We start from the raw sequence: 72,089 nt of genomic DNA on the forward strand, positions 1-72,089 counted from the left end.
AAGTACTTTTTTTTTTTGTGTGACACAGGATTGCCCTTATACCTCTAGATGCTCCTGCATCAGACACCCAGGGTAGATTGAAAAGTGACCCTATCACTTTATGAATGGTAGAGGAAATCTCAAATAGGAAACCTCAATTGCTAAAATCTAGGTTGAGTCCTCTATCAGCCGTCCTTTCCACTTGACCAAATACTCTTCATACTGCCTGTTTCTGGTACTTCTACCCACATGATGATCTAGAATGTCTTCTATCTCCTCCTTCTTAGAAGCAGGAATTGGACATTGCTCTAACACCAGCTCCTCATCTGCACCATCATCATGATACTCTGTTAAGTCTGCAATGTTGAAAATAGGAGAAATGTGAACACCATCTGGTAGCTCCACCTCATATGCATTTCCTGAGTCATGTTTCTTCAAAATTTTGTAGGGGTCAAATTTATTCATTTTTAGCTTGTTGTAAGTACCGGTTGGAAATCTTTCTTTTCATAAGTGCACCATGACTATATCCCCTACTTGGAATTCCTTATGTCTTCTCCTTTGATCAGCCCTAGCTTTATACTCTTGATTCATCTTGGTAATGTGTGCCTAAACCTCCTCATGTAGATGCTTGATATGTTCAACAAATTCTTTAGCTTCAGCACTTGTCCTCTCCCCTTGCTCTATCTTCCTCAATTCTAGTGTAGTCCTTGGGCTACTTCCATATACTATTTGGAATGGTGATTTTCCAGTACTCCTATTTATAGAGTTATTGTAAGCAAACTCTGCTTGTGGTAGAATCAAATCCCATCCCTTGGACTTATCCCCAACTAAACATCTTAGCAAATTGCCCAGACTTTTGTTTACCACTTCTATTTGGCCGTCAGTCTATGGGTGATGCGTGGAACTAAATTTCAAGTCTGTTCTCAACTTCTTCCATAATGTCCTCTAGAAATACCCCACAAATTTAATATCTCTGTTAGAAACTATACTCCTTGGAAGACCATGTAGTCTTACCACCTCTCTAAAAAACAAGTCTGCAATATGGACAACATCATGAGTCTTGTGGCATGGAATGAAATGTGCCATTTTGGAGAACCTATCAACCACCACAAATACTAAGTCATTACCGTGTTGTGTCCTTGGAAATCCAAGAACAAAATCCATACTTATGTCCTCCCATGGCTTTGATGGAATAGGCAATGGCTGATATAGTCCAGTATTGTGACTAAATCCCTTGGCAACTTGACAAACCTGGCAACTCTGTACAAACTTCTTCATATCCTATGAAATTTGAGGCCAAAAATAATGTTCTCTAAGAATGGCAATGGTCTTATCTCGACCAAAATGTCCTGCCATCCCTCCGCTGTGTTTCTCCTTAATCAGATTTTCCCTCATGGAACTCCTTGGAATGCACAATTGACTACGCTTGAACAACATGCCATCCTGAATCAAATAGTCTAACCACTTGGTTCTATCTACAGCAACAGGATCTTTACAAGCTTTCCATGCTTTAGCAAAATCAGGATCCTTAGGGTACAAATTCTTGAGTTCATCAAACCCAACTACTTCAACCTGCATTACTGTAAGCAACAACTGTCTCCTACTTAGTGCATCTGCAACCCTGTTAGATTTTCCACTTCTATGCTTCAACACAAATGTATAACTCTGCAAGAACTCTACCCACTTCATATGCCTCTGATTCAATTTACCTTAGCTATTTAGCTACTGTAATGCCTGATGATCAGTATACAAAAAAAAAATCTTTTGGCAACAAATAGTACCTCCATTTCTTTAAGGCTTGAACTATTGCATAGAACTCTTGATCATAAATAGAATACTTCTTCTTGGCATCATTCAATTTTTCACTAAAATATGCAATAGGCTTACCTTCTTGGCTTAATATAGCCCCAATAGCACTGCCACTAGCATCACAATCCACCTGGAACACCTTTCTGAAATCTGGAAGTGCCAACACAGGTTGTTCTATCACCTTCTTCTTCAGCAATTCAAAACTTCTTGTAGCTGTTGCAGTCCATTTGAACTCTTTTCTATCCCCTCTTATTGTGTCAGTGAGGGGTGCACATATGCCACTAAAATTCTTAATAAACTTCCTATAAAAATTAACTAGACCATGAAATGATCTTACCTTAGTAGCAGACTTGAAGTAGGCCATTCCAAGATGGCTTTTAAATTCTTTGGATCCATTTTGAGACCTTTAGGTGATATAACAAACCCCAAATAGACTAACTCTCTTTTTGCAAAGATACACTTCTTCAAATTAATTAACAGTTTCTCTTCCCTTGACCTTTCAAGGACACTACGAATGTGCAATAAATGTTCTTCCAAAGCCTTTCTGAAAATTAAAATATCATCCAAATAAAAAATAACAAATTTTCCCAAGAACTTCTTAAGTACCTCATTCATAAGCCGCATGAAGGTGCTTGGGGCGTTTGTCAATCCAAAGGGCATGACTAAACACTCATAAAGACCATCCTTGGTCTTGAAGGTTGTTTTCCACTCATCTCCTTCTCATATTTGTATCTAATGATAGACACTCTTGAGATCTATCTTTGTGAAGTACTGAGCTCCACTCAAGCAGTCCATAAGATCATCCATCCTTGGCAAAGGAAACCAGTACTTGATGGTTATCCTATTTATAGCTTGAGAATCTGTACACATCCTCCACTCTCCATCCTTCTTTGGTGCAAGTACTGTAGGTACTACACATGGACTTAGGCTCTCCTGAATCAAGCCTTTCCTCAACAGCTCCTGAACCTGTCTGTTTAGCTCCTCTATTTTAGTACGAGTCATCCTGTGAGTAGCCTTGTTAGGAAAACTTGCTCCTAGAATCAGATCTATCTGATGACTGATTTTCCTTACTGGTGGCAATCCTTCTGGAACATTATCAGAGATAATATCTCCAAATTCACCTATTAAATCTGAAACTTCAAGTGGTATTTCACTACTACCTTCTTTATCTTTCCTAGGAATCAAAGCATAGAACATACGTTGATGTTTCATTCCATCTAAAAACTTCCTTCCATCAACAAGACAAATCCTAGCACTGCTACATACCTTTTCACCTTCCCTTTTCATGGGCTTCGGTTTGTGGTGAACTCCATCCTTTGTTAGAGAATATGTGTTTGCATGACCATCATGTACTACATGTCTATCAAACTACCATGGTCTACCCAACAATAGATGGCAAACATCCATTGGAATAACATCACAGAGAACTTCATCATGGTAACTCCCAATTTTGAATTTCACAAGACATTGTTCACTTACCGGGACCTTATGATCATCTTTTACTGAAGCAATCCAATAGGGCTAGGGATGTTTCTCCCTCTTGAGCTTCAACTTAGAGACCATCTCCTCTGACACCAAGTTGTCAGTGCTACCACCATCAATGATCACATCACAACATTTTTCCTCACATTTGCACTTAGTATGAAACAAACTCCTCCTTTGTCCTAGTTCAATCTCACCACTTAATAGGACCCTTTCATTTACCAAGGTCTCTCCTCTTTTTGCATCCTCTAAATGTGATGACTGTGCATCCTCATCCACATGAGCAACCCTAGCTTGACCCTCAACTCTCCTATCTGTCCTTCCTTGTCATTGAGGGCATTCAAAGGCATGATGACCTTCTTCATTGCAATAGAAATAGGTACCACAAAATTCTCCTCTTCCTTGTACACATCCTCTACCTCTTCCTCTCTGATTTCCAAAGTCTTGATCACGGGAGCAGTTGAAACCCTCATTCCTCTGGTTCCTGCTAGTACCCACATCTTCATTTTTCTTTTAGGTTTCATTGCGACCTCCAGATGACCTACTACTTCCCCTTCCACCATGACCACACCCTCTTTGTCTCCCTTCAAACCTCTTATTTAGCTTCTCTTCAACTCATGGGGAAAAATAGTATGCCTGTTCAACGCTGGTCATTCTTACCAGACTTAATTCCTCCTAGATGCTAGGTCGCAACCCACTGATATAACGAGCAACCTTCTCCTTATTTTCTTTTGCATGCCTTGCTCTAATCAAAAGTTGATAAAACTCCTCTATATATTCTTGGACTAATCTTCCTGCTTGCTTTAGCCCATGCATCTTCTTAAACAAATCAAGCTCGTAGTCCACAGGAATGAACTGCTTCTTTAATTTGTCCACCATGCGATCCCACCTTGTGATCTTCTCCTTTCCTCTTCTGTTTCTTTCTAATTGAACCTCTTACCACCAAATTTTGGCATGGCCTTTTAGTTTGGCCTTTGCAAACTTAACCCTATCTAGGTCTCTGATATCCTCATACTCAAAGTATTCTTCCAGTTCATTGATCCAGTCGATCAACTCATCTGGTTTCAGATTTCTTGAAAATACACCCACATCAATTGTAGGTCTTTTCCCAAATTTAGTAATGGCCCTAAAAAGCCTTTCCTCTGCCTAATTTAGAACTTCCCTATCAAATTCCCCTCCTGTTCCAATTTCTTCTTCTTCATCGTCATCCTTACTATCGTCACCTGCAACAACATTTGTTCCTCTACAGAGCTCCTCTTGCAATGCTTGTAGCTGCCTTTGGAGGGCTCTAACCTCCTTAGGATTAATAGCTCTGGACCTTCCACCATACTCTCTTCATGGAGGCATCTTCTTAACTCAAACCCATAACCACACAGTCCTGGTGCAAACTACCTCATAGTCGGCGCTCTGTCTACACACTCAAGAAAACCTGCTCTGATACCACTTGATGGGGAAACAACCTAAGCACAGAATGGACACAACAGGAAAAGGGAAATTGTATTAACTGTAAAGATAAGCTAGTAAATTTAGTACAGAGAAAATAGACTTCATAACATGCCCTATGGGCTTACAATAACATAAATCTAGAGATAATTTCTCCTTTCAGTACCTCCTCACAAAATCTACTCCGAACTACCTTTTACAATTCCAGAAATGTCCTTAAATAGACCTCGGAGGGTTAAGGACTAGGAATACATTCTATAAAGTGCTAGTAGGCATCCACCGACCAAGTAGAAGGCTCCAAAAGCTGCGTTAGAAGTTGGTGCAAATCTAGAAGAATCCAAAAATGGTAACCGAACTTTCGGGAGGCATAACTTTTGAACCGTAGCTCCAATTGACAAATCGTTTACATTTTCAAAAAGCTCTCAAAGCGCTTTATAGCCCTGTGAACCAAGTTCACTCATCCCCCATTTTTTGGCCCTTTTTGAGGTCATTTAATGCCCCTAACCTGACTTTGAAGCATTCTTAGGAGGTCTCCAAAACCCGAAAAACTGTGATAACTTTCAAACAGTGGGGCCTTTTGACCTGATTCTTTTTTTGGAATACTCTAAATTACAATTACATTCATCTAGCCAATTTTCACCTCCTAGTTCACCAAAATGATGGCTCAATTACATACTCCTATTTTTTTGGCATTTACACGTACCCCAAGGTGTTCAAATACTCTATCCTAGAACACTGGTAGTGGAACTGTGAGAGTTGGAACCTTTATTTGACCCAAATGGGTATCCAAAAATGAAAACACATGAAACAGAAACTAAGTCTAAGTAGATTTTTTTTTCGGTGACACAGGATTGCCCTTATACCTCTAGATGCTCCTGCATCAATAAGATATGACCACATGGAAATGATATTTAATGTTCAAGACAAGAACTTGACCTTGAGACACTACGGATGATCTCCTAGGTAGTTAGGAAGGATAAAATAACATTTGGCCTATTAGGAGAAACTATGAGCATAGGTTATGATGATAATCAGACATATGGGTACGTTTGAAAATGGTTCTAGATTGTTACAACATAATTAGTGAAACATTCTAACAGCTTGTGAAGTTAAACCTAGAAAAACTACACAAACCCCTCATAATGTGATAAGGGGATATTGCTAGGAATGTCACTATGCTTGACCTTTATGTTCAACTTAATCAAATTTACTAGTTAACCAGTCTGAACATATCCATTTTATATTGTTTTTATGATTTACTAAAGATAACTTAGAGTTTCATTGTTATGGGAGAAAGAGTTGTGATGATACTCTAATTGAAAATGATTTATACTAAGAAAGATTACTATTGATACACATATTTTATATTTCAATGAGAATGATAATGTAATGTTTTGAATATGCACTTAGATGAAAGTTAAATGGAATATGCTATTGCAATTTTTAATTGATAGTACTTAGAATAGAAAGGATTAGATGATACTTACTTGTATACTTTAACGAGTACTATGAGATATTGGATTTATGTTGTACATGTTCGTATGGATCCTATATTATCTTATTCAATTACTAATGTTTAAGTTGAGTGTGGAGCATAGTGGAACCATGGTGATTAATGGGGGAAACAAGGTTCAATCTTATGTGAGCACGGTTAAGCCAAGGTGAATCTTTGGAAGATTCAAAACCTTGTTGTATTGTGTTTATTTCATACTGTGACTATGTATGAGTCTTATAGTCAAAGATCTTGGTTGATTATAGACATGTCATCGTAATGTGTAAAGTGTTTTTATGTGCGTGTGCGTGTCATTTGACACTTGTATTGTCTATGTGTAAATGACATGTCAAATAGGATTCTTTGGCATGAAGTCACATAACCTAAGCCTAATCCTCATTTTGAAATCAATTAAACCACCTTGGAGAGTGTTAGGAAGAGTCACCTTTTTGACAAAATTCAAGTTACAAGTGATAGGAATTTTAGAGAGCCTAAGTGCTTCTTAAGTGCTAATTTTGTGGAAACAAGTCACCCACATGGTAATAATATGGGTTTGGGGTTAAAATGTAATCATAAGTGGGTCTAGGAGACCTAGGGGACCCTCAAAAATGGTCATTTTCAAGCCAATTCGAAAATGATATTGTCACATAACTTCTTTCCTTATTACACCACTTGGTTAAGTCCCCATTGGTGGAAAACCATAAAAGTAAAAGAGGTAGGTGAGGATGAAAGTGAAGGTCTTTATAGGGAGCTTATGCCAATCTTGGGGATTCATTCACCCACTCTCTAATTTTAGAGACAGCCAGGGATTGGGAAGGAAGAAAACTTGGAAAGCCAAGCAAGATGAGGTCTTCATTCCATTGCCATAGCTTGTAAGCAGGTTAGTGCTTCATGCCACGCTTCTTCCTTGGAAATTGTAAGAGAGTGTCTTTTTTAGGGTTGTGGGAGTGATATGGCATCATGTATTGTGCTTTCTTGTGTTGTGGTGTATTGTGAGTATGTGTATGGTTGTGAAATTTCTTGGGCTTCTGTTAGATTTTCTTGTTTTGTTGGATGTTGAATTTTGTTCATGGGTGTGAAGGCTTCACTCACCCTTGGGAGGGAAGAGAAAGCCTTGGGTGAAGGGGTTAGTTGGGCTTGAAAGGTAGTTGAGAGCATTGGAGTATTGGCTCCTTTGTATGCCAAAATTGTGCATGGATTTCTTGTGGGGTGAAGGAAAAGATGGGGCTGGAAAGGAGGTTATGTAGTTGATGGTAATATGATGGGAGAATGCTTGTGAATAGCCCCAAAAGGGCAAGAAATTATTGTTAGTGAAAGCTCAAAAGGCATGGAAATTATTTATTTATGGAAGCCCCTAAAGGGCATGAAAATTGTTGTTACAAATTCTATATGATATGGAAAGTCTCCTACTTGAGAGCCCACCTTCACCCGATGTGTATGATTCCAATGGAGAATCATTGTGTAAACCTTGGTTGGGGATTGTAAATGTGTTGCAAAATATGTGCTTGTGTTAGTTTAAGAGTTTTGATGTTGTGTGGATGAAACCTGGTTGACCCTTGTTTCCCCTAGCACGGGGGTGGTCTCCTTGTGGCCTAGGTTGGGAGGTGAGCCTCCATGGTTCCCTATTTGACTCTATTTTTTGCAAGTATTCTTTTGGAGAGTTTTGGAAACCTGATGTTATGGAGTCCAGTTCTTTCTTAGGAGAAGATGTATTATTATTGTGTTAAGGAGAGAGAGATATCCTCATTGGTTATGTGAAGGAATTTGCATTGTAGAGTGTGGTGTTGTTTCTATTTCATATGTTCATAGGAAGAGCAGTTGTTGTATAATTATCATATATGAACTTTCTATTGTGCTCAAATTGATAGAATTCATGCTTGATATTGTATTGAAATAAATTTGAATGGATCATGTTAGAGAGGTTATGTTTTATTGATGTTATCCCATTTATATTCAATAAGAATTTGAAGAAAGAAGAAATTGAGTGTCTTGAGATTACAATAGGACTGAAACTAAACTTTGCCACCTTGATATCTTATTTCTCTATTGCATAAAGAATAATCAAAAGTTTGATGTTTAGTAGTAGAATTGTTAATATGGTATGCAATTGATAGAAAGAATGATAGCTAGTTTTAAGTCATTGTATTGAATGATATTACAGTGAATGATAACCTTTGATGCAATAAAAAACTAGCTTAACACTTCTTGAGTCCTATTTCGAATGTGATTTATTCAACAATAAAATAGTATGCTATATGGTTAAATTGGTTATTAGAATGGAAATGTAGTGCTTAGAGCAACTAAATCCCCTCCAAACAACCCTAGCAACTAAATGAACTTTACAAATTAAATGAAGGTCTGATAAGAACTAAATATTTTGTTATGTTTAAATGAAATCTGAAGATGCACATATGCATTCTGGAAAATGTATGGGCAAAAAGAAAATACAAGATCTTCTAATTCAGAGTAATATTTTAATGAATAGGAAGCTATCTAAGACTTAAAAAAATAGACATACCTAGCTAGGAATAAATTCATAATACACAATGGGCTAAGAAATATAAGTGTCTAATCACTATCTAAGAAGGAGCAATTTTAAATATATATATATATATCTTGGACTAGCCTAGGCGCCACCTTTTCTTCCATAGCAATAAACAACCAAACCTATTTATAAAATGAAAAAAATATATCACAAAAGCAAGAGGCATCCCATTCTAGGCGTTACCTTCTAAGGACATGGGGATAAGGTACTTAAGAAGTCATTAATTGCTGTTGCTATGTCATGATAGCCTTGTTCCCTTGGAGAGTGACATCTTCTTGTGTTTTAAGAAGGGAAATGAATTTTAGAGGGAAGGACACCTTGGAGAGTGCTCACTCTCCTTCCCATTTGCTTTCACCTACTACCACCCACATAAAAGTGCCCATGTGGCAAGTGAATCTAATGAAAAGTGGGTGCATTTTATTATGTTAAGTTTTCAAACAAAACAAACCTACCTAAAGTCAAGAAGACCTAAAAAATGCACTTGAGAAATAGGTAAGCTTAAATTGCATGATGTTGAGTGATAAGACAGCCTTTAACATACTCATGATGTAAGCCTAGACCATTAGCTTAGGCAAAATAGATATAATTAAGTGGTATTTATAAGTGGGTTTGAATCTTAACTTAGTTTTTGTTTGGAATTTAAATATGACATGTAAATTAATAAAGTTATGTTATAGTGGAAATTAATATATAAATGGGTTGTGGTGGTGGATCATTTAAATGGTTATATTAAGATATTTTTCAACTTAATACATTTGATTCTAGCATAAGGATGTAATGGGTAACTAGGTTTATGTATTATATTAATCTTATTTATGTAATTAGTTATATATAATATTATATTATTTAGGAAGATACTATTTAAATTATGTTATATCATTTAGATATACCTTATATTAATTAGTGGTTATTTAGGTCGAGTGTAGTATAGATAAGATGAACAAGTAGGGCACTTAATTTTGAATATGAGTTAACAATGCCTTGATGTCAATATAAGGAGATACGAGATTGGACAATAATTTGATCAAGATAATAATTGCACAATAACTCCAAGAATAGTAGTTTGATTTAATAATTGATACTAATAATGTTAGCATGTTCATGAAAAGATGCAAACTAAGGAGGTATAGGTGCTTGTAAGTTATAACTATAAGACTAGTAAACTCATAATAGAACATATAATAATAATGGTAACCCGAATACTGATGGAGATACATTGAGTAATAATTCATCCTCTCATTGCAATCCTCTATGCTATCACTGCTACATTCATATAAGATAAATCACATCTGCCCATCAAAGTTTCCTGATTTAAGTGCAGAAGAATGAGGACTCATAACTTTATTTTTTGAGTAGAGCCTTTCAATCCATTAACAAACCTTAGCAACTCCAAGTTTAAATATGGATAGTGTATCCTTTAATCTGATCGATGAATTTAGTTAGGTAATTATTGAAGCTTCATCGTAAACTATAAACTTAGAATACAACTCATACTTTCAATTATGCAGAGTAACAACCAAATATAACTGCCACCCGATAGGGGTATAATCCCCTTTCACAGTGCACACTAAACCATTTAGCTCTTCAAGAAAATGTTAATGTATTCTTCAAAAAAAAAATTTGGTTGTGTTCTCCTGTAAAAATTTATGTTGTGTTCTCCTGTTAAAATTTATGGCATGACAGTTTCATGTTATGGATGAACATGTGTAGTTAGCTATTTCAATTTATATGCTAAATGATGAGATGGATGCGTGGTGAATGTTTTATGGTTAAATTTTTGAAGTACTAATTCACACCCCCTCCCCCTCTCAGAGTTTACTTTCCCATTGTTATTTCCAACATAAAATAAGATCTAAAAATAAATTAAATTAAATAATTATAAAATTAAAATGGATGAATAAATAAATAAAATTGATTACATGAGATAATATTATGGAAAGTAAATAATATAATATAATAAAAAATTAAAAATGGTAACTAATACCAATAAAAATTAAAGAGATATGTAATAAAGGACATAACTCCTATGTGTGTGTAAAATATGGTCATGTAGTTGTAAAAAACATACTTCAATAAATCTTTATATGTTAGACTAAATTAGATAAAGCAACGAGAAATATAAAGCATGAGTAATCTAACAAGTAGACTTATTTCCTTCTCTCTATTATGAGTGTGAATGCTCCTAAAACCAAAAGACCTCGATGACTAGAGACACTGTTAGAATGAAGGAATTTAAAATGCAAGTTAAGCTATTTTGTTTTTTTTAAATGCAAGTAGTATGAATGGATCTAGATGAAGATATAGTATTCTAAGATGTGATGTAAGTTTAAGTGACAAAAAATAAATCAATAAGTAATCTCTTTTAGCTTGATACACAATATCTTTAAAGTTATTCTAGTAGAGTTTCCTTACTTGTTTAATAATGCATATATGAAATGAGAGGTGATAGACTTTATTTTATAGAAATCCCAAGGTTAAATTAAAGTTGAGTTAGAACTAAGGTAATAGATCAATTATAATTGAGTTAATAGATCAATCGAAGTTGAGTTAACAAAGCAATCAAGGAGGTTAATAGATCGATCAATAAAGTTAATAGAGAGAGAAAAAATATTAGAATTTCAATTAACAACCTTATCACCTTTTCGTGATTGAAAGTGATTTAAAGAGTTGACTGAACCATCTAATTAGAAAGCTTACTTTACCTATCAATCTTCTTTTATAATTTTGAATTGATTTGTCACATTTATTTATTTATTTAAACTCATTTTTTCATCAAATTTATGATTTTGTAGAATTTTGAGAGGATAATTGAATATTAATCTCAATAAATAAATTTCCTCAATTTATCAATATTAAATCCAATAATTGATATTTCTGAGACATTTAACTCAATTTAGTCCAATTACTTCATTTTTCATGTGTAATTGACAAACATGTTCAAATTTAACTAATGTGTAACTAGGGCATTTAATTAATTTGGTTGATTTAGGATAATTTAATTGCTAATAAAGGTTAATATTTAAGAATTAATAGGTTTTTAATGATTATTGCAAGTTAACGATTTTATGTAATTTGATACTTGAATCAAATAAATAATAGAAATTGAAATTCCTTTTTAGTTGGGATTTTAATTATTTTTTATCAATAATTGAGATTAGGGGAATATGTTTTGAAAGACCAATTTTTGGTGATTATATTTTCACCTCTTTGAATTGATGAACAAGTGATGCATTGATTCAAAGGATGACTAATTTTAAAATTAAAGATAGCTTGATATTAATTGATGAAGCTACTCCCAAAAATATTAAGAGATGAGCTTGATTGGATGAAGGTCGATTAGTAAGATAGAAATTGAATTTAAACTTGAACAAACAAAGGTCAATAGGAGAGATAGATTGTTGACTTTGAACTTGATCGAACAAATTTTGATTTGATAAGATATTAGAATATTCAATTTGAACAATAGATTTTAATTAATTCAACATCTATCTAAGGATGATTAGATTGAATCTGAATTTGATTGAAAGAAAATCAATTGAGTAGATAGATAACCAACTTTGAACTTGATAAAATAAAGATTGATATGTTAAGATATTAGAATATTCAATTAGATATAGATATTTTTGAATCTATCCAAGGATAATGACAAAGTAACCAATTTGATATGGGTCTAATGAAATTGATCACTATCACAAGTTTTATTTTGAATGAAAAATTCGATTGATATGGCTCATGGTGAGCCTAATTACCATAAAGAAGTTGATTAGGATACTTGGCTTGATATGGATCTTAATGAAGCTAATTACCTTATTGATAAAGATAATATCATATTGATATGTGTCCTAGTGAACCTAATATGCCCTTACAGGATTAATGTAGGCATATGTTAGAGTGACTTCATATGGATATAGATGAAACCACTCATTCATAGAGGATTGATTAACCTTATCCTAATATGGGTCCTCATGAAATTGAGAGAAATGTAAACATATTTGGGAGTACTCATTTTGATTATTGGAAACTACAATTGGAATATCTTTTGTGTTGTCGTTGATGTCAAACCTTATTGGTGAGATAGTTTCTACCTGAGTAGAGTGTTATATCAAGAATATTGATGAAGAGGATTTGAGAAGAAGAGATAAAAAGAGGACCTAGAGGAAAGGTTGAATTATTTGGAATTACAATGGGCACTTGATAAGTTGGACTTTAACAAGATAATGTTTTTTTTAATCATAACACTAGGTGGAGAAGTTAGTTGAGTTGAAGCTAGGAAGAGATGATCAATTAAGGACTTAATGCATATATAGGCTGAAATGAGCTTCAAAGTAGAAGATTAATGAACTTATAGTTGAAGTTGAGCTTTTCTAGTGTCCATTAAGTGAACAGTAGAAGCCAAGAAAATATAGTGTCAAGCAAGCACTAGTAAAGATAGAGTATTACAAAATTTGTACTAAGTGAAGGTTGTGTAAGTTGAGCAAGATAGTTAGTGATGACTGAGGCCAAGAAATATAATTTTGTTTGAGTGTCAAAATTTATTATTTTGTGAAGGAACTAAGATTCCTAGCTAACATAGTTGAATTCTTGAAATATGTAAGGTGCGTTTAAGATAAGGATTGATGAGCTAGATTATTTAATGTAATAGAAACCATATTTGAGAATTTTTGTGCATGGATTCAAAGAGAGGTAGGAAATGAAATGATAGAAAGATTCAATGAATTTGACCTAAACCTAAGATCAGTGGTGGGTTTTAAGTGGAAAAAGATCAAAGTTGCCTATTTAAGGAGGCATAAGGATTAACCTAATAGAGGTTAGTTGATGCTAATTTTGTTGACTAGAAAACTTGAGAAGAAGGCTATGAAGAAGAAGAAGCCGAGAAGAAAAGTAATTTCTTGAAGGAGTTCTAAGTAGATCAAAGATAGTGATGGAGACATGAAGAGGAGTCCAATCAATGAGTTAGAAGATGAGCCAAATTTTGATTTGTATTTGCAAAGTGAGTTGTATTTATCATATCAACATTTTGTTAATTTATAACCATTGTATCAGTTGAAACCTTTTTATCAAGGTTGACCTAACAGTCATTTATAAATCCTTTAATCAAGGTGGAATTCTAATAGAATATTCTTAAGTCCTCTAACAAGGCCACTCCTAATAGGATGATTAAAATCTTTTGATAGGGTCACACCTAATAGTGTGTATTGTAACCTTTTGTAGGGTTGGCTCTTAAAAAATATCACTTTAGAAGAGTGAACAGTAGAAGACAAGAAAATATAGTGTCAACCAAGCACTAATTAAGACAAAGTATCAAAAATTTGTACTAAATGAAGTCATTGTAAGCCAAGAAAGATAGTTAGTGATGACTAAAGCTAAGGAATACAATTTTGGCCAAGTGTCAACATTTATTATTTTGTGAAGGAATTAAGATTCCTAGTCAACATAGTTGAATTCTTGAAATATGTAAAGTGTGTTGAAAATAAGGATTGATGAGCTAGATTCTTTAATGTAAGAGAAACTATATTTGAGCATTTCTATGCATAGATTCAAAGAGAAATTTTGAGAATTTTATAGAAGGAGAAGTGGGAAATTAAATAATGGAAGGATTTGATGAATCTAACCTAAACCTAAGATCAATGGTGGTGTTTAAGTGAAAAAGATAAAAGTTACCTATTTAAGAAGGTAGAAGGATTAACCTAATAGAGGTTAACAATTGCTAATTTTGTTGACTAGAATACTTAAGAAGAAGAATTTGAGGTGTAGAGTTATTTCTTAAAGGAGTTCCAATTAGATTAGAGACAATGATGGAGACATGAATAGAGTCCAATTAATGAGTTCACAGATGAGCTACATTGTGATCTCTATTTGCAAAGTGAGTTGTATTTATCATATCAACTTGTTGTTAATTTATAACCATTGTATTAGTTGAAATCCTTTAATCATAGTTGACCTAATAGTCATTTTTAAATCCTTTCATCAAGGTCACATTCTAATGGAATGTTCTTAAGTCCTCAAACAAGGTCACTCCTAACATGGTGATTAAATCCTTTAATAGGGTCACACCTAATAGTGTGTATTATAACCTTGAATAGGGTTGGTTGTTGACAATTGGTTAATTGTGATATGTAATTGTTGTCATTTATGGAAACACATGATGTACATGCTGATAAGAAACCTCAGAAATAAAGATACTTAGTTTTTAGTAATCAAAAAATAGATAGGAAACCTTAGAAATAAAGATACTTAGTGTTTAGTAATCAAAAAATAGTCTAAGTATAGAAATTTTTTTACAACAAAGTATTCTTTTATTTATAACATGTTGCAGGCATCATATTATGACTATCAAAGTTACATGGAGATAGTATATATGTTGACGATGATGTATATTACCTCAAATGTTTGTATGGAGTGCATAGAATAGAGATAATCATGTTCTGATGATGTAGGATAGTGCAATTGAAGGAAAGAATTGTTTTGTTTATAAAATAATTACTTCTCCAATTAGGGCCGACATCCTAGATGTTTACTCTAACTTGGAAAAGTGAATTTTGGTCTTAGCTAACCTAGCAATAATTTGTGTAAAGGCATGATATTTATGCCAAGGACTTCTTGTAATAAGAAGTGTGCTATCTTAGTGTATTATGTAAGTGAAGTACAAGTGTGGCAATATATGCAAATTTTTATATGAGCTATTTGGTGATCTGAGATCAATTTGAAGATCAAAGATTAGTCAAGGAAAAAAGAAAATAACAATAAATTACTTATTTAAGCAGTGAACTCTTCTTGTAGTTGAAATTGCATGTTTGGGTAGTGGGCTCTTCTTTCATACATTATACTACAACTCCTAATAGGGTTGGAATCTCCTAACAAGGACTTGTTATATTAAATTTTCTCATTAACTTTTAACAAGGTCCATCCTCTAACAAAAAACTTATATATCAGTATATTATCTAGTGGGTATCATCCCCACTGGGGTTTTCCCTTGGCTAGGGTTTCCCTAGTTAACAAAATATGGTGTTATGAGTTATCTTTGTCCACTGCTATTGTTACTATTCAACACTACTTTATTACTTTGTTACGCATGGTTTAAAGTAAGTAATAATATCTAGTTGGTAACTAAAGTTTGTAGATTACTGATTCACCTCCCACCCCCTTAGTAATCCCTATTTGTAACATTTGGTATCAGAGCACAATTACTTTGAAAATTCTTAATAGCTTAAATAAGAACCCTATGGATATGGAACAATTGATGAAGAACCTTGCAAAATCTCTTGAACAAATTGATCTCCTTACTAAAGAAAGAGATAAGCTAAAGGACATATATGAAGAATCTAAAGTATACATTGGTCAGTTGAAGGAAAAGATTGAACATTTGAAATCCAAGCCTAAATCTACTAAATCTGGAACTATTGATGATGACTATTTAAAGTTGAAGATAGAGTACAAGATCTTGAAGCATGAGTTGAAGATTACAAATCTGAAGTTGACTTTGAGAAGTGATCCTAGCAAAGTTGAATTTGATTTGAAGATTGAAATTGCATATCTGAGATCAAGTCTATCAAAGAAAACATCTGAGTTTGAAACATTGAAAGAAGATTGTGAAGAACTCCTTAAGTACTATTGTGAAAGGTGAATCAACATAGTGCAAATAGCAGTTTGAGAAGCTTTATTCTAGTAGAGAAAAGCTTGATGATTCCATGTCTATACAAAGACCTACTTATGATAAGACTGGTCTTGGTTATCTAATCAACATGTTAGCAAAGAAACTTGAGATTAGATCATATCCAAAAGAAAAATACAAATATAATGATAAGATTGAATCTATTCAATCTTCTAAGAAACCTAAAGAAGTTGAGCAAAACAAGGAAGCTAAAATCTAAGATGAACCAAAGCAAGTGGAAAATTCTTAGGCAACCAAGTATGAATTTAAAGGCAAGTGATTTTTATGTAATGAAATAGGTCATATGAAAAGAGATTGTACTTTAAGGACTTCAATCATGTTAAGGACTTTTATTGTCATAATTGTCATGGTATGGGTCATAATGCAATTGATTGTAGGAAACCTAGGTATGGTAATGATAGAAGAAACAATAGAATGTCTGGATATACTAACCCTATAGATAGAAGAAGATCTAATGAAAGGACATTGAGTGAAGGGAGATCTTATGAAGATAGAAGACAGATCATGTGTTGTAAGTGTAACAACTTAGGATACATTGTTCAGAATTGTCATGCACTGATGATCAATAGAATCCTGGAAGTAGAGCACTAGTATGTCAGTTATGCAATAATTTTGGAAACATAATGAAGTACTATAGAATGGACAAAAACTTTGGAGATAGAAGAAAAAATGGAATAAATAGAAGGAATAGAAGGAATGATAGAAGGAACCATGAAAGGAACTCTGGAACTAGCAAAGATCACTAGTAAATTTGGACCCAATTTTTTACCAATTTTGGTCAAATTTTGACCAAGGTTTGTCACTATTTTTCTGGTCAAAATTTCAACAAAATTTTAGGTTGTTCAAAATTTTGATGAATGTATTTGTCAAAATTTTGACCAACCTACAATTTGGTCAAAAATTTGAAGAGAAAAATAGTGATGAACCTTGGGCAAAAATTGGTTCCAAATGTACCAGTGGATAATGAAGAACAAAGAGAAATTATCACTGAAATTTGAGAAGAACTTAATGAAGAATTTGTGAAAGGAATATATATCTCAAAAGAAAAGTTAGATCATGATGAGACAGGAATATCAAAGTCAATTGTTTAGTTTGATTCAATTAAGTTGAATTAAGCTTGTTCACAATATCAAAATTTGAGAACTTCAGTCCAAGACCAAATTAGAGGTAGCAAAGTTGGGAAAAGGTTCATCTTGTTATGTGTAGATGGTATCTAATCTTTCTTTTGATTTGGAGCTCATCTAAAGAAGTTATGATAGAATTCAAAGTTATTGGTATTATAGTAGAGGCTAATTCTATAACAGAAGATGAAAAGTAAGTTTTTGCAAAGAATTTTGTCATGCAAAGTCTTGAGGATATTTATCATGATGGAAGGAGGTTATAGAAAACCTTGGGTAACATTTGAAGATTGGATAGATGATCTTGAGTTGTTAAATAATTGCAAAATGCAAGTAATAGTTTTTTTATATTTGTGAATTATGCAATTAATGCTAGTTCAAGTTGAGGGATAAATGGAGTACAAAATTGATTTTAGTTCATTGCAAACACATTCAAAGTGAAGAGCATTTAGAAGTGACTTGTCCAAGAAATTTCAAAGCAAACCCTATTTTTGAAAAGAGGTATTTTATCATTTTTCCCACAAATTTACTCTGTAAAAGTTCATATTGACAAAGATCATGGATATGTCATTAGTACACAATGTTGAGAATGAGGGTAGGCCTAAGTTTAAGATTGTTTCCATAAAACCTAATGAAGGAAACCCTAGCTCTGCATTGTCTATCACTCCAAACAATGTAGTTTACCTTTAAGACATAGAAAATTATTTTAATTACAAGTTTGATTCAATTGGCAATGAATATATGAATAAGAATATGGAACTAGTCTTTAACCTCAACATGACTATGAAGCCTAGATTTGAACATTTAAAGGGATTTGACTTGTTTAAGTATCATTTCTATCATGAGCTAGATATAAATGAATGGACTCAAATCATATTAAGTAGGATACATGATGGCATATTGTGGATGTAAGATAATGTAGTAGACATTTATGTTGACCTTATTCATGAGGTAATTGGTCTTAGAAAATAAGGCAGTGTACCCATAAGTGAGAAGATGGTTAAGAAGAAAGTGGAAAGTTACACTAAGGTAGTATAGAATGGGAAGGCTATGGAAATCAGATCCATCAAGCAAGATGATGTAATATTTCTTAGTACAATTATTGCTTATACAATTTGTGCAAGATCTCAGATCGATAAACTTTTAGCAGGATTTATATATGTAGCTTATAAGATATGTGTTGAGAAAGAGAAAGTAAATTTTAGTGAAATATTGATAATGCAACTCTTAGAAAACCTTTAAAAGATTAAGAGGACAAAGAATTGTGTGTTTAGATTTCACTCATTGATAAATCACATATTCTTTCATGTGCTTAAGAGATTTCTCGACTTTTTAGTCACACACATAATGAGTAGTGACAGACGCACTATGGAGAAGATTATAGAGGTAGTAGAAGGCATCCTAAAAACAAGATATTGGATAGTGGAAACTTAATAATGAGGACTTTTCAAAATGAGATGAAACAAAGATTTAGGATTTCACCTACAACTATGGATAGATTCAAGGAGGATATATGTATTCTAGCTGATACAGATCATACATATATTCAAATAGTGGGACCTCGAGAGGCATTTTTGGAAACCTTGAGCTATGAGTTGAACAATGGTGTTGTAGTTGGTTACATTGATTTATTGTTGAATTTAGAGAAAGATAAAGTTGAATAAAGATTCAAAAAATATAATCAGATCACACAACATGCTCATCAAGAAACCTTGGAGAAGGAATCACATAAGAAGGTTGAATCTATAATGAAGAAGGCACTATTAGAGGCCTAAATGACAAAGAGTGAATCTGAGGCTATGAGACAAACAATGAATCAAGGTGTATTGAACATACAACCCTTGTCAGTATCAAATGATGAAACATCTTTGGAATAAAGAATACCATAGGCAACAACATCTTATGTTTAGCCTAGTGAATAGAAAAGAAAATCAAAGAGATTAGTGGAAGTAGTATGTTCAAAGACTAAGGGAGTCAAATAGCTTACTACAGGACCTAGTAAGAGGCAAAAAAATTGTTGACAATTGAGTCAAGTGATGAAGATGATGAGGACCAAGAATATAAGAAAGAAGAAAAGGCGACACCACCTAAGCAAGCAATAGGAAAATCTCGACAACCATAGAAACCAAATATTGGGAAGATAAATATAGAGATTGCCAATAAAGGTAACTTTGTTTAGATGAAATTTTTTTATGATTTATATAATAATTTTGAGAAGGATCAAATTGATACATCTACTATAAGATATACCATAGCAAATGATCTAAGTTTGAAGGATACTGAAGGATTAGTGAACCATAAAGTATATGAGAGACTTATAAGTATGAAGACTCTTGCAAGAGAAGAAGTCCTTGAACTTCAAAAGTCTATGTTGAGGACTATTTGCAAGATTGATGATGAAGATGAAATAAAAGGATTGTTGAATAACCATACACCATACTTAAGAAATAAGTTAAGACCATTTCTATTCATGGTTGATGAAAAGGATAAGTTGAGAAAGGATACTACAATAGCTATTAAAAAGATGTTAACAAAATCATATGCAGCATCTCCTCCAGCTCCTAGAACCTTGAAAGTGTTAGTAAGTGGTGACACTATGCAGATTGATCAAACCAATGTTACAATTAACATTGATGATACCAATCCATTTGGTGGTTTCAAACCAAATGTACCTAACATCAAAGATATTGAGGAAGAGAAAAGACTACTAGAAGTAGAAAAGAAGAAGATAGAAGAAGCCAAGAAGCAATTTCTTGAGGAAGAAAGGAAAAGAAAGGAAGATGAAGTTAAAATAAGGATTATAGAAGAATAAAAGAATAAGAAAATAGAGGAAGAAGAGAAGAAAATATTAGAAGAGAAGAGAGAAAGAGAGGAAAAGGAAAAGGAAAAGAAAGAAGAGGAAGAGAGAACTAAAGAAGTAACAAAGAAATAGAGGGAAGATGAGACTAAACCATCTAGCTCATCTACTCTTCTCTCTCTTATTAGTTTATCTATCAATGATCATGATCAAAAAAATTTGATCTCATCCTTGACCAAGCTAATTGAGAAAAATAGGAAAGTGAAGAGTTTACAAAGAACACTGATGGAAGTGATAGACAGACTGCATAGTAGATTGGCAGTTTAGCATACTGAGTTAGATCTCGAACTGAGAGCACAAGCAGTGCTAAAATCATTGAATGAAGAGTTCACAAATCTGTTCAATATTGTAGAGGTGAAGGCTCAAATTTTCCATGATGCTAACTTGTTTAGTACCATCTTCAAGAATATCAAGAATGACTTAGTTAATCTTGATACATGTATAAAAGAACTTCAAAAATGTCAACAAGGAGGAAAAAAATTGTATGTTAAGTGTACCTTATCATACAAGTTGACTAAAGACATGAAGAGTCAGATTAAAATAAAGATGAATGAGCTAGAAGCTTTATCTAGCCAAATCCAACATCCATCTAGAAAAGTTGATGATTTTGAGAGTCAAGTTGCCAATATTCACAGTGACATTAGGAAACTGAAACTTTGAAAAGAGCTGATTTTGAAGAGAACATTTGATTTCAGAGAATACATTGCTCTATAGTTATCTTTTTTTGAGAAGAATCTAGAGGAATGTGTCAAGGCTATGGACACATATTCAAAAAATTTGTATTCAGATATCAATGCAGTTGAGATTGCATCATATGCTTTATGTGCACTTCTCACATTAGCTGAGTCTACCAAAGAGACATGGACCAAAGGTATAGATAGTCTAAAGATTAATTTTGATGATTGTATGAAGATCACTTCAACATAAGGAAAGACAAGAGTTTTGATAGTCTTTGGATACTTTTCGAACAAAATCTTGACATTTTGACCTTTGTCATTGATGTCAAAGAGGAAGAGATGTGAAAATTGTATACATGAAAAAAGTAGAAATTGTTGGGAGAGATACATGTGAAGATTGTAAAAGTGTAAAGTATAGTGTAAGGGGGAGCATATATGTAAAGTTGAACAAGTTGTAATAGATGTAATGTTTATTTTGATAGTTTGTTTTTGTCACATAGCCAATTTTCCCTATTTTGTTAACATCAATGCTAAAGGGGGAGATTGTTGACAATTGCCTAATAGTGATATGTAATTGTTGTAATTTATGATAAAACATGATGTACATGCTAATAGGAAACCTCAGAAATAAAGATACTTAGTGTTTAGTAATTAGAAAATTGTCTAAGTATAGAATTTGTTTTCTAGAAATTTATTGTTTTATTTATAACATGTTGCAAACGTCATATTATGACTAGTAAAGTTACATAGAGATAGTATACATGTTGGTGATGGCATGTATAAAATCAAAAATTTGCATGAACTATACGAAACAAAGATAATTATGTTTTGATGATGCAAGATAGTGGAATTGAAGGAAAGAACTGTTTTGTTTACAAAACAATTACTTTTCCAATTAGGATTGACATCCTAAATGTTTACTCTAACTTGGAAAAGTGAATTGTGGTCTTAGCTGACCCAATAGTATTTTGTGTAAAGGCATGGTATTTATGCAAAGGACTTCTTGCAATAAGCATTATGATATCTTGGTGTATTATGTAAGTGAAGTGCAAGTGTGTTGATATATGTGAAGTTTTATATGAGCTATTTGGTGATCTGAGATCAAGCTGAAGATCAAAGATCAATCAAGGAAAGAATAAAATAATAGTAAATTACTTTTTTGATTAGTGAGCTCTTCTTGTACTTGAAATTACATGTTTGGGTAGTGGGCTCTTCTTGCATACATTGTACCACAACTCCTAATTGGGTTGGCACAACTCTTAATAAGGTTGGAATCTTCTAACAAGGATTCAAAGTCTCTTAATAGGGACTGCTTATACTAGATTTTCTCATTAACTCCTAACAAGGTCCATCCTCTGATAAGGAACTTATATATTAGTATATTATCTAGTGGGTACCATCCCCACCAGGGTTTTCCCTTGGCTAGTGTTTCCCCAGTTAACAAGATATGGTATTATGAGTTATCTTTGTGCATTGCTATTGTTATTGTTTAGCACTACTTCATTACTTTGTTATGCATGGTTTAAACTAAGAAATGATATCCAATTAGTGACTAAAGTTTGTATATTACTAGTACACCACCCCCCCCCCCCCCCCCACAGTAATCACTATTTCTAATAGGATCCTAATAGAGTTCACTTTAGAAGAGTGAAATTTAGGTGACATTTTGTTGGTGTTTTTTCCCAAATTGGGTTTCCACATTAAACCCTAGTGTCTTAATTGTGTCAATGTTATTTGAGATGTTTTAGTGAGTAATGTTTTACATTCTAAAAGTTAAGTAATTATTGGGATAGTGGATGACAAGTTTATGTTACTAATAAGTTGTTATAGAGATTGAGTGGTTTAAAGATTAGATCTAATTTTTTGGAAGAGTTTAAAATTTTAATTGGTACATGCAGACCCGATAATAAATTATTCACCCCCCTCCCCTCTCAATTATTCTAAATCATTCTAAAAATTGGTATCAGATCTTGTTGCGCTTGTAGTGAAAATTTTTAAGGGACTTGAAGCTAAAGATTAAGATGTACAGAAAGGAGATACCCATGTTCAATAGGAGAACTTGCTTGCATGAAAAAGTTTGATGAAGTTGCACATTGCTAGAATAGGAAATTTAGTAGTATTCTAATTGGAAAATGAATATGTAAATATAACTACACCTATGATATCCTAGTAGATAAAGGAGAAACAAAAACACAATCATGAAATCTTGGAGATTGCATCTACCCTAGGCCTCTATGAGTTTGATGGTATAAAGGATTTCAATACTACAAAGAATATGTGGGAAGCCTTGTAAAAGATTCATGGAGGATATAAGAATGTACTAACATCTAAATAAGAAAGCTTTAGAGGAAATTTAGATGACAGGAAGATGGTAGAAGGTGAGAACATTGTTCAATATGTTGGAAGAATCAAAGAAGTTGTGAATGCTATCAGAGGAGCTAATGGAAAGATTAGTGATGAGGCTATGATCAACAAGATATTGATAACCTTACTTCCTATTTATGCTATTATATTTTTTACAAAATAATAACTAAGATGTACTCTTAGTAATGACTTAACCTTGGATAGTCTGGTTGGTAAACTCACTACTTTTAAATTGTCAAATTTTGATAATTGTATTGCCCCTATTATTGAATCTACCTTCAAGTCATAATTGGTTTTACATAATTCTAAGAAGAATAAAGGAAAGTATGATGATAGTGAGAGTGAATCTTTTGATGATAATTTTGAGGATCTTGAAGCATTAATAGCTAGAAGGTTATCAAGAGGGAAAGGAAAATTCAAAAGTAAACTCCCTATAATATATTTTTCATGCAATAATGGTGGTCATGTTGCTGAAAGATGTCCTGACAAGGATGAAAGGAAAGACAAGTTCAAAGGAAGAAGAGATGGAAGAGACAACAAAGAATACAGAGACTACAAAGGCAAAGGTAAGAAGTCTTGTTACATTTCTAAGGAAGAGACTAATGTTGATTCTAATAGTATTGATGAAGAATTTGTTTATGTTTCTATGAAAGATTATTTTGATGAAGATGAGAAAACTACATTTATTTCATATGTGAGTAAAGGTGATAGATGGATAATCGACAGTTGTTTCTCACATTGCATGACTAGTGATAAAAGTAAGTTTAAAACCTTATAAAATTATAAAGGAGGTAGTGTTAAGTTTGGTAATGATGCACCATGTCTTGTGAAAGGTAAATGATCAATAAGATTGACTGATAAGATAAGATGTGATAATGTTTATTGGATTGAAGGTCTTAACTACAATTTTTTGAGTGTGGAACAATTCAAGCTACAAAGTTGAATTTTAGCACAAGAAGGCTAAGATCTATAATGGTTCTAGTGAATTGATTGGATGTGGAGACCAAATTGGAGGTGACAATTCCATCTAAACATATCTGATGACACATGCTTATTTACACAATGTGATGCCAGGTGATTATGGCATAAAAGGTTATGTCATGTGAACTTTGATAATCTAGTAAGCATTAGTAACATGAAGAAAGTAAGAGGTTTACAAAGATTGAAGAAACCTAATAATGTGATGTAGGAACAATGTGAATTAGGAAAAATGACAAAGTCAATTTTAAAGAGAAAGATCTATACTTATGATGTTATTTTAGAATTGGTTTATACTACTCTTTGTGGACCTATTGGAGTGAAAAGATAGTGTGGTCAAAAGTACTTTATTCTATTTGTTGATGACTACTCTAAAATGATGATTGTGATTTTTCTTAATGAAAAATAGTTTGCATTCCAAATATTTAATTAGTATTTGGCTAGAGTTGAATAGGGAATAGGTAAAATCTTAATGTACCCAAGATATGATAGAGGAGGTGAATTCATATTTGGGGAATTGAACACATTTTACAATGATAGAGGAATCAAGAAACATATGTCTACACCTAGGACTCTGTTGAACTAACTACCAACCTTCCCCTTCAAGATTCATGACATGGCCTATCCATCTCCTATGTTCTATAAGTCTAGTAGTTGTATCAGACATTAATAGGTCAATCTTTTGGTGCAACAGAAACTCTAGCTTGTAACAAGTGGTATCAGAGCTTGGTCATAGGATTGAATCTCCTCAAGTAATGCTAAGGAGGAATTATTGGACTAACTGCCAGCTTCCCCTTTAGAATTTGTGACATAGATTAACCACCTCCTATGTTCTATAAGTCTAGCAGTTGTATCGAGCATTAATAGGTTGGTCTTTTAGTGCAACGACAACTCTATCTTGTAATAGACCCATCCACAAAATGGTATAGGTGAAAGGAGGTACGTATCAATCATGGATTGTGCTACAACATTCATGATGGAGAATAATGTTGCACCAAAAAACTAGATAGAAGCTATAAATAAAACTATTTATACCTCAAATATAGTACAAGTCAAGAAAGGTACAAGTGTTACACCTTTTGAGTTAAGGCATGGATATGCACCTAATGTAAAATATTTCAAAGTTTTTGGAATAAAATGCTACAATTTAGAAGATAATAAATGGAAAACTTGATACAAAAAGTGATGACAGTATATTCCTAAACTATTTTACTAAGAGAAAAGCATATAAGTGTTTGAATTCTAACACTAACAAAGTTGTGGAAACTACAAATGTGAAAGTTAATGAATATGCATAAAAGAATAAAGTTGAATGTAAGAAAGAACCTAAATATTATATAATCTTCACATACATTGATGAAGGTGATCTTAACACCTTACATAAACTTGAGAAGAAAGATGCCAAGCAACAACAGTTAGTTCGTACCAAGTTACATCAATAGTATGTTGAGCATCAAGAAATTGGTGTCAAACATTAGGAAGTGCATGTCAATTGTCAGCAAGAGCTTTTCAAGCATCAAAAAGTGATTTCTGACCAACCAAAAGAACAATATAAGATACATAAAGTGCTACCTGAAGTTAATCTACAAGATGAACCTAAAGAAGAAGAAGGAATAAAAGAGCCTAGATTAGAAAAATATGTGAGAAGACACCATGCACATGATCAAATCATTAGAGAAAAATACTATAGAGTTAGGAGAAGAAAATTAATGAGGAGTGATAATTTCCTACTATATGAATTTGACCCTAATTCAAGGAAGGATTCTTTGGATAATGAACACTGGATTCAAGCAATGAATGAAAAGATTGAGTAGATAGAGAAAAAGAAAACATGGTCACTAGTACCTAGACAAAAGGAAAATAATGTTATTGGTAAAAAGTGGGTATTTAGAAATAAGATGAATGAAAAAGGTGAAGTCACAAGAAACAAATCAAGACTAGTTTGTAAGGGATGTGCACAAGAAAAAGGCATTGACTATGAGAAGACATTTTCCCCTATTACAAGATTATAAGGATTGAGAACTCTACTTGCATATTCTTCTTACAAAGGATTCAAAATATACTAGATGCATGTCAAGTCTTCATTTCTAAATAGAATATTAGAAGAGAAAGTCTAAATTAAACAACCTAAAGGATTTTTGTATTTAAACAAAAGAGATATGGTATGTAAGTTGCACAATGCACTGTATGGATTAAAATAAGCCCGTAGAGCATGGTATGAAAGGTTGCACACATACTTGGTGAAGATTGGTTTTGTAAGGATGAATGATAATATAAATCTATACTTGAAGACTAAATTTGAAAAAGGGATACTTTTGGCTAAAATATTTGTGAATGATATCATATTTGGAGGAATGGATGCAATATGTAAGTTATTTGTAAAAAAAGTGATGAAAGCATTTGAGATATCTATGCTTGGAAAGATCAAATTATTTTTTGGCTTGAAAGTGTATAAAATGAACAAAAGTATCTACATTACACAATCAAAGTATATCAAGGAGAAACTAAAAAATTTTGTGATAGAAAACTCTAGACTAGTTGGAACTATTGAAGTTGATGAATGATCAACCCCATAGCTCCCAAGAATCACTTGCATGCAAACACTTATCATAGAAGAGAGAGGCAAAAAGCTATGGAGGCAAGAATTGCCAGATCTATAGATGAGAAATTCTTGATGAGCAAAAAATAAGATTGCTAGATAAAATGAATTGATGTACAAATACACTAGGTGAGCCTGTTTATAAAGGCCTCTAGAATGCTTCTAGAATGAGCAAGAAAGAGTTAGGAGATAAGCATGACAACTAAGCACACATCCACCATAATTGGATTATCCTCCATGTAGATGAGAGGATAAGTATGACAAGGTGTATCTCATGTGGAGATTTTGTAGACACCATGTGCTAAAATAAAGTGCTAACTCTTGTGTTCTCAATAGGACAACACGTAAGAATATGTAAACTCCTAGATGAAAAACTAATAAATAATGCATTTATGATAAGTAAAATTAAGTAAAGTGTAACTAATAATAATTTACACTAACAACCCCCCCCCCCCCCCCCCCCCCCCAAGTGCAACTTAGGGAAATGCACTTAAGCCCGCCAAAGCTATGATGAAATGCATAATGGGTCCCGAAAACTAGGCCAAGAAAGGTACCCATGTACAAATGCAAAGAAATACAGTAAAATCTCCATAAACTGGAGATAATAGAGAAAAACCAATGGGAAAAACCCTACTCTAAAAAGAGATGGCTGAAAACCTAGTGAAGGACTGAAGAAGCCTCCAACTAGAGGAATGTCCTAGAAGATAGGAACAAAAAGAATATCATGAAGAAGATCACTGAAGCATGAAGAAGTCACAAACTCTGTCAAAAGAAAATTGTTGAACTGTAGAACCTCCTCTAAAATAGAAGGCTACAACTAAAGTAGGAATGCCAAGAATAGTGTCTATATGGTAGATGATCCATGTCACAAAAATGCATAGGTAGCTAGCCACTGTAATCACCTAGTACATAGGATCAAATACTAAATACATAGCTCACTCCATCAAACCAAGGAAGCATTAGAAATAATAGTTGAACCCCCACTTAATGCAAAAAAGGTGAGGTGATAGTCAACTGAGAAAGCGGGCCAAAATTCTCCTGTAGAAAGAACCAAGAACATCAAGAGTGAGCAAGAGGTACAAACACCTATAAAGGCATGTGTCACCGATACATCATGGGGCTAATTTCATGGAAGGTACACTCACTTGAAAAAGGAAGAGGTAGTAAAAGGAAAACAACTACCCCCCCATGGCACTTTATAATGTAATGTGAGTACAATAAGTCAAAATGATGAAAAAGATCCTGAAAAGCAAGAAGTGGCACTTTATCTTAGTGCATTAGCAAGAATGCATACAAATGATGTCTACAAAGATTAGAAAAGGCATAAAACTAATACAAAATATAGTACAATTAATGATGAATCATCTAAAGAAAAGAAATCAATCCTCAGACTTGAAATAACTAGGATATCCACCAGAATGCAAAAATGCAAAAGATTGAATAGAATGTGCCTAGTATAGAATTTAGAAAAACAACCAACATTATTGGAAAGAGCTCGGAAAGAGCTTTCCAATGATATAAAGAATTCCCAAATTGGAAATTAGATGCTCAAGATATGCCTCTTGGAGTGCAAAAAGGAACTCCATAATTTGATAGTAGAAAAAAGCATCAAAATAGCATAAAAACTAAAAACTACCTATACCATAGTGATAGGCTCAGAATCATCTTTCTGATGATATCTCGTTTGATAAAAATAGAGTCTATATGCCTGAGATATGAGCAAAAAAAAAAAAAGATAGGTCCAAAAAGAGGTTAAGGAGGTGACAAGAAGTAGTGATGTAGTGTTGACATGTCGTTGATGTCAACAAATGACAATCCCAAATTTGATGGTCAAATAGCCATCGAGGCAAAAAAAGCCTAAAAATGACCCTTGTTGGAGGAAAAGTCCAACCACCAAAAATAAGAGCCAGACAAAGGGCCGGTTCCAAAGAAAAATATCTAGTGGCCATAAAATTAGGCCATGTAAAAAAAAGCTATTGTACACACTATTGGCACTCAAAATCAAATTCCTATTTTGAGTTACTTTGAGCCCCTGTGAATACATTTTTGTGTTTATGTACCCAGTTGTTGAATTAAGGCCTAAGTGGGGTTATATGTTTCTAAAATCTTATATTCAGCCTATATATGCATTCTATGATGATAAATTGATATTTTGAGCCATTTCACAAGGTCCCATTTTGAGTGGTCTTCAATTTTGCATTTTTTGCCAAAGTGTCAAATAGTGATCGAAGGACATGTTTGCATTTGAATATCTTTTACCCTATTAAGATTCATGACTTGATACTTTGAGGATGTTTATTATGCATATCAAAGAGACTATGTGTTAATTTTCAAGTCATTTCAACATATTTTGACTAGGTTTTGAATGTCTAAAAGTTGGTCAGCTACCTCTGTTGTAAATCTGCATTTTTTTGATAATTCTAGGTAGCCTTGTTTGACAAGTTATAACTTTTGACCAATTGAAAAAACTAATAAAATTCCTATTGCATCATATTCTAGGGGTAAAAGAAATTATGTGCTCCAGATTTGAACTTATGATGAATCTATTTGATCAGTTTTCAAACGTGATTCTGTATGCAATTTATAAAGTTTCATTGGTAACCAGAAGTGCAAATTGATCAGGGATGTCTTATCTTTGAATCTATGATTGGTAGGACCAAATGTAATGTACCCTTGCATTCTACTCTAAAAATACTTCAATTTTAATAGTTTATAAGTCTTGAAAAATCCATCTGCACACTTTACTAGGGTCATTCCAGTTGTAAAAATAGTTTTCTGTTGATGTGTCTAGTACTGCAAATCTAGGTAGCCAACTTCAGATGCTCGCCAAATTTTCCCAGTCATTCATCATCAGCCCAAATTGGATATTTATATTCTTTGTGTTAGTGTCTACTATTGCCCTAGTTTCCAAAACTTCAAGTGCCCATTTTCCCAGTTTTCAAAGCTCAAACAAAACACATTTTCTAGTTTCTTGACATGTTTGTTTGCAGCTAATTTGAAGTAGGCATGTTTAGAGGTCGATATCTTTTGACCCTGATGTCATCATGTGATGAGCATTGGTAGGTCTATTGAATGTGTTAGAGAGATAAGGTATGCAGAGTTTTAGAGCCCAGTCAGGTGTTTATGTCAGTTTTTAAAGCTAGTTATTAGGCCTTCTTGTCAGCGAATCACAATTTAGAGAATAGGGTGAAAGGAGTTTTTAATGATCAATCTTTGATCAAGTTTGATTCCAGACAGTTCAAGGTAATCGATGAATCAATTTTCCATGTTAGTTGTTCGAAAACAAAAAAAAATTAGTTGGACCTGCTTTGGGGCCCGATTGATTCGATCAGAATAACAACGTGCTATGATCTTTTTCATTAATTAGGATTCAATGAATATGTAGAAATAATGTACAAGCTGAAAAAATCAATATTATTGATACTCCAGGCTTGATTAGATGTATGCTTCCAAGATGTTATAGGAAATGAAGGGAAGTGGATATATTCAGAGAATCTTGAGGCTTGCACAGGACAATACTATGGTGTTTCTACTTTACCATTTTATTGGCATAACCATAATCAACAAAATGAGATGTTAGACTTCAACCTTATTGATATAAGGATGAATATGGAGACTTATGAAAAGAACTTGAGCTTTTTGCATTAAATATGAAAGGATATGGAAGAGAAGTTGTGTGAATCTCTTCAAAATTTGAGCTAACATCAAGCAACTAGCCAGGGAGTAATGTCAGGGCTAATGAACATATTACTAAGAGAAATCCAAAGTAGCAATGGAGGTGCAATTGGAACAAATCATCCATGGAAGGAATGAGGAATGAGGAACTCCACATTTTTTAAAAAGGATAGGAGAGCATCAACAAAGGAGCAATCCATATTTTGAAAGGAAGTCACCCACACTAGGAAAGGATGCTTTGTGATTTGGTGATTGTGTGAGCTGCAGGGTAGTCTACAGAAGGGTCTACACATGCAAAGGATTGAAGGCCCATGTTTATAAATATTAGTGCAGTCCACGCCATCAAAAAAGACAAAGGCTGCAGTTTGTGAGAAGAGGTGCAAATGCCACCAAATGATAAGAAGACCATGTTTTGGCATAGGAGTGTCTCTAAGAAAAGAGGAAGTCTCTCACACTAGGGCACTCACAAAATGAAATCCATCCACATGGAATGGCAAAGGGGACAACACAAGAGAAGGCCATGGAAAGGAAAGCCCATTGCCAAAAATTAAGATCTCCATGCTTAAGAGTTCAAGTAGTAGCAGCAATGCAGCAGAGAGATTTGCATCCAATGCAGTAGAGAGATTTGCATCCAACATAGCAAGGGGAGTTGTCGAAAACATAGCAGGAGTTTTGATCCCACATGTAGAATGTGAGGTGTTTTGTATTTATTTTTATGCCCACATACTCACATAATGAAATGTCTTAAAGAGACATAGTCACATGGATGGCCCCCCATCTGGCCAGTGGATACAAGGTCAAAGAAGTTTTGACCCTCATTGTGTGGTCAGGGGATGAAGTTTGTGGTTGTGCAATGATCTAACAAAATTGTAAAATCATAGAAAGAAAAACAAAGGTCCCTAATTCTATGATTGTTGTAAGATCGGGGCATGATTTTTGAGATCTCATGATGCTATGACTTTGTCGTAAGATCAGAGGCCCAAGAATGAAGAGGTATGATGCTACAAAATGTGTGGTTTTCATGAGGTTGGGCAACTGGAAATCATCATATGTAATGCTACGAAAGGTTTAATATATTAATGTGGTCTATGGTTTTTATAATGTCGTAGGATCAAAAGGGTCATTTTTTGATGTGGAGATGCTACAACAGGAAGCAAGGATTAATAGATTCATTATATATTAAAAAAATTATCATATCATTAGGGAGGATAATTCAAAGAGCTACAATATTATGGTTAATATCATAGGTTTAAAATTTAAAGTATTTCAAACCCTGGGTACATTTCAACAAATGAAAAATCAACAAGTGGACTTAGAGAGATAAGGGGAAGTGAAAAATGAATTAAAAAATGAAAACTCAAAATGATTTGAATGCACATTTTTTGAACAAGAAATATTTGAATGATTTAATAATGTTATATAGTTTATACTAGTAACTTTTCAATTTTTTTCAATTTTTTAATGCTCTATTCATTCTGGGAGCTAGATTTTTGAAATGGTCCCAAGGGCATGAATTTGAATTGAAATAAGCATTATTATAGATCCTAGAATTAGAAAAGATCAAATTTTCCATTTTTGCTATCAGATTTTGTGTAGGTGTTTGCCAAAAGTAGCTACAGGAGATTTTTTTATTTTGGGGGATTCTCAGTGAAAAGTGCATATTTGATGTTGCAAATGAAATTGCAATCAAATATAGCCATGATTTTGTCACTTTTGGTTTCATCAACAGTATTGTGGATGATTTGATTATTTTTTATGCAGTTGGGAGAAATTATGTTTTTTGGCAACAACATAAGTGAATTTCCCGGCAAAGCAAAAGTGACATGTTAAGATTGGATTTTGAAGCCTCGGTACAGTTTATGATGTATTTCTGATATTTCCTTCATGAGATATTTTGCAGATTAAAAGGGGATATATCAAATATTTTGGCATCATTTGTGGTTTTTCATTGTAGGTTGTTGAAGGAAGTTTAGTTTTAGCAACTTCAGATTGAAGACATTCTCAGTGGGACACATGTCAATTTCATATTCTAGACTCTAAAATATCTTCTCTCCTATATATCTTCCTTTTCTGCTTATTCTAAGGATTCTAGTTCTTGGATATTTTTTCATTATAGTGTTACTACTTTGTGGTTCCAGTCTAGTTGAAATCCCTCCCCTTTACTATGATACCATTTTCCCAGTGTTCCTCTATTGTGAAGAGTTGTATTGTATCTCTTTTGAAGCATTGAGCATTGTTATATTATACAGTCATTCATTTTGTATTTACTAAATTTTGGCATGCAGATGATGTATTTTTTTTCAAGGAAATTAATGCAAGAGTTTCATTTCTTTTAGTTTTATTCTAATTCTCGTCTCCTGCTTCTATTATTTTCAATCTTTTTTGTTTGAGAATGAAGAGCTTCAACTCAATTGTAATCTCTTAAGACTATATGTCAGGATGAATTTTTTGTTGGACTAAAGATCCATGTAAATGCGTTTTTACATTGACAGGGTTGCAGGTTACACCAAGAGGATTTCATCATAAGTATGAGAGTTGTTATAAAGATTGATGTCTATTTGCAAGTCAAATAGATAGATCATATGCCTGAATATATGAGTATACTTTAGATATCCATCTGTATGTGAAGGTTTAGTTGATGTCCAATGGATAAGGGACTAGTTAGCTTGGAGGTTACATCTTCTCTATTGTTGCATAATCGGATGATGTTGAGATCCAAATTATCAACTGAATATCTTTCCCTTTATGTTTAAGAATTAAAAGAGTTTTCCTTCACTTGGTTTTTCATGTTCATGTGCTCTGTTATTAGCTATTTCACCCATGAATGCTTGCATAAACATAGAAGATTAAGGGATTTTATTTATTATTGAGATTTAGTTATATGTCTTTACACTGGTACCATATAAAGAATCCGAGGTCCACCTGCCTAGGTCTTATAGAGCCTGAAAAAGAAGAAGGAATTATCCTTATAGTTGGCCCAAGACTATATTCAAGTGCATCAATCATAGGAATTTTCTAACCTTAGATGTATTGGTATGGTTTCTTGGTTATTTTCAAAACTATTAAATCAGGAGCCAACAAAATGGCAATTCTGCTAGGAAGTATTGCAATCTAAAAGTGATTCAATACAATTACAAGAACGACATGTGTAAAGTCTATTATTAGTTGGAGGTGTTTTCAAAGTGTTGTAGTGTTTGAAGTCAAGAATGAACAACATGGTTTGTTCTTTGTTCTGTGTTTTCAAGATTTTAAATCTATAAGAGTGGTTTGATGATCTATATTTTTTCCTACCATTAAAAGTTTGGTTCAGACTTTGTCAAGTTAGAAATCTTGTTTTATTTTTCATATGTATGAGTGCTAACTCTGTCTTTGTACTAGTGTATCCTAGTTCATTTCATGTTCAAAAGTTGAAGGACTTTCAGTTGTAGTGCAGATTTGAAGCTCTTGTTAGTTTCTTGGAAAAGAAGTGTTTTTGATTAAGGTTCAGTGTTGTTGCTTCTGCTGGTTGAAAAAAATCTAAACATTCAAAGTAAATCACTACTATGATTTATTTGTCCCTTTAAAGAAGTTGGAAGCTCTACAAGGTTTTCATTAGTGTGTGAAAAGAGTGTCAGTTCACATTTGTGCCAGAATTAGCAAAGGAAAGTTTTTGCATCAGCATTGAAGGTATTTTACATTTCATGATTATCATTTTCATGAAAGTTTAATGTTAAAAATTAGTACCTCAATTCAGTGAGTTTTAGAACTAGAGAAAGAGGTGAAGTTTTTATTCAAAGATGAATTTAGACATCAGGTCTGAGGTTAGTTTGCCAATTTCTAAAAGTTTGAAAACTATGGCTAGTAATATTGTTATGTTGAATAAGCAAATCCACAATATGATTATCAGTATAGTCAAAGGGAAAATGATAAGTCTTCAAGGTCTAAATGTTCAAAAATTTTATATAAAGTTTAAGTCAGCATTCAATATGATGTCTTTGCATTCTAGACTGGAGGAATCTTCCCTACCAAGTGTTTTCCTAGATGTTATAGCACCCAATTTAGTTAATTGGCTAGCACCTATAAGGTTACAAGAGATGTTAGTAGATGAGAGATTCATTAAGGAGATGAAAAGTGATAATGATAGTGTTTATATTATGTCTCCTAATGATGATAATACATGTGTTGAAAGTCAAGGTAATCATGAATGTAATGAATCTATAAATAATGATGATCTGTCTTCTGAGTGTGAAGAGATGGATTCATTTTTTAATGAATCAAAAGATTGCAACCAACATAAAGGAGACAGATATGAAATTGAAAATGATTCTTATGATAGTGAATATGAATTTGAGGAAGTTTGTAACAGTAGTAGAGGTGTTGATTTTTATGGTGAGAATGAGTGTTATAATGATTCTGATATTTCAGATTATTGTAGTAATGATTCTGCTACTATGAGTTCTTCATGTCATCCAGATAATAATCACAGCTAGGAGAAGATTTGTGAGGAATTCTTCTCTAGCTCTAATGAGATTTTAGACTTATTGGCTCATGAGTTTGATAAATTTGTAAGTAACTCTAAGGATGTTTGTACTCTCCCTCATAATTTTTCTTCATTTGGTCAAGTAACTTCCTCAATATTTGATGTGGAAAAAGATACAAAATCTAAAAGATCTTCATCAAATTTTGGAGGTACATATAGCAACACCTCAAGTGTATATGCACATGACGATTTGATAGATGGAGGGGATGTGTTTGAGGGGAAGTTTGCTATTGTCTCAATGTTTTCTCATGCTGATGATTGCAATGAAATATGTTTTGATACTCCAGATGAATAGGAAAACATTAAAAATAATGTTGCTGATTCTGATTTCCCTTTTATTACTAAAAAATCATGTAATAAGACATCTAATGATTTCAAGGTTCTCTCTAACAACATGTTAGATGAAGATAAATATTGTGATCAACAATTTTTGGATCAGCATTTTCAGATCAATTTTTTCAGACTTGGTGACTAACCAAATTTTTCAATATGAAGAGTTTTTAGCAAATGATAAATCTAATGTGGTCAATAATATGACTGCAAAGAGGCTAGAATTATATTTTATGTACCCTTCACACCCAGATACACAAGGTGAGTTGCATTTTCTTGACATATGCAACTTGATGAACGAAGTGGAATATGAATACTTTATTTTCCTCTTGATAGCATGCATCTGTCATATGTTTATGATGGTTCTTAGTTTGATTTTTATATTCAAGAGCATGCTAATATGTATTTTCATAGTGAGAAAGACAAAGAAATTGATTCAAGTTTCTATACACACTATGAAAATGGTTTTGTTTCACCTAATCTGCTAATGAGAAGATCTAATGTGTGTGGTGAAAATGTTATAAATAAAAATTTCAATTTACCTCATGGAGATGTATATGAAAATCATGTTTTTGATAGAGGTAGGAAGCTTTGAGAAGTTTCGGTGGCTCAGGGTCACCATCTTGTATAGTTAGAATAGGTTTCATGCTTTTAGTTGTTGTTCAGAGAAAGTTTTTGAGTGGTCTTCTTCAGCTAGAGATCTAAATTATTGCCATGCCTATAAGGAGAATGCATCCTAGACAAAGCCACTATTGGCACTCAAAATTGCATTCCTATTTTGAGTATCCTTTAAAAATTTTGAGTTAGTTTGAGCCCCTGTGAATACATTTTTGTGCTTATGTACCCAGTTGTTGAATTAAGGCCTAAGTGGTGTTGTATGTTTCTAACATCTTATATTCAACCTACATATGCATTCTATGATGAAAAACTAATAATCTGAGCCATTCTATGAGGTCCCATTTTGAGTGGTCTTCAATTTTGCATTTTTTGCCCAAGTGTCAAATAGTGATCAGAGGGCATGTTTGCATTTGAATATCTCCTACCTAGTTAAGATTCATGAATCGCCACTTTGAGGATGTTTAGTATGAATATCAAAGAACCTATGTGTCAATTTTCAAGTCATTTTGACATATTTTGGCAAGGTTTCAAATGTCTCAAAGTTGGTTAGTGGCCTCTGTTGTAAATCTGCATTTTGTTCATAATTTCGGGTAGTGCTATTTGACAAGTTATAAATTTTGACCAATTGACCCAAATAAGAAAATTCATATTGCATCATAATTTAGGGGTCAAAGACTTTATATGCTCCAGATTTGAACTCATGACAAATCCATTTGATCAGTTTTCAAATGTGATTCTGTATGCAATTTATAAAGTTGCATTGTTAACTAGAAGTGTAGATTGATTGGGAGCCTTGTTTAGGATGTCATATCTTTGAATCTATGATCTGTGGGACCAAATGGATTGTACCCCTACATTATACTCTAAAAATACTTCAATTATACTAGTTTATAAGTCTTGATGAATCAATCTGCACACTTTACTAGGGTCATTCCATTTGTAAGAAATACTTTTCTGCTGATGTGTCTAGTCCTGCAAATCTAGGTAGCCAACTTCATACGCTCACCAAATTTTCCCAGTCATTCATCATGAGCCCAAATTGGAGATGTATCTTCTTTATGTCAGTGTCTACTATTGCCCCTGTTTCTAGAACTTCAAGTTCCCATTTGCCCAATTTTCAAAGCTCAAACCAAACTCATTTTCCAGTTTCGTGACATGTTTATTTGCAAGCAATTTGAAATACACATGTTTGGAGGTCAATATCTTTTGACCTTGATTTCTACATGTGACAAGTTTTGGCAAGCCTATTGAATGTGTCAAAGAGATAAGCTATCCAAATTTTTAGAGCCCGACCAGGTGTTTATGTTAGTTTTTAAAGCCAGTTATCAGGCCTTCCTATCAGCAAATCACAATTTAAAGAACAAGATGAAAGGATTTTTAATGATCAATATATGATCAAGTTTGACTTTAGAAAGTTCAAGATGATCAATGAATCAATTTTCCATGTCAATTTTTTGGAAACAAAAAAAAAATTAGTTAGACCCGCTTTGGGGCCCGACTGATTCTATCAAAATAACAACATGCTATGATCTTTTTCGTTAATCAAGATTCAATGAATATGTAGAAATAATGTACAAGATGCAAAGATCAATGTTATTGATACTCCAAGCTTGATTAGATGTATGTTTCTAAGATGTTATAGGAAATGAAGGGAAGTGAATACATTCGAAGAATCTTGAGGCTTGCATAGGACAATACTATGGTATTTCTACTTTACCATTTTATTGGCATAACCATAATAAACAAAATGAGATGTTAGGATTCAACCTTATTGATATAAGGATGAATATGGAGACTTATGAAAAGCACTCAAGCTTTTTGCATCAGATATGAAAGGATATGGAAGAGAAGTTGTGTGAATCTCTTCAAAATTTGCACTAACATCAGGCAACCAACCAAGGAGTAATGTCAAGGCTAATGAACATATTGCTAAGAGAAATCCAAAGCAACAATGGAGGTGCCATTGGAACAAATCATCCACGATAAGAATGAGGAATGAGGAACTCCACATTTTAAAAAAAGGACAGGAGAGCATCAACAAAGCAACAATCCACATTTTGAAACAGGAAGTCGCCCATGCTAGGAAAGGATGCTTTGTGATTTGGTGATTGTGTGAGTTGTAGGGTAGTCTATAGAAGGGCCTATACATGCAAAGGATTGAAGGCCCATGTTTATAAATATTAGTGTAGTCCATGCCTTTAAAAAAAACAAAGGTTGTGGTTTGTGAGAAGAGTTGCAAATGATGTCAAATGATAAGAAGACCATGTTTTGGCATAGGAGTGCATCTAAGCAAAGAGGAAGTCTCTCATGCTAGGGCACTCACAGAATGAAATCCACCCATGTGGAAGGGTAAAGGGGACAACACAAGATTAGGCCATGACAAGGAAAGCCCATACCCAAAAATAAAGATCTCTATGCCTAAGAGTTCAAGGAGTATCAGCAATGCAGCAAAGAGATTTGCATCCAACGTAGCAGTGGGAGTTGTGGAAAACATAGCAAGAGTTTTGATCCCACATGTAGAACGTGTGTTGTTTTTTATTTGTTTTTATGCCCACATACTAACACAATGAAATGTATTAAAGACACATCTCTTTTGAGACTGACCTTACGTGGAGAGACCCCCCATCTAGCCAGCGGATGCATGGTCAATGAGGTTTTGACCCTCATCATGTGGTCAAGGGACAAAGTTTGTGGTTGTGTGATGATCTGACAAAATTGTAAAATCATACAAAGAAAAAAAAATGTCCTTGATCCTGCAATTGTCATAAGATTGGGGCATAATTTTTGAAATCTCGCAATGCTACGACTTTGTCGTAAGATCAGAGGCCAGAGAATGAAGAGGTACAATGCTCTAAATTGTGTGGTTTTCATGAGGTTGGGAAAGTGGCAATCATCATATGTGATGCTATGAAAGGTTTAATATATTAATGTGGTATGTTCTCTGTATAATTTCGTAGGATTGGAGGGGTTAATTTTTGATGTGGAGATGCTACAATGGGAAGGAAGGATTAATATATTCATTATATATTAAAATTATAATCCTATCATTGGAGAGCATGATTTCAAAGAGCTATGATATTATGATTAATATCGTAGGTTTAAAATTTAAAGTATTTCAACTAAGTACATTTCAACAAATGAAAAATTGACAAGTGGACTGGGAGAGATAAGGGGAAGTGAAAAATGAATTAAAAAATCAAAACTCAAAATGATTTGAATGCATGTTTTTCAAACAAGAAAGATTTGAATGATTTAATAATGTTATAAAGTTTATACAATGTAACTTTTTTTTAAAATTCAATTTTTTAATGCTCTATTTAGTCTAGGGACCAGATTTTTGAAATGGTCCCAGGGGCACAAATTTGATCTGAAATAGGCACTATAATATACCGACAAAATTGGAAAAGAGAAAATTTTCCATTTTTGATATTATATTTTGTGCAGGTGTTTGTTGGAAGCAGCTATAGGAGGTTTTCTGATTTCAGGGTCTTCTAAGTGAAAACTATAGATTTGATGTTGCAAATGAAATTACAATTAGATATAGCCATGATTTTGTCACTTTTCATTTCATTAGCAGTTTTGTGGATGATTTGATTATTTCTGATGTAGTTGTTAGAAATTATGTTTTTTGGCAACAACACAAGTGAATTGCCCAGCAAAGCAGAAGTGACATGTTAAGATTGGATTTTGAAGCCTCAGTATAGTTTATGATGTATTTATGATATTTCCTTCACAAGATGTTTTTCATATTAAAAGGGGATATATCAGATATTTTGGCATCATTTATGGTTTTTGATTGCAAACAATTGAAGAAAATTCAACTTCAGCAACTTCAGATTGAAGATATTCTTAGTGGGACACATGTCAATTTCATATTCCAAATTCTAAAATATCTTCTCTCCTATATATCTTCATTTTTTGCTTATTGTAAAGGTTCCAGTTCTTGGATATTTTTTCATTAGAGTGTAACTACTTTGTGGTTCCAGTCTGGTTGAAATCCATTCCCTTTATTGTGATACCATTTTCCTAGTGTTCCTCTATTGTGAATAGTAGTATTGTATCTCTTTTAAAGCATTCTTATATCACACAGTCATTCATTTTGTATTTACTAAATTTTGGCACATAGATGATGTATTATTTTCAAGGAAATTAATGCAAGAGTTTCATTTCTTTTAGTTTCATTCTGATTCTTGTCTCCTACTTCTATTATTTGCAATCTTTTGTGTTTGAGAATGAAGAGCTTGAACTCAGTTGCAATCCCTTAGGGTTGTATGTTAGGATGAATTTGTTGTTGGAACAAAGATCCATGTAAAAGCTTGTTTACATTGACAAGGTTGCAGGTTACACTAGGAGGATTTCATCATAAGTATGAGAGTTGTTATGAAGATTGTTGTATGTTTGCAAGTCATATAGATAGATCATATGTCTCAATATATATGTAGACTTTAGGTATCCATCTGTATGTGAAGGTTTAGTTGATGCCCAATGGATAAGGGATTGGTCATCTTGGAGGTTACATGTTCTCTATTGTTGCATACCCCGATGATGCTAAGATCCAAATTATCAATTGAATATCTTTCCCTTTATGTTTAAGAATTAAAAGAGTTTTCCCTCACTTGCTTTATCAGGTTCATGTGTTGTATTATTAGCTATTTCGCCCATAAATGCTTGCATAAACATAGAAGATTAAGGGATTTTATCTATTATTAAGGTTTAGTTATATGCCTTTACACTGGTACCATATAAAGAATCTGAGATCCATCCACCTAGGTCTTATAGAGCCTAAAGAAGATGAAGGAATTATCCTTATAGTTTGTCCAAGACTACAGTCAAGTGCATCAATCATAGGAATTTGCTAACCTTATATGTATTGGTTTGGTTTCTTGGTTATTTTCAAAATTATTAAATTAGGAGCCAACACACACCTCCCATGTCAAAAATCATGTAGATACATGTGTAGCAAAATAACAAAAATTATGCATTAAACTTGATTATAGTTACAAGCTTTGCCAAAACAATATGGGGCCAACACAAGCAAAACCAGGTGCAAGGCCCATAGAGCAAGAACAAGTATCGTGGGCATGGTACAAGGGTAGAGATTGTTGGAGTAGTGAAGGTAGTGATTGGAGAGGTCATGGAGGGTCATGGGTGGTGATATGGTGGCGCCTCTGAAGAATCTAGAAAATTTTGGGAGCCAAAATCCATGCCACCAAAAAACATGCAAGTAAATTTACATTTTTTTGAAAAAAAATTGTTAAAAACATATATATAAATATATATTTTTACAAAATTTTCACAAAAAAAGTGTAAATACAAATTTTTTTTGAAAAAAAATTGTCTTGATCTATGTGCAAGGGCAAAAAAGGCCCTTTGGCAAAAAAAAGCCTCCCCAAATCCAAACTCTGAAAAATTGGTCCTTCACAAATCTAACCCAAAAAAACATGTTGAAAGCTCAGATCTGAAAACCAATGTCAGATCCAATGCCAAATCTCTCATGAATAGAATAGGGGCATGAAGATCTAGAGCTTGAATACCATGTTGAACTTGATGAACAATCAACCCCATAGCTCCCAAGAATAACTTGCATGCAAACACCTGTCACAGAACAGAGAGGCAAAAAGCTATGGAGGTAGGAATTGCCAGATCCATAGATGAGACATTCCTAATGAGCAAAAATGAAGATTTCTATATAAAATGAATTGATGTATAAATACACTAGGAGAGCTTGTTTATAAAGGCCTCTAGAATGAGCTAGAAAGAGATAGGAGATAAGCATGACAACTAAGCACACGTCCACCAAAAGTGGATTATCCTCCATGTAGATGAGAGGATAAGTATGATAAAGTGTATCTCATGTGGAGATGTTGTAGGCACCATGTGCTAAAATAAAGTGCTAACTCTTTTGTTGTCAATAGGGCAACACGTAAGATTTTGCAAACTCCTAGGTGACAAACTAATAAATAATGCATTTATCCTAAGTAAACTTAAGTAAAGTGTAAATATTAATAATTTACACTAACAAGAACATGAATGACTACTAGAAATAAAATTTAAAAGAATTGTAATTCTATTTATGTGAATCAAACCTTGTATAGATCAATAATTGGAAAGTTTTGATATGTTGTTCATAATAGGCTAGATAATTGACTAGTAGTTGGGATTGTTGCTAGATTTTTTTGCAAATCCTAAAGAGAATCATATGATGGCAGTGAAAAGAATAGTGATGTATCTAAGAGGAACAAATAATTATTGATTATACTAGAAGAAGAATGACAAGTTTGAATTAAAAATGTATACTGGTATAGATTGGGATGGAAATGTTGATGAAAGAAAAAGTACAAGTGGTGGAGCTTTCTTTCTAGGAAAGAGACTATTTTCATGCACAAGAAAGAAGAAAAATTGCATCTCCTAATCTACAATAGAAGTTGAATATGTAGCAATAGCATTTAATTATTCTAACATAGTGTGGCTCAGGAAAATGTCAAAAGTAATGAAGAAAGAGATCACTAAATTTTTGTTATATTCTAATGATAACACAATTTCTATAAACATATCAAAAACTCATGTGATGAACATGAAGACCAAGCATATTGCTATCAAGTATCATTAATTGAGAGAGTTGGTACAAGACAAAGAAATAATATTAGAATATGTGAATACAAAGAAATAAATAGCTGATATATTTGCAAAAGCATTACCTAAGTATGCACATGAATATCAAAGAGATAAATTGGTGGTGATTCCCCTAATTGAAGCTACTTAAGCTAAGATGGAGCTCTAAAAAATATCTTATAAATTGATGCATAAGGTCATACTCTAGGACCTACCTAAAGATGTCAAGAGAGAAGCACAAGGTGTTGAATCATTCACAAGCAAGATGATAGAAGAAGAATGTAGTTCAGAGTAGATAGAATTAACTAAAGATGTACATTGATGTATCTTTAGCGTTACTATCAAAGAGGGATATATGAAGTAGCTATCATTAAAAATCAAAGGGAGAGAATTGTATGTTAGTTACCATGAGGACAAAAAGTTAACAAGGAAGTATAGTTAGTTATCCATGCAGTTATTATCAATAAGATTGAGGTGTTGCCATCAAGAGATACGGAAGAAGTTCAGAAGATGTAAATCAATGAGGGAGATTATGTTCTAATCTAATGGAGGGATCTATTAGAATTTTACTAGAGGTATTATATATCAAAGTTGCATGGATGAGAATAAAAAAAAAACTAAAGATATTAATGGAGATCTATTATTGAACACAAAGGGAGTTGAAATAAGAAAATCAAGTGGATACTCAAATAATTTTTGGATTGTATGGTAACTAGAAGTGTTTCCATCAATTCCAAAGAGGAAGATTATGGGAAACTACAATTAAAATTATTGTTATGTTTTCATTGATGTCAAACCTTATTGGTGAGATAGGTGTTACTTGAGTAGAGTTTCATATCAAGATGATTGATGAAGAGGATTTGAGAAGAAGAGATAACAAGAGGACCTAGAGAAAAGGTTGAGTTATGTGGAATTATAATGGGCACTTGATTAGTTTGAGTTTTAAAGAAAATGTGTTTCTTAATAATAACACTAAGTGAAGAAGTTAATTGAGTTGAAGCCTAGAAGACACGATTAATGAAGGAATAAATGCATAGACTAAACTAAGCTTCAAAGAAGAAGCTTAAAGAAATTATAGTTGAATTCAAGTTGTGCTATTGTTGACCAAGTGTATAGTAGAAGTTGAGAAAATATAGTGTCAACTGAGCACTAGTAAAGACAGAGTATCAAAAAAGTTAGACCAAGAATAGTTAGTGTAAGTTAATCAAGACAATTAGTCATAACTGATTTATATAGTGATAATTGAGGCTAAGGAACACAACTTTGGTCGAGTGTCAATATTTATTTTTTTGTGGAAGAATTTAGATTCCTAGCTGACATAGTTGAACTCATGAAATACGTAAATTGTATTGAAGATAAGGATTGATGAGTCGGATTAGTTAATGTAAGAGAAACAATGTTTGAGTTGTTCTATGCATGGATTCAAAGATAATTTTTGAGAAGTTTCTAGAAGGATAATGAGGAAATAAAATGATGGAAGGACTTCATGAGTCTTACCTAAACCTAAGATCAATGCTAGTGTTTAAGTGCCAAAAGATAAAAGTCTCCTATTTAAGAGAAATAAGGATTAACATAATAGAGGTTAGCAATTGCTAATTTTGTTGACTGACGAACTTGAGAAGAAGACTATAAAGATGGAGAAGTTGAGGTGAAGAGTGATTGTTTGAAGGAGTTATAATAAAATTAGCAACAATGATGGAAACATGAATAGAGTCTAGTCAATGAGTTAGCAAATGAGGTGCATTGTGATCTATATGTGTAAAGTGGGTTGTGTTTATCAAATCAACCTGTTGTTACTTTCTACCTATTGTATCAATTTAAATCCTTTAGTCAAGGTTGACCTAATAGTCATTTATAAATCCTTTAATCAAGATAACATTCAAATGAAATATTCTTAATTCCTTTAACAAGGCCATCCTAACAACGTAATTAAATCCTTTAATAGGGTCACACCTAACAGTGTGTATTGTAGCCTTCAATAGGGTCAAATCCTAAGAGAGCTCACTTCATAAGAGTGAAAATTTGATGACATGTTGGTGGTTTTTCTCAAATTGGGGCTCCGCATTAAATCCTAATGCCTTACTTATTTGAATTTTATTTGAGATGTTTTGTTGAGTAATGTTCTACATTGTGCAAGTTAAGCTATTATTGGGATAGTGGACTACAAGTTTATGTTATTGATAAGTTTCTATAGAGACCAAGTGGATTAAAAATTTGATCTAAGCTATTTGAAGAGTTCAAAATCTTTGATGTGCTCCTAGAAATGAGGAGTTTCTATTTAGATTATATTAGTAGATTAATTGATTGATGCAATGATACATTCATCCTACCCCCTTAGGAGAAAAATCAAAAGATCAAATGATAGAAAGTTTATCTAAAGAAATTATATTAAATAATAAGATTTAATAATGATTATAAATTATGTAAGATTAAATAGATCTTATTTTGGTTGATTTGCATAGGTTTTCAAGCACATTTTGCATCATTTTGAGGCCATGTTGACCAATTTTGACCTTAGTTGACCAAATTTGGATTTTGATGAAAATTTTCAAAGAAATGATGATAAGTTGATTGAATGTCTTCTTAGGGTTGGTACCACAGCATATGATTGATCGTACATGTGGTTGATTGCATCGATCCCAAAAAAATTTAAATGAAATTTTGAGTCGTTTAATGATTTTAGATTTTGATTTCAAAAATGGATTCAAGACCATCAAATCAAATAGGGAGCGATCTTTATGCCAATTAGAGAACTTTTTAAAATTAGGTAAAATCCTACATAAGCCAAGAAAGGTCATTTTCAATTCATTTACTACTGAAACCAAAAAGGCTTCTATGTCTTGCTCCTTCAAGTCAATGGATAGAATCCAGTCAATCAAATCCATGATCCTTTGCATCTGAAATGCATCATCCCCTACTTTATCTACAGGCAAACGATGCCTACCTTATCTATAGGAAAATTGAACTACTACCTTTGAAAGACTCATAAGTGATAGTCATTCAACATCTCCACCCTCTTGCCAACCAGCCGTAGGGTCCAACCAACTATCTCTAATTGGAGACCCTTCTACAATATATACTACCTCTTCTTCTTCTTTTTCTCTGAGATCAAAGGTTGGGGCATTAATTTGGTTTTAAAATAATTATTTTTGTTGTTTTTATTTTTTTTAGTATTTTATCATCTAGCATGTCTCTTTAGTCATCTAGACTCAAGTCTTTTCTTGTACAATACTCTATAAATAACACTAATTCTTGCATAAAGTCCTATGAATTGTCATATGGGCATCCCCATCTGTCATACAGGATGCCCTAGAATAGAGTGTTATGTCATTCTACCTCATGAGAATCCTTAGATGGGATCATGTACTTGTATGGAATCTCATTCCTCCATCATACATTGATGTTCTACCTCCTCATCTACCTCATGATAAAAAGGGAGAGGGTCATAGTTAGGATCTCTCTCTTTTGTTATTCCTTTATCTTTATATATTACTTTGATTTGATATGTATAACCTTTTTTTACTATTCCAAGACCTTTTATACTTATAGTGCTTCCATAGAACTCATATTTTTGACACATAGATCATATCACCCCCCTACTTATATTATTTGATTTATATACTGGACAACTTGATTTTTTATGTCATCACATTGTGTCATGATTTTATTTGATATTTTCACATGGCATGTTCATATGTTACTCTTTTAATTTTCATGCAATGTATGGATATACTTTTCATCTCATGTTGATGGATGTATTATATGATGTGGTTAGAGATGCTTTTGATATGATATGCATAGATGTTTAATGTCTTTCTTTTTTAAAAAAATCATATATAGTAAATGATGTAATAAGAAAATGAAAAGATTAATGAATAAATGTGATGTATAGATGTAGATACGAATATTCCTGGTTAGACATGCTAAGTGTAAATGAACTTATAAGTTTATGCAATTGTGGATATAACTAATTATCTTATATAGTATTTTTTTGGTTTATGGATAATTATCAATAATTTAGTTATAAATAGGACATGCATTTTCATACTTATTCAATCATGATGAAAATGGAACACAAGTTGACTCTTCCCTCTCATTTCTAATAGCCAATAGAAGAAGAATAAGAGTGTGTTGTATTTATGAAAATATAGTCCTAAAATGAATGTAGTCCTAGGACTTAGTCATTGAATTCATAGCTTATCTTTTATCAATAGTAATTTTTATTAGGGATATAGAATGTTGATATAGTCCTCAATAGTGAGATGACCATGAGAATATGAATATGACATATTCTTTCTCAAATTTATTAATGGAATTAGACATAAGCATTAGGATACATGTAGCCAAGATGACTAGACAATCCCTTCATTTTGATTGTGCAAGCTAACATAAGCATCAAGACATGATGCAAAGATAAGGACAAGCTTAAGTAGAATGAGCTGAAATTACACCTGCAAACATCCCTTGCATAGAGTTACACATGGAAGAAACACATAATTAGGCAAGATTCTAGATGTTTACTTAAGTATAACCAATAAGAAACACATAGAACATAAGGCCTTACAATTGGCCACCACACTGTTGTGATAATTAGAAGAAATCAAGAAATATGCTCGACTATGAGGCTTTTTGGGTTAAGGCCATATATAATAAAATTAGGAAATAAGAATCCAAACTCATATCCCTATCATCTTCTTTTATATCCTACTATTTCTATTATCCTCTCTACTTTGAACTACCTCTAAACAAGCTTCTTATATAGCTAGCTAACCCACAAATTAGCTAGTTATGCATTTAATTACACTATAGGTACAACCTTGGAGATATAAACCAAAACCAAAATATATATAAACATGAAGTGATACACACTCAAATGTGGATCCACATGTGTTTGATGAGTTTTCTCCTAACTTCACAACACACCATTATGACTTAGTAAACTGTACCAAAAGAAACAACACACTTTACAAGAAGAGAAACACAGAAAATAGAGACCATAGAGAATGACACACAAATCAAGACAAATAAATGATCAAGGCTTGCACACTTAGGATGAAAATCCTAGATAGGTCCTTGACAATATGTTAACCTTTCATTCCATGAAACTTCAAGTAGCAATGACTTATTTATGAAAATTAGACTGGTATAGAAAACAAGAAATATTTTTGGTCAGTGTGAGATTTCTCCAAGACCCAAGATGCTCCTACAAAAAACACCTAGGGTTAATAAAGAACTAACATCCAAATTAGGATCTACTTATATTTTGACCCAAATCATAAATATCCAACTCAGTTTGTGTAATCCATGAACTATCTTCAACTAGTTTGTCTTTCCATTGAAATAGGCATTCCATGTAGTCCTTCCCTCAGCTACTCTTTCTTACTCTTCTATTCAGAATATTTTTAATGTTTTTTTTTTTTAAGGATAATATAGTTTATTGTCATTCTCATCATTAGATTCATAGTGCTCAAAGATATATGCAATTTTTAATATAGGTGATATATCCATATCTTTTGGTAATTCCACTTCATAGGCATTTTCACTATCAAACTTCTTCATAATCTTACAAGGTCCAAACTTCTTCATTTTAAAATTATTATAGGTACCAATTAGAATTATATTCTTCTTCAAGTGAATCATAACCTCATTACCAACTTCAAAATATTTATGTCTCTTTCTTTTACCATCTCTCCTTTTATACTTCTTAATATTGTCTTCCAAATTCCTTTTAACTTTCTCATGTAAAGTCCTCATGAAAAATTGCAAATTCCTCAACTTCAACACTCTTTTTCTCGGTAGAAAATTCTCTCAACTCAATAGTTCCTTTAGGATGAAATCTAGTAAAAATATTGAAAGATGTCTTCTTAATACTTTTCTTAACAGAATTATCATATGAAAACTCTTGTTGTACCAAAACTAAATCCCAATTAGTAGGCTTATCTCCAACTAAACATCTCAACAAGTTACCCAAAATCATGTTCACTACTTTAGTTTTTCCATATGTTTGAGGGTGAAATGTAGAACTAAACTTTAATTATGTATTAATCTTCTTACAAATTTTTCTCCAAAAATAGCCAATAAACTTAGTATCTCTATCTGAAATAATAGTCTTAGGAAAACCATGCAATCTTACCACTTCCTTGAAAAATAACTTAGCTACTTGCAATGCATCAAAGGTCTTCTTAAAAGGCATGAAATGAGCCATCTTTGAAAATCTATCAACCACTACCAAAATAGGATAATTACCCCTCTGATTTCTAGGAAATCCAAGAAAAAAACCCATACTAACATCTTCCCTACACGATGGCCTCTGGTTATGTGTCTCTCCTTCACTAGATCCAGGCCCTAGCATGGGCAAAAGCCTGGCTTCATGGCCTTACTCTAAAGATTAAGTTCTTTTTCTGGACTCTCTTGCAAGATCACATTCTCACAGTTGACAATCTCACCAAACATGGCAACATGTTACCCAATAGATGCATCCTTTGCAAAAGGCATTGTGAAAGTGTGGATCATCTATTTTTACATTGCCCCTTCACTATTGTTGTCTAGTCTCACTTCCTATCCTTTTTCAAATTTTCCTAGTGCTTTCCCTTATACACCCTCGAGCTCTCCATTCAATGGTAGTTTGGTTTGGAAGGAACCCACCCTAATTCTTTATGAATTTGGGCTCTCCCCCATCTTTTTTGGGGGGTGTAGAAGGAGAGGAACAACCACATCTTTAGGGGAAAAAAGGTGAATGAGCTGGTTGTTTTCCAAAAATGTTTCCATACCCTTGTGGAAAACCACACCATTACCAAGGGCCCCTCCCCTCCTCCTCTCAAGATCAAAAATAACAGAGAGAATTGTTGCTGGTCCTTCCCCCTTGCTGGTTGGCTCAAGGCCAACTTTGATGGGGCTACTAAAGGCAACTCGGGCAAGGCTGGAGTGGGGGGAATTATCAGGAATGAACATGGAAAAGGCATTGCGGCTTTCACTACTCCCATTGGGTGAAAAGATAATCACTTTTTCAAGGCCCTAGCTGCTCACCAAATTATCAAGTTGGCCAAAGATGTGGGAGTCAAATGTCTTTGGTTAGAGGGAGACTCCAAAAGCATTATTGACTACCTTAAGGAGAAAACTAAACCAACTTGGACTACGATGAATATTATCAGGGAGAGCATCAAAGACCTTCAAACCTTCGATAAAATTCATGTGGCACATGAATTCCACGAAGCCAACAAGGTGGCAGGCAAGCTGGCGAACTGGAGGATCAAAAATGTTGAGGTGGCTAGATGGACAAATGGAAGTAACATTCCATCAAAAATTAATGAAACCATCAATATGGATTGAATCCTAGGCAGATTGGGTAATATTAATGATAATAATGAATATTAGTTTCCCGCAAGCTGATTTTAGTACGCACATTTGTGTTCTCAAAAGGGTAATTACTTTCTTTTCAGGAAGGCACAGATCTATGAAGTGAAAGTACAATCTCACGAGTACTCCCCACATCATCAAAATATTTCACTATAAGCCAAGCATCCATTATGACCAGGAAAGTGCTAGAAACATGAAAAATAGAGGAGTTGGAAAATTTTGCAAGTTTTGGCTCTCAGAGGTAAATGCAAGAAGAGAGTCATGGTGGGTGAATAACATAGACAAGAGCTGGAGGATGAGGCTTTGAAATGGAAGAGAAGAACTAAAGTCTAGAAGATCCTGAAGAAAGGGGAGATCACCAATTATATTGAGTGCCTCCATGGCTGGAAACCTTCAGTCACCAAAGCTATGGTGAAACACTGGAACGAGGGCAATGTGGAGATTGATGGGGTGGACTTCACTATCACTGAGGAAATTATTTCTCATGTAACTGGCATCCCCATTACTGGGAAAAAATTTTACAAAGATTGCAAAAGCTCACGGCAAGCGGTGATGAAGTTCACTAAAGACTTAGAGGAAAAGAAAAAGCTGGCAAAAAGTGGAACCCACTATCTCCCAAGGTCTATTAAGCCCATTTGGAGGTTTGTGTTGAGAGCCATTATCAAATACATAACTTTGGACACTAGGTTCGATTACATCTGCACCTACCACTTCATGCTGCTAAACCACTTCAGGTATGGAGCTCAAATCTCCATTCCTTTTTACCTCTATTCATCAATGAATGATAATATCCAAGAATTTCAAGATAAGAGAACAAGGAACCCTACTTTCCATGAAGGGTTGCTCTTACTATTATATGAATATTTCAAGTCTAAAACAAAAAGCAAACAAATTAAGGGAAAGAAAGAGGGCAAAAGGGTTAAAAGGGATTCGAGTGATACTGATGAAATTTACTCCCCCTCTGAGACTAAGGAGGTGGAGTTGTACATGGATTCAAAATATTATGAATCCCCTCAGCGTAGGTTGGACATGTCTCCCTATTTCAACAAGTAGGTTGCCACTCCCCCACAGACTGGGAGAGATACCTCTTCAAACAAAGGGTATAATGAACAAGATGATGGCATAGAGATTGGGGGTGATAGTGCTGATGGTGAGGAGATGACCAAGGCTAAAAAAGGAAAAGATAGAAGGAAGAGCAAGTGGAAGATTATTATCAAAGTGCCTTCCAGAAGAGACAAGGAAGCCATGGAGACTACCAAGAATAAGAGAAAGAAGGAAGAAGTAAATAAGGAGAAGTAGGGCGAGGGTAGTGTGATGATGGAGGAGAACCTAATGGACAAGCCTGAGCAATAGCCCAACTTGGAACTCGACCAGAGTTACGATGATGTGGGTACTTCCACCTATAGGTGCTCCATCACTGGCAAGGACAGGAAGGTGGTCTAGAGAAATTTTGACCACACCACTTCCAATTTGGGGATCAAGAGAGAGATAATCCATACCTAGGTCCATGAGAATGAGGAGGTCAGGATCCAGATAGAATAACTTATAGACCCTTCCTTGATCATCCTCAGTGACATTACTAGGGACAACCTGGAGATGGATGTGCTAAATAATGATAAGAACAATGATTTGGACAACTACAGGACAACTAAATAGATCTACCATGAGATCCTTGATCTCAAACATAGACTCAGTGAGTTAGAAAGGGAGACCTACAGCCTTAGGAATAGGGTTAATGAGGACAAACTCAGCACAAACAAGAAGTTGGAGGCTTTCAACACTACCTCCCTGGATATGGTGAAGACCTTATAGGGCATATCTAAGCAAGACACCAACATCCTTAAGGATCATGATAACATAAAGAAGCTCATCCACCATGGCAAGGTTCAAAGGGGCAAGGAGAAGGAATAGGGTATAAATTAGAAAGACAAGCCCCTAGAGGAAGATGTTCGAAAAAGAACTAGGGCTAGTACCAAAAAGAAAGACACCACCGCCCCTGAGTAGGACACCATGGAAAAGAAGGAGGAGACGAGCAAGATGTCCAAGCCTAAGATCAATGTTGCAGAGATGCTTAGAGACATTGGTTGATTTTCCCTGGCCTTTGGTGGCCTGCCCTAGTTTTTAGCACTCTTCCCTGGATTTTTCTTGCTTTATGTTTTAGGGAACTATTTTTTTTCTTTTTGGCTCTTGGTGACCTTTTTCATTTAAACTATTGACTTTCTTTTCTATGTTTGGGGTTTCAGGGCCCTTTTAAAGCCTATTTTCCTTAATCAAAAACATCTTCCCAAGGCCTATTAGGTATGGATAAAGGTAAATAAAATCCTACATTATGACTAGTTCATATTGCTATTTGAAAAATTCCACAACCTCTAACCATTCTCTATACATCTCTACAAATCTGTGGTTTAAAGTATCTCTCAAATTTTATTTTCACAATATTACCAATACCAAAATGTCCAACAAGTCCACCACTATGTTTTTCTTTCATTATATTCTCTCTCATAGATCCTCTTAGTATGCATAGCTAAATTCCTCTAAACAATATATTCTCTTGATTGAAATAATCATTCCATTTTCCACTCACTATCTACTCCTTATAAACTTTCAAAGGTTCTCTAAAATCTAGATCAATCTCATAGAAACACTTCAAATCATCAAAGCCAAGTACCTCAACTCTCATATCTATCAACAAATTTCTTCTTCAGCTCAATGCATAAACAACTTTGTTCGACTATCCACTTTTATGCTTCAATGAAAAGGAAAAGTTCTACAACAAATCAACCCCTTTCATAATGTATCTTATTCAACTTATTTTGACACCCCAAATACTACAAATCTTTATAGTCAGTGTACAATACAAAATCCTGAGGCATCAAATAATATCTCCACTTCTTCAAATCTTGAACAATAGCATAAAATTCTCGATCATAAACTAAATATTTTCTCGTAAAATCATTCAATTTTTCACTAAAGAAAGCTATAGGTCTTCCTTCTTGACTCAAAAAAGCTCTAGTTGCACTTCCACTAGCATCACATTCAACTAGGAAAATTTTATTGCAATCAGGCAAAGCAAGTGTAACCAATTCTACAATATTTTGTTTTAAGGTTTCAAAACTCTTTTGTGATCCATGTGTCTATTTGAAATTTCTTCTATCTCCTTTCATAGTCTCAGTCATAGAAATACAAATAAACCTAAGATTTTTGATAAACTTCCTATAAAAACTAGTCAATCCATGAAATGATCTTACCACTCCAACATTCTTTGATGTAGGCCAATCAATTATTACTCTCACCTTTTCAAGATACATCTAAAATTTAAAAACCAAGGTACACAATCTCCTCTTTCATAAACAAATATTTCTTCAAGTTAATCAACAACATTTCTTCCTTCAATTTCTACAATACTTGTCTTATATGTTCAAGGTGCTCTTCCTTTCTCTTACTAAATTTCAAAATTTCATCAAGGTATACAATCACAATCTTACTCAAAAATATTTTTGAAACTTCATTCATCAGTCTCATGAAAGTACTAGGTGCATTGGTTAAACCAAAAGGCATAACCAACCACTCATACAATCCTTCATTAGTCTTATAAGAAGTTTTCCATTCATCTCCCTCTCTGATCCTAATCTAATGATATATACTTTTCAAATCAATCTTTGTAAACAACTTTTCTCTACTCAAACTATCCATTATATTATCCATCCTAGGAAAAGAAAATCTATGTGATGCAAGAGCATCTTTAGTCTTTGAGCAATCTTGCATTAACCAAAAATATATCTTGTTTTCTATACCAGTATGTTGATTATGAGACCATCTATTTCTTTTGTTCATTTTGTGTTATGTGTGGTTAATCTATTGATGATGACCTATCCTTGATCCTCCTCCTAAGAGCACAATCTTTGATAACTTGTATTTCTCGATTTGTGAGACATTCTTTGCAGTCTCTATTTTAGCATGTTTTCTTCTAAGAAGGGCAAGTTGTTTTTTTGGAACAATTTAATATGTTGATGTGATGTGTTGTGAATTTAGGAGTTAACTCCTAGAACACATTTGGATCCTCCTTCAGGTGTCTATTATCCTATGTTTCATTTAGCATTATTTTTGGTTTACTCTTTCTAGGTTGGATCTATAATGTAATTAAATGCTTGACTAGTCGACTTGTGGCTTAGCTAGCTATATAAGAAACTTGGTTAGAGGTAGTTGGGTAGTACTAATAGAATAGAGAGAGGAACAAATAACATGATATTTTGAGAATCAAGAAAAATGAAAATGTAAATCTCAAGCATTGTAATTCATTATGTATGGTTGTAACCTAGAAGGCCTCACAGTTGGGCATGCTCAAAGAGTTATTTTAATTATTACATCAGTATGGATGTCAAATTGTTGAGTCTTGTGATAAAATGTGTTTCTTATTAATTGCATCTATTTATAATATTGGATTTGATCTTCATGAACATTTTCTATTAGTAGCTTGTGTGTGTAACTCTAAGTAGGGATATTTGTAAGCTTAAGTCAATCTGATTTTTCTTAAGTTTTCTCTCTCACCCTATGTCAAGTGGTATCAAGACTTATGGAGAAAGTAGTAGATTTGACAACACTATACAAGACAAAGGAAGGATGAATTTTCTGGTAAATGATGTAATTACTCTAGAGGAAATTATACTGGTTACTCTAGGAATAGCAATAATGGAAAAAGGGAAGAAAAATGTTAGTTTAAGGGTACTTGTTACAAATGTGGTGAAGAAGGACATAGGGCCTTCAAATTTACTAACTCTTGAAATAAAGTTGGAGGTAATAGAAGAAATAATTTGTCTTGTGAATAATTTGATAAAATAGATGAAACATCTAATGAACCTTAAAAAGTTGAGAACTTGATGGTGAGAAGAATCTTGTGGAATGAAGAAACTGATGAAAAACCTATTCTAAGAATAAGTTTATTCAAGATTAGATGTAAGATATATAGAAAATGTTGCAAGGTAATTATTATTAGTGGAAGTTCTAATAATTTGGCATCTAAAGAGTTGGTTAACAAATTGCATTTACAGATATTGTTACATCGTAGACCTTAACATGTTATTTGGATCCAAAAGGAGCATAAACTACTTCTAAGTGAACAATGCCTTGTCAAATTTAAAATTGGAAATTATCATGATGAAGTCTTATGTGATATTATGCCTATGGATTTCTATCATATTCTATTGGGTAGACCCTGGTAGTATGATAGAAAAGCTTTGCATGATTGTAGATTGAATCAATATAATATTCTTGGAAATATAAGCTAGGCTAGGTTATTCTTAGAATGAATTAGTGGTTGATCTCTGATTTGCAACTATAATTTTTTGAATGAGATTCCTTGAATTGCAATGATGACTTGATTGTGATAGAAAAGTCTCTATTGTACCATATACTACTTGTATCCTTCTTCAACTCACACTCATTTTCTCTTTACTTATTCTCATACATTCATAGTCATCACATTTGAATATAATATAATTCATTACATATACATTGATCCAATTAACTACATACTCAAGTTGGCTACAATATCAAATTCATCATAATTCAAAAAGTTGGCTCATTGCTATAACTCAGGTTTAGAAGACAAACTCAATAACTTTATGACACTCAAAAAACATCGTCAATGTTCACCAAACTCTAGCACTTTGTTGAAGTTGAATCTTGGTCAATACTAATCACTTCAAGTAGCATGAACTTGGTCAGCTCTATATGACTTGGTGAACACTAAGAAACTTGGTAGATGTTGAATTACTCAATTGACACTACATGACTCAGTCAACACTGAATTCACTTTGTTAACACCATGAACTTGGTAGACACTGTGGGACTTGGTTAACACTACAATGCTCAGTTAACACTAAGATCTTCATGGATATATTGATAGACTCTACTACACTCGGGCTATACTGTAAATTTTTTTAGATGCTCAGTAGATATTGTGAAGCTCGGTGTTAATTGGAAACTAACTACTTAGCTTGGTAACAACTCAAAAACTTGGTTAACACTACTAGATGAATGATAAGCTTAGTAGAAATTGTAGAGCTTGGTAGAAATGTAACCAACTGAATAAGTGTTACATCACTAATAGACAAATTGACCTTAACATTAACAATCTCCCCTTTTGGCACAAGTGACAAATATATTGATCATACCAAAATCCAAATTCTCAACATTACAAGTCAAAACTTCCTTTATCAACATTTTGTGACTTCAACTTAGTTTTGACTTCTTCTTGATGTATCTCAATAAATTACTTTGTTTTTTTAATTTTTCAAAATTTCTTTTGTAAATTTATTTATTGCTTAGTTGTACATATATCTACATATTACTACTCCCCCATACATATATCTCTCTTCTATACATATATCTAGAGTATGATAATCTTCTATATACAAATAATCTTCTTCTCTCTCATACTCTATATAGATGATCTTCTTCTTCCTTGTTTTGACATAAATTCATAAGGTGTATAATATGTACGAGTTAATACCAAAATGTGAAATGAAATTAGTGTGTACCATCAAAATGATTGACATAGCCTTGTCCCAATTCTCTTGTAATACAATCAAGGCTATATGTACCTCTGTTGATAGTTCTATCATGTGGTTAGTTATGGAGAAGTTGTTGTCATGGATGAATGTCTTTGAATGTGCAATGATCACCTAACTATGATAGATAAGTCCCTGATGTACCATATACTGCTTGTAGCCTTCTTCAGCTTGCACTCATCTACTCTTTACTTATTTGCATACATTCATATTCATCATGTTTGGATATGATACAATGCATTACATATATCAATCCAATTAACTACTTACTAGAGTCAGTTACAATACCAAATTTCATAATTCACAAAGTCAGCCCATTACTATAACTTAGTTTTAGAAGATAAACTTGGTGATTCTTTGACACTCAAAAAAGACTATCAATGCTCAATAAACTCTAGCACTCAGGTAAATTTGAAGCTCAGTCCATACTAATCACTTTGAGTAGCATGAACTTGGTTAGCTCTGTATGACTCAGTGAACACTAAGAAACTCAGTAGATGTTGAATCACTTAGTTAACACTACATGACTCAATCAACACTAGATTCTCTTTGTTAACACTATGAGCTTGGTAGACACTATAGAACTTGGTTAACACTATAGATCTTGGTTAACACTAAGATCTTCATGGATAGCTTGGTAGACTCTGCTACACTCAGGCTTTACTATAAACTATCTTAGATGCTTGGTAGATATTGTAAAGCTCAACATGAACTCAAATACTACTAGATGAATGAAAAGCTCAATAAAAACTATACAACTTAGTAGCAATATAACCAATTGACTAAGTGTTAACTCACTAATAGACAAATTGACCTTAATTTCAATAACTATATGAGTGGATGGAAAGAAAGAAATATTGTTTCCTTTGGTAGAAACGTTGAGTGAAAATCATTTTTCTACAATCAAAGTATGTCTAGTTGAGGGTAATAAGTTTGCAAGATAGATGAAAGTACAAAATGTTTTTTTATGCTTTGATTCCAAAAAATACTAAGAAACAAGATGAATTAGAGCATGCACCTAAGATTGAACTTTTATGAACTGAGTTTCATGACATCATTTCTGATAATTTACTTGATGGTTTGCATCCTATGAAAAGTATAAGTCATTGTATGGATTTGATATCCAAAGCTAGATTTCCTAATAAAGCACCACACCAATTGACATCTAATGAAAATATTGAGCTAAAAAGAAAAGTGCAAGAATTTCTTGACAAAGGACTAATTAAATAAATTTTGAGTCCATGTGTTGTACCTATAATATTGGTACCTAAGAAGAATGGGGAATGGAGAATATGCACTAATTCTAGAGCTATAACCAAGATAATAGTGAAATACACATTTTTTTTGCCTAGGATGGATGATATAATGGATAGTTTGTGTTGAGAAAAATATTTTACAAAAATTGATTACAAAATTGGGTATCATTAGATTAGGATTAGAGGAGATGAATGGAAGACTACTTTTAAGTCTAATGAAGGTTTGTATGAATGGTTGGTTATGCCTTTTGGTCTATCTAATGCACCTATTACTTTGATGAGGTTGATGAATAAAGTTCTAAAAAATTTCTTTGGTAAGTTTTTGATTATATATCTTGATGACATTTTGATATTCAATATAAGTAATAAAGAATGCCTTGAACATATTAGACAAGTATTGTAGAGATTGAAAGAGGAGAAGTTGTTGATTAACTTGAAGAAAATCTTATTTATGAAAGAAGAGGTTATGTACCTTCATTTTGTAATTTTAGCTGATGGTTTGAAGATTGACCCTAGAAAGGTGAGAGTAATTATGGATTGGCCTACACTAGAGAATGTTGGAGAGGTAAGATTATTTCATGCATTGGAATTTTTTTATAGGAAGTTCATCATGAATTTAAATTCTATTTTCAATACTATGACTGAGACAATGAGAGGAGATAAAAGAGATTTTAAATGGACACATGGGGCACAAAAGAGTTTTGAAATATTAAAACAACAGATTGCAAAATTTCTTACCCTTTATTTCCCTAATTTCATTAATTTTTTTCAACTTTAATGTGATGCTAGTGGAAGTGTAATTGGGGCTATTTTGAGTCAAAAAAGAAGATGTTTTTCTTTCTTTAGTGAGAAATTGAATGATGCTAACAGAAAATATTTAGTTTACGATCAAGAATTCTATGTTATTGTTCAAAATTTGAAGAAATGGAGACATTATCTAATGCCTAATAATTTTGTATTGTACACTAACCATAAAGCTTTATAGTATTTGGGAAGTCAAAATAAGTTGAATCAGAGACATTTGAAGTGGGTTGAGTTCTTGCAGGGTTTTTCCTTTTTCATTGAAATATAAGAGTGGATAGTTAAACAAAGTTGTTGATGCATTAAGTAGAAGAATAAATTTGATGAAAAAGAGTTAAGGTACTTGTCTGTGATGACTTGATATGTTTGTATGAGACTAATCTAGATATTCAAAGAGGAAAAGATAGCGACTGATAAGCGGACTAATTATTTCATTTGGAAAGACATATTTTTTAAAGGAATTCAATTATGCATACCTAGAGGATCTATGAGAGGAAACATAATAAAAGAGAAACATAGTGGTGGACTTGGACATTTTGTGATTGATAAGACTATTAAACTAGTTTCTAAGAGAAAATTTTGGCCAAAAATCTATAGGGTGTACAATAAATGGTTAGAAGTTATAGGATTTGTCAAGTAGTAAAAGGATCTATTCAGATTGTGGGGTTATATTCACCATTACCTATACCTAATAGACCCTGGGAAGATGTGAGCATGGATTTTGTTCTTGGATTACCTAGAACTCAGAGAGGTGATGATTCTATTTTTGTAGTGGTTTACATATTTTCAAAGATGGCACATTTTATACCTTGTAAGAAGACCTCTGATGCATTGCATATAGTTGAGTTATTCTTTAAGGAAATAGATTTAATAGTTTTCTTAAGACTGTTATTTCATATAGGGACACTAATTTTATTGGTTACTTTTGGACAACATTTTGTAAGAAGATGAATATAGAGTTGAAGTTTAGTTCTACATTTCAGCCTAAGACAGATAGACAAACTAAAGTAGTGAACATAAATTTGGATTGTTTACTAAGATGTTTATTTGGAGATAAGCCTACTATTTGGGATTTAGTTTTGGCACAAGAAGAGTTTGCATATATTAATTATGTGAATAGAAGCACTAAGAAGATGTAATTTGACATTGTTACTATATTTCACCCTAAAGGAACCACAGAGTCAAGAGAATTGCCTACTAAGATAGGAAGGAGTGTTGAAGTTGAGGATTTTATAATTTTCATTAAGACTTTACTTGAGGAAGTTAAAAGAAATTTAAGATAGTAATCAGAAGTATGAACAGAAAGTTGATAAAATGAAGAGACACAAATATTTTGAGGTTGGTGATGAGGTTATGATCCATTTGAAGAAGAATAGATTTCTAGTTGAAACCTATAGTAATCTAAAAATGAATATTTTTGGACCTTGTAAGATTTTGAAGAAATTTGACAATAGAAATACCTATGAAGTTGACTTGCCAGAGGATATGGATATATCACCTATATTCAACATTGTAGATATCTTTAAGTACTATGAATTAGAAGATGAGAATGATAGTAACTTGGATTATCCTATAAAGCATAGAGAAGATATTGAAAATATTCTAAATAGCAGAGTAAGTAAGAGTACCAGAGGAAAGGATTACATAGAATACCTATTTTAGTGGAAAGATAAACTAGGTGAAGATAGTTTGTGGATTACACAAGCTAAGTTGGATCTTTATGATTCAGCTTAGAATAAGAGCATTGTCTAATGTGGACATCAGTTTTTTATTAATCATAAATTTTTGATGCAGGAGCATCATGGGTCTTTGAGTAATCTTGCATCAACCAAAATTATAGATATTGTTTTATGTACTAGTCTCTTGATCATGAGGTAGTCATTTCTTTTATTTGCATTGTGTTATGCATAGTTAACCTATTTATGAGGACCTATGCCTAATCCTCCTCCTAAGGGTGTGAGCTTTGATCATTTGTATTTCTTGAGTCGTGAGTCATTTTGTATGGTCTCTATTTTAGTGTATTTTCTTATAAGTGAGACAAGTTGTTTCTTTTGGTGTGGCTTCATATGTTAATGTGACATGTTGAAAAGCTAGGAGCTGACTCCTAGGGCACATGTGGATCTACCTTTGAGTGTTTATTGTCTTGTGTTTCATTTACCATTAGTTTTGGTTTACTCTTTCTATGTTGGACCTATAATGTAATTAAATGCTTGACTAGTTGACTTGTGGCTTAGCTAGCTATATGTTGGTTAACAAATGTTCTTCCTTGGTTTCGTTTATACCCTAACTCTTAATGTGCCCAATTTGGTGAAAGACAAAGTAGATAACAATAGAATGGGTTAATGTAGGTATTATATCAAGGACTCCTAAATTGAAAAGGTATAGCTTCCTTGTATGCAAAGATTTGAAATGAATGTTTTTTTAGTAGATCAACAAGATTTAGGGGTGTGCTCTTAACCAAAGAGCAAAAGATGTATGACTAGAAAGACCAAAACTTTAAATAATCCCAGTGAGTTTTTGATGATGACTCATAGAGATCCATAGCTATGAAAGAACATGAGTCACTTTTAAGTTCTTCTAACACCTAAATGTAGTTTATTCAATCTACTGAATGTGAGATGCAACAATACAAGACTATTTAGCAATGCATGTGGAATAAGAAGAGAAAGTATAATCAACTAAGAAATAACTAGATTGACCAAATTATTGAGATTTCAAAAAAACTACATGCTTCCTACTCAGTAGATTACATTAACCAAATTTGGAACTTCTCACACAACAATGAAAATGCACATGCACTAACTTGCATAGAATAGAGGAAATGAGATGATATTGTAAATGAGGGAAATAAAGTTTATAACCATTGAAATGAAAGAAACAAAACCCATTTTATGTACAATCCTATGACTTTTATTAAGATTACATTTCATTCCATGCACCATACAAGAACTAAAACTAGACTAACATGAATAACATAATCAAAATATGGAGGCAAAGTCTCACACAGTAGTCCTAGCTACAAGGGTTTTCCCACATCAAAATTTTATCAATCTTATTTACTTCCCAAAAAAATACATCTATAGGCCCTTTAAAATTGGCCAATTAAATTTCTATATTTCTTAATAGAGCATCTTATACATTCTTTAAAAAAATGATTGATTGTATGTGTCATTTGTTAAAAAGTTTTAATCTATGACAAGAATGCCAAATATGGATACAATATCAGAAAGTGAGAGAGAGATGAGGTGACACATGTCATATCTTTGTAGGGAGAATGTAATACATTTTTAGAGAATTAGTTCTTCTTTGGAGTTACGTCTTTATCTCTATAGGCCTTTATTGCATCAGTTAAATTCTTCATCCCATCGACACTTGGGATGAGAATATTGTTAGCTCTAATCATCCAGTAATCATGCATTTCTATCAATTCTTCCACTCTTGAGATCCTTGATTAGAGATTCTTCATTGTACACCTTAGAACACAACCCACTGCTAAAATTTTTTGGGATCTTGGCAACTTGGAAATTTGATGGGTTAGTAGCCTCTTTAATGAATTCCACAAACTTAGCCTTCATTCGTTCAATGTCTACCAATTGGAAATTATTGGTGACATATGATTCAGTGTCAAAAGCCTTTAAATGCTCAAATATCTTGTCCATTACTTTCTTCACTAAATCATATACATCTTTCAAATCATGCTCAAACTTCATTGAGCTCTCAATTTTGAATTCCAATGATTTATTCCAATTAAGAAGTAATGGTTCTTGACCATACTTGAGTATCTCATGGGTTATAGAAACACTCATCTTCATGTCAATCACCTCTTGCAATAGGACCAATTTCTCTATTAGGATATTGGATTCTTTATGCATTGAAGTCTTGTGATTTGACATTTCTTTTCTCAATTTATTGGTGTCTAATAGTAGATTTACAAGGCTCTCGATGAGAGGGGGACTTTGGGAATTCATTTCATCTATCCAAGCACAACCAACTTGACCAAATTACCTCTCTATTGTAGCTTAAGTAGAAAAAATTCTTCTCCTTTGCACTTGAGTTGAATGTTCTTGTAGAGGTACTTCCAAGTGGAATTGTGATGTTGATTTCTAATCTATCTTTAATCTTCACATTTTTTGATTTCCATATATTGACAATAGAATCATGCAGTAGAATTCCTATTTCAATCATTCTAATCTAAAAATAATTAGGAGTTAGCTCATAAAATTTTCCCTCCTTCTGAGGTTCTGTAATCTCCAATAGCACATGACCAGTAGAATAATTTGTGGCCAATGCTACTATAGTCTTCTACTTCTTCACCTTCTTTGATGTTGGCTAAGCCAAAGTTTCTTGTACAATAAGATCCTTAGATGGAGAAATTTCCTCATATCTTTTCTTCTTTCTATCAATAGTCTCTTCCAAACAAGATTTAGTTGAAAAGACATTAAGCGTTCGCTACAAGGTTGTAGGATCAAAAAGATTCCTCATAACTAGAGTTTTTACTTTTCTTTGGATGGCAATATGGAAGGTGGATGCTTTAGTAATAGAGAGGTCTAGAGTTTTACCTTGTTGGGATGCTTCTTTTTCTTATCTATTCAAACGCTAGAGGATTATTATCACCATCAAGATTGATGACTAGCATAAGGGAGGAGGCCTTGGCTATTGATTTCTTATTTTCCTTTTCTTTGTTTTTATCTTTCTTTTCTCCAACCTTTCCAGTATCTGGTAGAGATTCTCCTCGATAGGTTGGAGTGATTTGAACATTCTTCTTAGGAGGTTGGTCTCCTCCACCACCAACAGATTGTGTTGGTTTAGTTGATGTCAATGTAGTAGCAGTAGTAGAAGTAGGAGTAGATGATTGGGTAGTTCTAGTAGTTACTCCACTAGAAGAACTCATGGCTAGCTCCAGTTCTCTTTTTCCTTTCTTTGGACCACTCCACCCATTTGTATGCCCTCTTTATGACACCACACATTAGAACTTCTATTGTATCAATAATAGGTTCATCAAGAAGAGTTTACACTATAGGAGTGTTCTTGACTTGCTCACAACCTGAGGGACATATGTAAGAGCCATCATCTACAAGATCACTAACATAAATAGTTTCATTATACAACTTAATCTCATCTAGTATCAACCTAGACCAATAACTTTTCCTAGTTTGGTACTCATCATTACATCCATCCCAATAGTCTTCAATATACAAAACATGCATATTAGTGTAACCTAACTTTAGATGACTTTTACAAAGTTAACAGAGTCTTTTCACTCATAATCAATCAATTTAATTATTTTCTCAAAGGATTTAATTAATTTTTAGGCACCATATCTTGAGGAACAAGAATAAGGTCCTACCATGATTGGAAAAGTAATCTTGACTATCTTCTTCACATTCAAACATAAGGTATTCACATATAGTATTTGTCTACACAACTCAACAATAACTGACTTATCTTCAAAATATCTAGGGAGTCTTTGAGAAGCCATTGAGTGCACCAATCCTTGGGTAGGAGGAATATGGAAATTGGGTGAAACAATGTCCGAACTGGCTGACTGATGATATGGCTTCTAGTGAAAACCTTCACTCAAGACATGCTTGCAATTCTTGGCATAGCCTCATTGTAAAGGCATCATTTACCTTTATATATTCCTCAAAACTCCTCTACAATAATAGGTGGGGATAGAATTCATACACCTTGGTCTTCTCATCAATATCTTTGATACTAGAAAGACTAGGCTAGAAATGATGCGTGGCTAAGGTGTATATCAAATATGATGACATAAAGAACTTCCTAAATGCCTTTGCCAAATTTAACCAAGAGGCGAGCTCCTCACATATAATTTGATCCCAATAAATTTGTAGTCCTTTAGCACAAATTTTATAGACCAAGTAGAAGTCATGCTCAATAAAATCCAGGATCTCTTGTTTTCCTTTTAATCTTAGCAATAGTGTCAAGATATCCACAATTTCCATCTTTAGATTGGTTCCAAAATAACTCCTTAGCATATTACTCTCTTTTCCATGAGGGGTCTAAAACCATGTTCTCTACATGTCTTCTCTCCTCAAAGTATTTCTCTCATTAAACATTGATGCAGACAAAGAAAAATTGGGATGCCAAAGGAAGACTACATCAATTCCTTGCTCATAGATAGTAGGATAGATTTGTTGGGCAATAGTATTTGTTTTGTTTCTAGGTTGTATCTCTCAATACATTATTTTACCAACGCTGGCACTTGCATGGCCATGGGGAATATGGAAGCTTCAACTAATCCACTTTATTTTAGTTTTTCTGTAATTGGATGGATGGGTTAGATATTAAGTCTTCTGTGTAGATCACCCAGGTTGTTAAACTTGAAGGAAGTATCAAAAAGGTACTTTAACTCACCCTCTAATCCAATCAGATGACCATATCTATAATTCGCCACCCGAAGATCCTTGGAACAAGCATAAATAAAATCCAATACATTTTATTTTAGAGTAATAAGCATAGATTCAAACCACATCAACATGCAATTGATTGAATGATCACAACGGAAGAATTAAGCAAGCAATCTTAACATCCAACAAATCTCCAAGTGTCACTACTTACCAATGTGCCCAAAACCAACTATGAAAGTTTGAACAAACACAAAACCAATAATCTTTGACTTGTTGAAGCCTAGGAAGGGGTGCAACCTAAGAGGGTACCCAAAATACCCTTTGACTCTCAATCAAAAAGTTTAGAGATATCTATTATTTTCCTGAGTAAGTTTTTCCAAGAAATCAGATGACACTTTCTTATGCCTTACAACATGGGCAATACTTTTCAAGCATCATGCAATAATTCTTACTACTAGGAGGTGATACTTTCAGGGATTGTGTGATAGATCTCAACACTATCATGTGATACTTTACTAGTGTCATATGATAGAACTTACTACTATCATGCAACATGTTTTTGTGTTATGTGATATTTCTCCCTAAGGCATGCAATATCTTTCTAATATCACTCAACGCTAAACTTTTGTCACTCAAGTTTATAAGGAAATAACCTAACAAGAAATTTAAAGGGGAAAAGAGTTAGAACCTCCACACTAGGGAGTACTAGATCCACAATAATTGAAGCTTGAACACTCAAATGAATTCAAAATGACTAATGCACTAAAAGGGATGAATCAAACATCTAATCACCTAATCCATAACATCTAGTAACAATGTAGAAAAGTAACATCACAATAAGATACATGAGCATAAAAAAACTATATTTGAAAACTGAAATAATTTAAATCACATGGAAACATACTCCAAAAGAAATAGAGAACCATGTGAGCATCTAGCTCCAGAACTAAACATGGAGAAAGACCAACTCTGTACGCTAGTCCCCAGTAGTGGTAAAGGTAGTTATGCCTCCAAACCATGTGAAACCTATAGGGCCACTCCCATCATGTTGATGGAGATAGTGATCTGACCTCAAACACACATAAGACAATCATCCATGGATAACACTCATGCCAAATAGTACAGAGGACTGAAACCAAGATCATGACACAATGTAATACAAAAGGTCCTAGTTAGACACTCTATGGGCCTACTATGTAGGGACTCTAGAGAAAATTAATTTTATTGGTACTCCCAAGCTCAACATTGTTATAGACCATTCCCCTCAGTACTCCCTCAGAAGGCCAATGTGTTGCATCCCTAGTCGAATCATGTAGACAATGTATTTGCTTATCTTAGTTAATTACCCATGAATTTATTTAGTTATTACTTATTAGAAACTTCCTCACTTATACCTTGTCAAGATAACTAAGGTATATGAGATAAGCCTCTCCATTGACCTTATCCTAATACCCATGCTCATACCATGATGAGTGCCCATAGGAAATACACTTTCCCAACCCAACCCCAATGAACATAACTTAACTAACAAACAACCAGGAGCTCACATCTCATAAGAACCCAATAATTGCATGCTTATGTGCTCATGTGTGGGCACACTAACTACATGATGATCATAAATAAAATGGGTTGGATGAGAAACAAAAAGACACAAATAATAAATCACTCAACCAACCTATATCTAGGAGTACAGATTTGACATGAATCCTAATACAATTAATAATATACATAAAGGTTTGGAAATATATCCCTATAGATAATCTAGATCCACAACCAACTACACTGCCAAGAAAACCCAATAAATTAGGGCGACACCCAAATCAATGCAAAAACCCAAGATGTCAAAAACTTTGAAATTAAAACTAATTTTTCCTTTCACTACAAAAGCTATGAATATCAAATAAAATCTAGGTTCAAATTCTGTATGCAAAAATGACCAACATAAAGGTGCAAAACTTGAAACACCCATCCCAAAAAATAGGGAAATCCTCATACCCACCCAACTAGGTAGAGCTAGCAACTAGAAACAAAGGGGAACATTGGTACTCAACCTCTTAACAAATACCTACCAAAAATAGAAGCAGAAATAGAGTTGAAATAGTAAAACAAGAGAGCCCTACCTGATAGCCAAAAGGGAAAATACAATAACCCAAGTAGTGAAATAAAAACCTCACAGAAACTATCAAAAGTTACATCAATCCAAGACCTCCTTGAGTTGGATCTTACAAGACCAATCTTGTAATGATCCCACACTTGTAGCTCCTATAGCAAACAGAACAATATTTCCTCTTGAAGAGGATTTGGAATTTTCTCTCAAATTCCTATTTCAAATGTCAAAAAGTGAGTAATAAAAATCCTTTTTGGATATATATTCACTTTTCAAGTGAATAAAAGGATTAGGGTAATTAACCAGATCACCTAGTTAAACCTTAATCAACTCAAACAAAAAAAGGCTATTCCAAGTAATTGGAATTCAACTATGACAAAGCTACCAAGAATTAAATTAAATAAGATAAAGCCCAAAATTCCCTTTAACCAATCAATCACAATATTCCAAGATAACTTTCATGAATAATTGTGAGCCTCTAAATGCATAGACACACTCACTGGTCTAATCACATAATGCAAATGAGTCCAAATTTATTAAATCGTTGAAGGGTTTAATTAATCAATTAAATAGGATACATCAACCATACAAGGATGACATTGGCTAGGTAAGAACAGTTGAATCACTAACTCTATGTGACACTATTAGGGATATAAATCGTATACACTAAACAACATGATCAAGTGCAATTTCATATAGAAATATAGTCGAAGCGGTAAATGCATTTAATTGCATTAATAACCATTTATTTAAATAACTCACTACATCACAAAACATCTCAAAGAAAGAATGAAGTAAATAGACATAGCAACAAATTGAAGTATCTAGAATCCAATAAGTCCATCATATAATCATAAATAGAGTATATGTCTGAATACAATATAACCAAATATCATCAAAAAGCATCATGTCACATCAATAAGCATCATCATGCAGATATGATCAAACTGAACAACATAGCATCTAACATATATGATACAGGTAAATCAAAATAAAGTATCTGACCATCAATTCATCTCAAATATCCTCAAACATGAGTATCAAGTATCTCTCAAAACCAAAATAACAAGGTACAGAATGCAAACACAAGAGGCACTACATCCTCCCCCACTAGGCATAGGATTACTCTTGGAAGCCTGCAAAAAGATGAGAGTATAATTATCTCAACTGTATAACATCCTCCCAAGTTATAGAAGTCTCATTTCTTGAGTGCCACTAGACTCTTACCTGCTCTATGTCTCAACCTCTAAGGGTCAGCCTCCGTTGTTGAAGGATACAGATGGGCTCCAAAGAAAGTTGTTTGTCCTCCACCTATAAAGCATCCTAATAAAGTACATGGGTCACATTAGGAATATACTACCTTAAAAAATGAAAAACATCATGGATGCATGATAGGCTAGGTGGTAACACTAGTCAATAAGAAATAGGATCAATCCTCTCGAGGAGCTAAAATAGCCCAACAAAATGTGGCACTAACTTAGAGCCTTTCCCATAATGGATGGGGTTCTTCCTCATATGCACTCTCAAAAACAACCTGTCACCAACTGAAAAGTGACAATCCAACCTATGGACATCTGCATAATTATTTTTCCTATCCTAAGAAGTAACCAAATGCTCTCTAATACAAACCACCTATTGCTCCATATCCTAAAGCATCTCTAGACCTAGAATCACTCTATGCTCTAAATGATCCCAACTCAAAAGGGTATGGCATGGTCTCCTGTACAAAAATTTAAAAGGTTACATGCCAAAAGAAATATGGTACCCATTGTTATAAGAAAACTCAACAAGGTACAAATACTCCTTCCACTTCACCTACCTATCCATCACATACATGTGAAGCATGTCTTCCAAAACTTGGTTCACTCTCTTTGTCTAACCATCAGTCTCTAGGTGGTAAGTTGAACTAAAATTAAGTTATGCACCAAAAGCATGCTAGAGATATGTCCATAGTGATGAAGTAAACATTAGATCACTATCTAGTATAATTTATCAAGGTATTCCATGCAAATGAACAATGTCTTCCAAGAAAACATGTGTTATAGAAGAAATTATGTAGGATGATCTCATAAGTGAAAAATGTGCTACCTTGTACAACTTTTCCACTATCACCATGATAAAATCATGTCATCCTGATGACATAGGAAAACCTATGATAAAATAAATATATATAGTACTACAAATTGGTATGTGGTTGCAAAAGGCCTGTCGGATGTTGATGCTCTACCTTCACTCTTTGACACTCAAGACATTAAGTAATAAAATCAGAAAGATCATGCCTCATCCATACCCAAAAGTACAACTATCTAAGGTCAACATGCATCTTCTTAATGCTAGGATATGCAAAATATGGTGCATGATGTACTTCTAACAAAATCAAGGTATGAATATTACCAAACACTAGCACATAAATAAGCCCCAAGTGTCATAGGAGTGCATTAGACTCTAGTAAATAACATGTAAACCTCTCCTCAAGGTTACATGTAGACTTAGTCTCCACACTCACCTCTTGATACCATGTGTCACTAGGAAAGGCCTCCAAGATACGACCTTGCAAATCCACTCCCAATGATAAAATTGATATCTCATGTCACCTCCTACTCAAGGAATCCATGAGGACATTTTCTTTCCCTTTGATGTAGTGAAAATCAAAATCATATTCACATAGAAATTCTATCTAGCAACATTGTCATGCATTTAGGTTTGGTCGTGGAAAGATATACTACAAGCTATGATGATCACTATGTAGCTAAAACCTATGTCCCAAAAGGAAATTTCTCCAACACACAAGGGCATGCACAACTACCAAAAGTTCCAATCATGAGTGGGATAGTTAAGCTCATGATCCTTGATTTTTCTAGACTCATATGCTATCACCTGACCATCTTGCATCAACACTTCTCCCACATCCTCCAACAAAGCATATGTACAAACCATAAAATTACCTACATGATTAGGCACTGCAAGTAGTGGTACACTAGTCAATCACTCCTTCAGTGCCTCAAACACTCACTCACACTGGTCTGACCAAACATACTTCTTTCCTTTCCTCTATAGAGAAGTGTTAGGATGAGCCACTCATAACAAGTCCACGAATTGATGTTACTAACCTGCCAATCCCATGAAGCTACAAACCTCAAAAATATTAGTGGACATGGACCAATCCATGATAGCCCAAATCTTCTATGGGTCCACTGCAATACCATCACATGTGATGATATGCCCCAAATACTTCACCTCAGACTAGAAGAATCCACATTTTCCTAGCTTGTCATACAACTAATGGTCTCTTAGGCACTACAATACCTAGCATAAATGGACCTTGTGCTCCTCAAAAATCTTAGAATAGATCAATATGTCATCCAAGAAAACAAGGACACACTCATCAAGATACATGAGAAATTCTCCATTTATCAAACTCATAAATACCAATGGTGCATTGGTTAATCCAAAGGGTACAACTGTAAACTCATAATACCCATAGCACATACAAAAAGTTTCCTAATGAATTTTAGCCTCATGAATCTAAAGCTAATGGTATCCTAATTTCATATCAATCTTTGAGAATATTCTTACTTCCTTCATCTAATCAAACAATTCATCAATCCTTGACAAAGGATACTAGTTCTTCACTATCACCTTATTCAATAATCGGTAATCAATGCACAATTGTAAAGATCCATCTTTATTCCTTAAAAAGATGACTGGTGTACCCCACAAAGATATACTAGGATGAATATGGCCCTTGGCCAATGATTCCTTTAACTGTAATTTGTGCTCACTCAAATACTAATTAGTCATATGACAAGGAGCTCATGAAATAGGTTCCGCTCTTGGAATGAGATCTATAAGGAAATCAATGTCATGTTCTAATGATTTTCTTGGTATCTCATTAGGGAATACGTCTGTGTACTCACAAAGGAGTGGGTGATCATCTAGCATCACCTCATGAATCTTAGCCTCTTCAAGGTCACTGACAGAGACCACAAACATTTGACATCCATATTGCACACTTCACTTTAGTTGCTTGGCTAAGATCATCCGGAGTGAGACTGGCCTCTAGACCCCTACAAGTTCCACCTTCCCACCTATTTCATCCACACACAAAACCAACTTACATCAATGGTCTATATTTTCCTGATGGGTAGTTAACCAATCCATACCCAACACAATTATATAAGACATAAGGATAGGATGTGAAGATCAACTATGGTGGTGAAGGTGCCCAAGTCCAACACACAACCACTAACTATGGAATCCATAATCACCTTGGAACTTGTAGTAAACTCAACCTATCATGATGCCAGTAGCCCAAACTACTCAATAAGGGATGGTGAAATAAAAGAATCAGATGCACTAGAATACATTAAAAAACCAAAATAATTACCATACAATGTACTTGTATCCTTGACTAAGGTATCCTAGTGCTCAGCTTGACAATTTTCAACTCCCACAAATACCATGTGGAATTTTCCTACATCACCCACAATAGGTTTAGACATGGTCACACCTCTTCTAGGTCCTGAATATGTCTTCATAGGATACTCTGTTGATCTATGGATGATCTCACTGCATGAAAAGCATGCTCCTCCAAAGCTGAAAGAAGATCCTTGCCCATCTTAGGGAGTGCTAGAATATGGTACACTCCCTCTACTAGAGTTTTTTTGATTAACTTGGGATGGATGGCTCTACTGGAACTGGTGACCTCAACTCTGGTTATGCCTCTTTCCCTTTTTCATACTTGAACTTCTTCCAACCTTCTATGGATAACATTGGTATCATTGTTCTTGACAACTATGACCACTCTGTGAGGGTGTTGACTAGGCTTGACCCTTCCCTATGACCTATGTTGGAGGGGGT

Source organism: Cupressus sempervirens, chromosome 11 (assembly GCF_028749045.1).
Source record: "Cupressus sempervirens isolate cs-2001-9-10 chromosome 11, ASM2874904v1, whole genome shotgun sequence".
Taxonomy (NCBI): domain Eukaryota; kingdom Viridiplantae; phylum Streptophyta; class Pinopsida; order Cupressales; family Cupressaceae; genus Cupressus; species Cupressus sempervirens.